General features: G+C 54.2%; 1 protein-coding gene across 1 annotated transcript; it reads left to right on the top strand.

Moving 5' to 3' along the window:
* The first annotated feature begins 11,680 nt into the window (after nt 1-11,680).
* Nucleotides 11,681-63,218, top strand: EPHA8 (EPH receptor A8). The gene is made up of 17 exons (XM_056333481.1): nt 11,681-11,847; nt 24,702-24,766; nt 33,352-34,015; nt 47,186-47,341; nt 48,189-48,524; nt 51,232-51,356; nt 51,535-51,697; nt 52,175-52,271; nt 52,917-52,984; nt 53,516-53,641; nt 54,489-54,674; nt 55,298-55,359; nt 55,744-55,953; nt 58,328-58,477; nt 59,704-59,894; nt 60,291-60,446; nt 61,832-63,218. The coding sequence occupies exons 1-17, from the start codon at nt 11,763-11,765 to the stop codon at nt 61,944-61,946; spliced, it is 2,955 nt and encodes a 984-aa protein (XP_056189456.1). The 5' UTR covers nt 11,681-11,762; the 3' UTR covers nt 61,947-63,218.
* Nucleotides 63,219-69,862: the final 6,644 nt, after the last annotated feature.

Here is a 69,862-nt window from a genome sequence, read left to right as displayed (position 1 = left end):
GGATCATATCGGGGTGGGGGGGGGGATGGGGATGCTGGCACCAGCTCTACTAGAGGGAAGCAGGTGTGATCAGTGGATCCATTAAGCCCATGCAGATCGTTCCTGGCCCAGTCCTTGACCTCAACCATTGATTCCTGAGCCTTTCCCTCGATGGTGGCTGTGCCTTATCCACATGCACTAAAGGATTTAGAGGAGAAATGTTCCTGCTTAGATTCAGGACCTACCTCCTCAAGTGCGGTCGTTCAGGAGGTTGTCCCCTGAGTGGGAGACCCTGGTGCAAGTCCCCCTGTGCCAGGCTGCAGCCCAGGCTTTAGGACATCTGCCACCTGTGGACACAGGTTGTCCTCAGCTCCTCATTTCTGCTGCGTGTAAAGTGCATGCAAAATCTTTGGGAGAGAGATTTTCGAACCCCGTGGGTCAGACCCCACCTGAAAGGTAGGACAAGGGCATTTCATTTAACGGGAATGTGGGACAATTTGAGAGATGGTGGCCCAGCCAGGACATCTGCTTGCCTGGCCTTTAAGGCAAGGTAAGATTTGGGGTAGAAACCTGCAAGCAAAGGAGAGAACAGGGAGCAGGTCTCCATCTGCTGTTCAAAGGCAGTCCTATCCTCTCTGTCCTGTTCCCTCCTCTTCGATGCACTTAGATCTTCAATCACTTTATTTAATAGCTTCTGAAGCAGCAGCATTTTCTTCTGGGTAGAGAAGAAAAATGGTCTGGAAATCCTCAGCCTTGGTCATGTTACAGATGCTCTGCTGTGAAAGACTGAGCTTCCCAAATAAGCAGGGAGATATAATTTTTTACTTGGCTGGTTAGAGCCTATTACAGTTCACTTCAAAGCACCTCAGCCATGTAGGCATCATCTTTAGTGGGATTTTGGCACAACAAAACCAGCCTGGCCTGGTTGGTACAATCCACCTTCCCAGTCCAAGATGCCTGAGATGATGCTGAGACAGACTGGAATCTTCTGGAGCTTGGGAAAGCTGAGAAGCCAAATGTTCCACTCCTCTCTAAGGCTGGGGTGCACCTCTCAGGTATGATCCCAACTCCAGAGCCATCTTCTGAGTCTGGTCTCTGTGCCTGAGCTCTCAGGGACCTCACCAGGATGAAATCTGTCTCTCCAAGCCCTGCAGAAGGCTGATCTGCTGCAAGAGGCTCTGTGTGCAGGGCCCACATCTATGCCTGCCAGCACTGACCGAGGGGTGCCCAGCTGTGCACCCTGGGAGAAACATCTCCTGCCAAAGGTTGGGGCACAATCTGGAGAGGCAAAAAGTGGGCTTTTAACCCCCTTGGGCAGAGGGAGGTGTGGTGCTTCTGTCCCATGCCACGGGTGAGTCTGCTGGTCGTTTGTGCTGCTGTAGAACAGGAGTGTTTCTCCTCTAGCCCTGCTCCTCCAGCTGCGTGGGTGCAGGCTGGTCCGTGGGAGGATGCTAGAGCTCCTCTGGAGCTGGCCGGCCCTGGCACGGTTAAGGAGCTTCAAGCAACTTTTCTTACAGCACTGTAAGCAATAGGTTGCAGTAAAAAGGAAGGTGTTAAGGCAGTAGCCTTATTTTTGACACCGGCTGGTTTTGAAGCATTTGATTTCTCTGGTAGCTTTCAGTTGACTGAGGCTAAGGAAGCTAATTATGGAAGTGCAGCATAGAAATCCGAGGCATGCGGGAACACCATGGAAAAAAAACGGAACATATAAAAGACATGGTTTAATCAGAGAGGACTGAAAGAAAGAGAAATCTCAGAAGAGGTAGTGACTGATCTGTGGCTGGAGAACAGGCAACTGAGAAAGGGACAGAGACCGTGAGAGAGGTCTGGTTGCAGAGCTAACTCCAGGCAGTGCAATTAGAATTTGCCAGGCAGCAAAAGTTACCCTGTCCAGAGTGACAACTTTGAAGGGTGAGTAGCGCGTAGCCTTCATAGACACGGTTGAAAACACTTGACACCACCCGAGTGACCCACGGCAGAGATGAGAGCAGATCTGAAAGCAGGAGTGAAGCCAGCACAGCACCTGGATGCTGCGTGTGCTGTGATAAGCGGCGAAAGCAAAGCGCCCTGCGTACGGGGGAGAGGCAGCAAACGCGAGAGTCTGCAAACCCCAGCAGATGCACGGGAAGGATAAAGAAGAAAGTGACCATGCTATTAGCTCAGAGGATTTCTTCAAAGGAGCGAAGGATGCTGCAGCAGAAGGCAAACGGACTCTAAATCTCCAGGTCCAGGCAACTTGCTTTACTTTGAATACGTATATTTGAGAGCAAGCCAGAAAGTACCTCTACAGAAGCAGCCGCCTCTAACAGTGGTGAAGAGACTTCTTCCTGCTACAGGTGGCCATCACCTGCATGTGCCACTGACCAGATTAGAACCGATTTCTGCTAACATCATCACCCAGTCAAGTGTCCCAAGACTGGAGTGCTATAACTGGAGGACCAAAGGAGTGGAAGATACTAGGGCATGTCCTCCTGTGGGGCTGGAGGAGAGGAACAAGGGGCACAGAGTCTCCCACAAAACTTTCAGTGGCTCGATTGGGATGAGAGACCCTCGGGGCATGGCATGGTCAGGATGAGTGCAACTGGAAGCAGAGCAGCCTTGCAAGGGAACCCATTGCCTAAATACTCCCTTAGGGCACCTCAGGACCCTGGGAACATTGATATGAAGGAGGCTGACTAGCTTGTTGAGCAGTATTTCTGAAGATAGCTTGGGAAGAAGATACAGTTCTAGGGGTGGTGCCTTGGTGGGCTGAAATGCCCAAGCAGGAGACAGTGTCTTGCCTTGCAAGCAGACCAAAGTTTTGGATGGTCTCTGCCTGGTGCCCCATGGGACCTCAGCCAACACAACTGGGCTTGTGCAGGGGCTGCTAGCAAGGGGTGAGGAGCTTTGCTGCAGTGTCCTCAGGATGGGGTGCTGGAGAGGAGAACAACCCATGAGGAAGCTGGAGTGATGAAATCAGCTCCGTTTGGGGCTCTTTTTACTTTGCCTTGTGGAGAGACTGCTTCCAAAGACAGAATAGGGAAGACTATGTGTATTTAAAAATTAGGCAGCTTGCTGTCTATCAGAACGAGAGGAAGATGACTGTGGAGTGTCCGTCCTGCCGGCTCCTGGGCACTCATCTCAGGCCCTGTAATAGCTGGGGTTTGATGAAGCTCCCTTCTGAAGCCGCTTGACTTCAATTTAACCCAAATTCCCCAAACCAGAGGACAAATAGACTTCAGATCTTCAGATGAGCTGGCAGCAGCGTTAACACGTTTTGGTCAAGCCCTTGAAGACTATCTAGGGGCAAAGCCGAGATCCAAACCCAGAGCTGTGAGATGACACAGCAGCATCGTGGCTGGTTTGGCTGTAAGGAGGCTGTGGGTTGGCAGCTGGAGCCGTCCGGCGATGCTGGATGCTGCCAGCCTTGGCTTCTCTAAAGCACAGCAACTGCCAGAGACAGCTCCTTGCTGCTCTGTCTTGCCTTCGCTGACCTTTGGGAGCAGCAAACAGCCTCCTGCTGACCCTGAGTAAGCAAGGCTCTGGAAGACAGATGTGGCTTCTCCTCTGCCTCTGGCCTCAGCATGGTCCTTCCTGCAGTGATGCCTCAGCTGCGCTTCATCTGCATCTGATTCCCACATCTGAGTCCTTCATGTGAAATACATAACATGTTCTCCCTGACCCTTCGCCACCTACCCTTGGAACACAGATATATTCTTGACAATTTCCAAGTGAATCTGTTAATTAGTTCCTGAGACAGTATTAATTAAGTACACGCTCTTTACAAAATTTCAATTTGTTTGTTCATCTTCTGCTGACCCTTGAACTAATGAAGAGCTTTTCACTGACCCCTCACACCCCACAGGGAATTAAATCTCAGCGAAATAAGGTAGAGAGGTGGGTGTTTGAAGAAATTAGGCTGCAATCCTACAAGGTTACCCAAGGTAACCAAGTTATTTATAACTTTGTACGATAGCCAGGGCTGGGTGGGTAGCTCCAGTTTTTCCTAAATAGTCGTGTATTCAGCATCCCCCATGAAGGACTGCGGCTCCTGGGCAGGAGGCAGACTCCAAACGGCGTACACAGAGACTTATGCTGGGTAATAAATAGTCCCAGCTGGTGGCATGGTCCCTGATACAGCTGGACTTCATCATCAGAAAGAGCAAATATTAAACCTGAAACGGCAGCTGGGTATCCTGGGACGTGCAACCGGAGCTGGAAGAGGAGATCTCGGCGTGGCGCTTGTCCTTTGCCATTTGCCAGCCTCACCTTTGCACACTTGGTGGCCTGTTCCCAAATTTCCTAAGGTGAGAAGTGACACAGGCAGAGCCCAGTTCTGTGCAAGCACAGCCCAGGGAAGCTGGACCTGGGTACACTTGTGCCTGACCGGTGTCCCTCTCCGCAAAGGGGACACCCTGGCTGAGCTCTGAAGTGGCTGCAGGTGTTCCCATTTTTTTCCCCTATTCTTTCCCCATCGCTCACCCCACTTTAAATGGAGCTTTGTTTGGTTATTTTTGCAGCGTCAAAATTAATTTTGGAAAGCATCTCATTATAAGCTTTCAAAAGGATTACGTCTGTGTCTGCACAGCTCTATAATTAAGTCTCTCTGAGATTTCCACTTCCAGCAGAAACAATGCGCTTGAAATAAAGCCGACAGTTTAGGCAGCTATCGGTGTGTCTTGTTAGTAGTGCAAAGGAGGGCTGAGATGGGGCTGGAGGTATTTTTTGCCCAATTTGTGCCTATGCCATTAGCACCAGTGGTTTGGGGCCAAGCAGTGATCTTTGCTTGGGATGGAAGGGGCTGGGGATGCCCGAGGGGGTTAACACGTGCTGTAATGTCCTTCCAAGGAAGGCTGCAGGGCTCTGGAGGTGGCTGAAGTGGATTATTCCACTTTACTTTCTATCTCACTGCCAGTGTCCAGAGGCAGGCTTCACGTCTGGTCCAGGAACCTCAAGCAGAAGCAACTATGGAAGTTCCCCCTTTGATCCTATGGAGGATTTGTATCCCATAGTCCAGCTAACGGGGTTTTTTGGTGCCTTGTACAGCACTTGGCTCATCACTGCTGGAGAGACCTGGTGGTACAGGCAGGGTAAAGATGAAGCTGGTATCAGGGAGCAAAGTGGTGACCGGCTGCGCAAACAGAGCAGGCGGTGGTGGGTGGCAGGGAAGGGGGACTGAGGTGCCACCGCCATCTGTCAGACATAAAGCAGTTCATCTGTCCACGTGGGATAAAGCCCCGGAGACGGGAGAGAACAAGCCATGCACAAGAAAGGAAAGAGCAAGGACAGAGGGGAGCGAAGAAAAGGGTGTGGAATAAATTGGGAGGAAAAAAGCACAAGCTGGGTTCAAGAAATGCAAGGGGAGCCCCAGCGCAGGATGGTGCTGGGGTCCCATGCGGTGGAGGGACAGTGAACTGGGCTGCAGGCTCAGCTGTCCTGCAGGGACCCTGTGTTTTCCCAAAGTCTAAGCGTTTCAAACCACCTGCTTAGCCCACAGAGCCATTCCCTCTGGCAGCAGCAGAGCTGCTGTGCTCCGGAGACGGGGGTTAAACACACACAGTGCTGCCTGGGCTGGTGGCAGCCCCTGTTTTATCAGCTCCAGCTGATTTCTGTTTGTTCATGCCAGCCTTTCCCGAGAGAGCATCGGGGCTGTCCCCGTGTCCCTTTCTCTTCCAAATGCATGTGCCCCATGCAACCCCAAAGTGGATGGGGGTTGACTCCTTCCTCCACAGTTGCTGACTCTCACAATACCATGGGCAGCCTTGCCTTATTTTTGGATGCTTTCAAGATCCTGGAGGCACATGGCTATAACAGCAAAGCTTTTGGCCTCTGTGACCGTGCAGAACGGAGGCACAAGCGTGCCAAGGGTAGGAACTGGAAGGCAGAGGAGAGATAGTAAGAGCAGCGAGGTCTATCTGTGGCTCTTGTGCCATTTCAATGCCTGGTTCATGGGGTTTGTTTCCTGGTGCGTCTTTGAAGTGCCTGGGCTCGGCTGCGTTACATCTCTGCTTCTTCAGCCAGCAAAGCATCGGTGCTGGGGCTGCCTGTGGAGAAACCCAGAGGCTGGCACAGCCTTGTCTGGGTGTCAGAGCTGTGAGTGTGGGCTGGAGCTCCTGCCAGTGTTCAGCTGGCCACACCAGCACTGCTGCCAGTCTCAAGACCCTCTGCAGAGCACCCCAAAGCCCCTGCCCTGGCCCTTGTGTGGCCCCAGCCCTGCTGTTGCTCATGCTGTGGCACGGTATGCTATGATGGCTTTCCTCCAATGCTCCCTATAGCAATGTCCCCATTCGGGAAGCCGAGGGGTAGTCTCTGGGGTCATTACAGCACTGGATGCAGATGGGGACAGAGATGTTCCCCAGAACTCCCTTCAGACAGGGCACAGAAGCATTTTTGTCCATGCCCGGAGATGCCTGGGGATCACCAGGACTTCCTACCATATGGAAGGGGCAGCCCATCCCTCACCATCCCTTGGGATAAGGGCTGCACTATTGCCAGGCCTGCAGGTGATGCTTCCAGCCTGGGCCTGGGGCTATTGAGGTGATTTCACTTGGGCCAAACTTCTTCTGACTGCTCATCCCTGCTTCTTCTCAGGACCAGACTGGCCTGTCAAGGCATGAGCTTATATCTCCTTTGGGGCAGCATGGATGTGGTGGGGCTTGGAGATGCTGGTACCAAAAAAATGGTCTCTGGGAGAATTTTGCTTTGCATTTCTATACAGCCCTGGTCCCTAACAGTTTCATAGCAACTCTGCGCCCACCTCGGGGACCAGAGACTTAGTTCCACTTCAGCAAGACAGAAAATAGGCAAGAAGGCAAGCACAACCCCGGCGCTCTTGGATAAAAGAACATTAATGCCCTTAATATCCAGCAATCAGAATTTCTTAGAGAGAACAGTGCTGCATCCCCTTCCCTCCTGCTCATCCCCTGCTTGTTTAATGAAAATCAGAGACAGCCATTAAAGAGCTGCTTAGCATTTCAATACATTTAATATCCTCACTGATAAGGGAACGATGGATATTACCAAAAGGCCTTTCTTAAACTCTCCCCTTCTGCAGCCGGTGCTCCTGGCTTGTGTTTGTCTCAATTCCTATTCCAAACCATCTCCTTAAATGAGGAAAAATTATGATAAGATTATTTTTTTTTAATATAAAGGATATTAATACACAGCATTACTGATAATGACAAGGAGGAAAGGCATGCCAGGCCTCCCCAGCCCCGACCTGAATTAATCGGGTGCTGATTGCTCAGCTGGCCAAGGGCCTCCCACAGTGGTACCTTGTCACGACTGATGCCAGGGGCTGACCCTCTCCACTGGCGTTAATGGGAGGAGCTGGGCACCTGCCTGTGCTGATGAGGAGGGAAGCAGCATCCTCCGTCTGGCCATGGTGAAAGGCTGGGCAAGACATTCAGCATCTTGTGGCATCTTGTGAAAGATGCTGGCTTGATGGCTGCTTTGCTGGGGAAGAGGGCAGGTGGTGATGGGGATACTGGTGACCCCTGGGGAGTGTTGGGGCAAGCAGGGAAGGCACCACTCCACCTGCTCCTCAGGCTGGGCACCTTGCCGAAAAAGGGAACTGACATTATGGAAAAGAAAAATCCCAGGGCGCTGGAGAGGGAAAAGAGCCCCGTGCAGCCTGCCCAGAAGGCAAGGAGAAGGTGAGATGCTGTCCCTGTGATGCTGAACCTTGCTGCTGAGTGATCTGTCCCAGCCCTGACACAGCTGAGGAATTACAGTGATCCTGATGTAGCACCCGCATTGCTTCAGATGAATTGTTATATCAATGTCGATAACTTGTCAGCGTGTTTATATATTAGATGCCAGTTTGAAGGACTGTCCACATGCGTTTACACTGAAGTTCACTGGGAATTGCTGCTAACAGCCCAGGCTGGGGCACTAAATGAAAGTTTTGCTGGTGGATGCCACAGCCACATGAAAATGCAGAGGGGAGATGTACTACTTGCGTGGGTCCAGCACCCCCATCCTATCTTGCTACCCCAGGGCTTTGCTGGGGGTAGGGGGCAGGACAGAGGGCTCAGGGCAGGAGGGGGAAGACTACAATAGCCTGATTTATTCAATTGCAGTTTTACAAGGTCCTTGGATTCAGGGCTGTTGCCTGTGCAAGAGACGGAGGGGGCATTGTGCATGGCTGTTTGTGTGGGGAAAGCCTCCCCAGGACTCTGTCCCCAGACCCACAGGGGAGCACTGCTTTGCCAGGAGGACCCTGGACCTCTGTGCGGTATCGCCTGTACTCAGGGACCCCCTCAGCTCATCCTCCTCCTCCTCCCACCAACACCTTGAGTGGGGCAGGGGTGCACGCTGGGCTTGGGAGAGGGCACCCAGGCTCCATCATCTCTCAGCACTCCTGGGAAAGGGATGTACAGCAGGGGACAGACAGGTGGACAGGCATGGAGGGGAGGGGGCACAGAGACCTGCAGCGCGGCTCTGCTACCTGCCCTGAGCATCCCTTTCTCTGCAGGGGTCGGAGGGGGTGGCCTGGGTCTGCTGGTGGCCCGACCTGGAGTTGCAAGGGTTCTGGAGATGCAGTCATTCCCTTAAAGACTGTCACCCATGCTGCCTACACCAACCCCGACCCTGAGGCACTTGGCTCTGCAAATGCTACCAGAGAGCAGAAGTGCCTGGTGCTTTCCTGACCGAGGAGGAGCAGGGACACGGGAGGCAGGCAGTGCTGCCCTCCCCGTCATCCCAGGCATGGATTCGCTCTGGCAGGGCTGTGATGGGCAATCCCTGGGTGCAAAGCCGGGTGAAAAAGGCAACAGCCGCTTAGGTGTGATGTGCTGAGTAAGCAAGGAGGCTGCAGTCTCCCTAGTAAATGCACAATGACCTGGGTCGTGCTAAAAGGGGGTATAGCCAGGCTTGGCTCCCCTCCTTCGCTGGTCCTCCCTGTCTGAGCTGTGCTTTCCTCTCTCCGCAGCATCTATAAATATCCTCCCCATCTCCGTGACAGCCAGGTGCGGGACCACGTCTGAGGGACGTGGCGACGGCGAGAGGCTCGCCGAGGAGCGGAGGCAGCAGCACGCAGTGAGGTGGGGGAGGCAGCTGGTGGGCGCGCGTTGTGCCCCATCCAGCTCAGGCCAGGGAGAGACGACTGGGAGCCTGGGGAGGCACACAGGCGGAGAGAAGGGCTGGGGATCCGGCTGTGATGCCCCCCATGTGTCTGCTTCCTTGGATGCCTTGAGGCTGTGCCCACAGCTTCACGTGGATCCTGGTATGGAAAGGGTCAGCATTTCCAGACAGGAGCATCCCAGGCTCTTTCTCAAGTGCTTGCATCCTATACCAGCTCCCACACTCCCACCAGTGCCCAGCATCCAGGCACATGCGCTAATTATGCACACGAGGCACATCCTGACTGCAAAACCAAGTGTCCAGTGAATCCAGGGTGCCTGCCCCTACCCCCACACCCCTTCGGAGCTCAGCATGCACGTGCTGTGTTATGTTACACAGTTTACACGGAGCCAGCACAGTGCTCCACCAAGGCTCAGCACCCTGCTGCATCCACCACTGCATGCAGGCACCCCAGCGCACGTCATCCTCTCTCCCCAAAGCTGACAGTGTATCCGAGGGGACTCCCATTCCCTGTGAGAGATTTGGGGCACGGTAGTCCGGAGTCACTGTGTCCTGGCTCCTGCAAAGCTGCTTTACACTCTGTAACAGAGCCCAACCACTGCAGCTTCTCTGGGATCCTGGGATATGGCAAAGCCAAAAGCTGTGGGGAGCGCAATATCTGGTAGTCCTGGGCACTTCTGCCGGACCTGGAGGACCCACATTTCTGTGACATGTGGGGCTGGGATGGGACCAGGGGACTGGAGAGCCCAGGTGGGTGACTGGGTTGTGTTGGAGTTCTGCAGGGTTAACCCACTGCGTTAGAGCATCACGATGGGAGCAGGCATCACTCAGTAGTGTGCGGCCAAAGCTGGCTTCTGCTCCTCAGAGGTTCATTTTCAGAGCCTGGAACTGAGATGGTGGCAGCGTGGATGGTGTCCCTCTGGCATGCCTGGCCCTGTTTGGGCACTGGGTGACAAAGAGTTGAGGGATCCAGCACTGAGCTGTTACAAGCCCTTTCAGCACAAGGAGATTGCTGGGATGGAGCAGTAATGTCATAGCTGGCAGAAAATCAGCTCTCCCACCAGCTGTGGGGGCTTCCTGGGGTTTGGTGCTATTTGGGAAACCATCAGCCCTGGCGCCTTTGCTCCAAAGTCCGCTGCAAAAACAACTGCTTAGCTGCAAGCCCGGCCTGACAGCACCTCTGCCAGCTGCCTTGGGAACTGCTGGAGTCCTCCCGAGCCACGGCTGAGCCTCTCGGCAGGCCCATCCCATGATACCACTGATGACAGGATCTCTCCAGTGCTGTCTCCAGATGGATTGCTTCCCAGGCAGGCAGAGCAAAAAACCTGGAGGGACCTGATGCCCTGGGCCGTTCCCAGGTCCTGGTGATGAGGGGTGCAGGCACATCCCTGCAGACACAATCCTCATCTGTTCTGAATGGGGAACCATTGCCACCACGTGCTGTGAGACGGGCAGGGAGCTCCTCTCCCCCCAGCATGCAGGACGCTGCTGGCGGTGCCGTGGGGTCCCCCAGCATGGGCTCCAGCATCTCCAAGGGTCACACTGGGATCCAGGGTGGGGTGGAGGGTGTGTGACACTCCCCACCCTGAGACCACTGAGCAAGTCTGGGGTGGCCCGACAGTCAACAGAAAGATTCCAGTCCTCCCTCAGATGCCTTTTCCTGGGGTGAGTTGCTGGGGGCAGCGATCACACATTGGTCCCCTGGTCACCAGCGCATGGAAGAGCGAATAACTCCACCGCACGTGACATAGGTGGGAGTCAGCACCTGTGGTTACCGTGGGCAGGTACAAACGATTGTTCAGCATTTAGATGGGGAAACAGTCGTGGCTGCTGTAGGGGGTCTGTTGACAGATGCCGAGTGTTTAATGCTGAGCAAGGTACTCAGCTGGCTTGGCAATTCTGGAAGCTCCAAGTAAGAGGGGTGCAAAGCCTTCCTCAGGAGGAGAGGATGCTCTGTGCTCCCAAGGCAGCTCAGACCCCTGTCGCACGGCACCCTTGCCCAGTGCCTGCCCTCGCCCACCCTGGGAACACTGCTGCGTCCTCCCAAACCCTGCTTTTGAAATGGCTGGTCCTCTCTCAGGTAGCCAACATGGCTATAAGCAGGCTGGGTGCTGCCAGCCCTGGCCGTGTTGCCCCCTGCTCCCGCTGTCCCAGCTCAAGGGCGAGCGGAGAGCTTCTATCCCAGACCGATGAAAAGCGTCGAGACGGGGGGAATTCTGCCCATCTTCCCTGGTCCCAGACACGCAAGGGAGCACGTCCAAGGGGTTTGCCCCTCTGTGCACACCGAGGCTGAAGGGCAACCCCTTCCCCTTCACGCCTGACCCCAGCTGCAAGTTTGGCTTGCGCAGCAGCCGGGCGAGAGCAGCGAAGAGGGATGGGGAACGCGAGGAGCAGCGGGGGCTGCTGGAGCATCACCAGGGAGGGGGGCTGGCTGGCAGCGGGGAGCAGGGGCCCGCCGTCCGGATGCTGGGGCTGGGTACAGCGTGGCGTGTGGTGCGGGAAGGGGGGCTCGCTGCAGAGCCCACCCAGCCCATTGGCTTGCGAGCGGTGACAGACAGGCTGCTCCCTCCCTGCCGAGCCGCTCGCCTGTGTGGATGCGAGCAATGTGCGCAAAGTGCCTTTGCATTAGCCGGCGTGTGCCATAGCTCCGGGCACTCGCTCGCAGAGGTGCTGGGACAACCGAGGTGGCCCTGTCCCGTGCCTGGTGGCCCTGCCGGACCATGGCATGGGCACAGGGGGACCTGACATCCTCACTCTCTATCGTCATCGCTTTGGCTGCCTGCCTCTCTGCCACCACCAGTGAAGGTAGGAACCGGGGTGGCCCTGGAGCGACAGGGCAGGACTGGGGGGGCCCGCAGGATCGCTGCGGCGGTTTGGATGTGTCTGCATGGGCTTGCTCACTCCGATGGGCTCAGCTTCTTCATGCTCCCAGGGGAGCACAGCTCCTGGTTCCTGCCTGCCTGAGTTTGCTTATCCTGGAGCTTTGCACCAGAGGCTAAACTTCGGAGCTGGGCAGGAGGACTTGATGTCTGCAGCAATGCCTGCCAGCTCTGCCTGGCCTCCCCTGCAAGGGCTCTGCTGCAGCGTGCAGGGGTGGCTGCAGAGGGGACAGGGACACGGGCACCAGCTCAGCCATGGCGATCACCGGAGCTGGCGGCAGCACGGGGCCGTGCTTGCTGGCCAGGTGGTGTGGGCTGCGGTGGAGCGAGTGGGTGGTCACGGGAAGGCGTGCAGAGGGTGTGAGGGGCTGGAAGGGCACTCAGGTGGGAAACTTGTCACCAGGGAAAGGGCTGGAAACTTCTGAAGTGAAAAGCAGGGATGCAGCCAGGGACTCTCTCCTGACATCTCGGTGTAAGCCAGGTCAGGCCTGCTCCCTCTGCCAGGCCACTCTGCCCTGCTGCTGGCTGCGCTCATCCCCGGCCCTTGCTGGCAGCACAGCCCCGCGCCGGCATCTCGGGCTCCCCTCGGGTTCAGCAGCGCTGCTCCCGCTGCCTGCCACCCACCCACTCGCCTGCCTTCCGCACTGGCAGCGGCGTCACGGCTGCTTCCCAGGTCTGCTGATCTTCATCACCCAGAGATCTGCCGTTCCCACTCCTGAGCGTGTCCTTGGCACTGGCAGCAGCATCCTTCCTCCCTTCTGCTATGCCTGGGAGCTGTGGCCAGCACGGAGCAGCCCTCTGCAGCGAGCCTCAGTGCTGGTGTCCCTATCCAGCAGCGGCAGTGGCATCCCTCCCTTCTCCTGCCCCTGCAAGCCTGCCATCCTTCTGGCATGCCGAGGCCCACGGGCTGGCACCACGATGCCTCATGCACTTTGCAGCACCCTGCTGGGCCAGGTCCTTGTGCCTGCTACCGTCTTCCGACACCCACCTGCACCTCCCCTCCCACCAGCCTGTCTTGCCTCACCTGTATTACCCAGTTCCAGCTGTCTGTGGGTCCTAACCCCGTTTTCTGCCAGCTGGATGCTTCCTAGCACTCCTCCTGCTCCTTTCCCCACTGGCTTTCCTGCCCTTGGGTTCTCACTGCTGGGGATGGGCTGTGTGGGTGCACAATGGGACCCCAAGCACTCCAATGCCCCCATCCCTTGCTTGCCCTCCGCACCACGGTGCGGCAGCTGCCCCATACCCCGTACCCTGGGCAGAGTGCAGTGCAGGATGCTGCCCGCGCTGCCCTGGGCTCTCAGGGCTGCAGCCCTACCTGAACTCAGCTAACGCTGCGCACGGACATGCAAGGCTGGAGCTTCTTTGCTTTCCGCTGTTCAGGAGACTGCTGGCTGCTGGGGTGGGTTTCATGGCATCTGTATGAACAGCCAGGCCCTGGGCTACTGTCTGTCTTCTGCTGGGAAAGACCTGGGTTTCCCACAAGACTTTCTGGGAAGGAAAGCTAGTCCCAGTAACAGCTGTGGTCAGGGGGATGTGTGGGGCTGAGGATGAGCCCGGCTCAGGGGAAGACCAAGCGTGTTGGATCTGGGTTAGACTGGGCAGAAAGTGCTGGGCGTCATGAGGACACAGTGTGGGACCCTGCAGAAAGCTGGTGGGGCTCCGTCCGCTGCCTGCAAGGATGCTCGTGCCTCCGTGGGTAGTGGGGCACTGCTCTGCAGTAGCACGGGGCAGCTCAGTGCCAGCCAGGCCCCGTGGTACGGGCAGTGGAGCTGGGGACGTGGCAGCAGGCTCCTGCCAACACCTGGCATCTCAGGGTGCTGGGACGAGCTGGAGCATCCATGCAGGGGTGGCTGCGGTGCTGGTCTGAGTGCCCTGGTATGGGGATGGGACTAGAAACACAGAGAGATGCTGCCAAGTGTAACATAGCCGTGGTGTCTCCCGCACTCCGCTCTTGCCGGCCTTTGCTACCCCGTTTCTACACCGCATGGCACACGCGGGCACGGTGCGAGGGTGTTGTCGTGGTGCACAAAGGTGCCTGGCTGCTGCTGACCGTGACCTCTGCTGGCTGCCACGGTCTACTCCGTGCCGTGCATCTCTGGCCATGCCACCCAGCAAACCCCACGCTTGTTGGAGAGATGCAGGGTAGAAGATTACAGCTGCAAAACAAATTTAAGGCGGGTGCGTTGCTGCACTCTGCATGTGCGTATGGGGAGGCAATCACTATATAAAGATGTGTATTAACCTGATGAAACGGCTTCACTCTGATTTTCTTCCCCTTCCAAGGGTTCCCAGTACCTTTCTCTTCCCTGCAAGATTTGTTCCAAGAAGTTTATTCTTTTCAGTCTTGCATGCAGTGGGTGCTCTGGAAATGGGAGGAAAAAGGAATCGCCGTTTCATGGGAAATCCCATTTCAGTGTGGCAGCCATTGCAAAACACATTGAAAGCCAAAGCTCAGATTTTTTCCTAAATGAGTAAAAATTTGCAGGATGTGGAAGATTTTTGTTTGGAGCACTGATGAAATTTTGTCTTAAATTGCTTTAGAGCAGGGAGGTAGGAAAGTTATTTTCAGTAACATAGATAGACTAAAATATTTACACTATTACACACTGAGTTGCATAGGCAAGAATTACATTAAAGCGGGTATCTTATGTGACGCCGTGGACTGAAGTTAAATAATAAAATATGAAATATCCTTGTTTGATTGAAAGCAAATCAGATGAGCAGAAATTACCGCATTTGGGGCTTGGGCAGGGGGTGACAAAAATGTATTTTCTGCCAGAAAATGACACTTCAAATGCTACTACTGGGATCTGCGCCCTCCCAGGTGATGCCTCTGGCTCAGCTCTGCCCTCCGTCTGTGAGGTGGAGGACCTTCCTCCCCATCACGGCACAGACCCATGAACTTGGGTGGTACCTTGGTGGGGAACATGGTGCCAGAGAGAACGGGGACCTGGAGATGTCTCCCCCAGCATTTCAGGGCACATAGGGACAGCTGAGGCAAACAGCAGGTGACAGGGATAGGGTGATGTAGAGGGACCGTACTGGGGAGGATGCAGAGCCGCTGACACAAGGACGCTCACCTTTTCCCCGTATCACAAGGTTGGTGATGGAGACATTTTTTTTTCCTCCCTGCGACAGGGCTGGGGTGCGGGAGAGCACCGGGGTCCTTGGGAAAACCCAGCAGCTTGCTGCGCTGCCAAAACGGGGCCAGGGAAGGGTCTGTGGCAATCTCCCCCACTAATCTCTTGATTGTAATCTCATTAATTGCCCTTCTGCTCAAACAGAAAAAGAGGTAAAAACTCATCCGCACATTTTTTTCAGTGCTACTTTTCTAGCCCTTCCGCAACAATGCCGAAGTCGGGGCTGTGGGAGAAGCAAAGCTCTGAAAGGGAGAGGAAACAGCTTTTTCAGTTGTAAAAAGGCTGTGAGGATGCCGTGGTCCTCTGTAAGAATAGGAAACAAGAGGGTTTAGGTACACAGACTTTTGGTTATGGGGGGATGGGGAAGCATTAGTTTAAAAGAGGGAGTGGATTTGGGCTATGTTTGAAAAAAAAAATTACAAGAAAATAATTTTGGGGGTGTGTAATTTTTTGATTGCTCCCAAAATGCTGATATAAAGCGAATCCTTGCATGATTTTAGATGGGCTCATGGGGTTATGTTTTCTGATCTCACCTTCATTTCTATCCTTCTTGTATTAATAGCTTATAAAACTTCTGGAAAATCAACCCCCTGAATTTGTAGAAAAATAATACAACAGTGCACAAAACCCACCAACTCTGCAAGATTTTTTTTCATTCTCCTTGAATTCTTGTTTCCTGAAATCACGAGGGGTTTATTTACAGTGGAAATAAATGGGCACCCATTTTGGTGACAGTGGAAATAGATCTGATGAGTCTAAATTTGAGTACAGCTGAAAACCCGATGAATAACTACAGGGATGAAGGAATTCCCTTTTTTGATTGTTGAGAAATGATCAGAAATATATTTTACCTAGAAGAAGAAAACAAACAAACAAACAAACAAAACCCAAAACAAACACCAAACGAAAAATAAATGAACTCCAGCTCCCAAAGATGCTCAGCCCAGGGAGGGACGGAGAGCGGCTCGTCCCACGCTTCCCGCTGGGGTGGGTGCACGTGGGTCCCGATGGGCAAGGCTCCGGGATGCGCCGGTTTCATCAAGCCATCCTGACACCTCCGCTCTTTGTTTCGGTCGGGTCCTGTGTTTTGTACGTCCCTGCTCGCCTCGCTGGCAGCCTTCAGTGCTGCCTTTATCTCCAGGGGCAAATCCATTCATATGATAACTCTATTCATACCCTGACAGTTTTTGATAGTTCATTCTCCTAACCCCAGCCGTGTTTGCATGACCAACACTCAAAATTATTCCTCTGTCACAGAGAAACAATTAACCCCTTCGGCCCTGGTAGTTGAAAAGTGAGCGGCGGGATCATGCAGTCGTTATTTCCTTCAAAAAGAAACAAAACAAAAAAACCCCAAACATGTCTCGCCCATGTAGATGTGTGCTACTTGGGGTCATAAATAACCACATAAAGGATGTAACTCCTTCATGGGTCAGGTCCAGCCACACCAATAAAGCTTAATGAGCTGAGTTTGGCCCAGGGATACCGTCCAGAAAGGTATTCAACATTTATCTAAAGACATTGGTGAAGGCAGATCCATCCCTGCCCTTAATAATTTTTTCCAATGCTCATCAGCCTCAGCCTTGAAAAATTGGACCCCTCTTTTTCCGTAATACAAATTTGCCTGGTTTCACCTTCCAGCCATTTGTTCTTGTTAGGCTTTTCTTGCTAGATTAAAGACACCATATTTTTCTGCCGTGAAAGTACGCTGAGTGCAACCGGGTGCCTCGCACCCCTCATGGGCACAAGCAGATTGGGCTCTGCAGGTTCCCCTCACTCATGGTTTTTTTTCTTCCATCCCTGGTATTATGGTGGTGCCTGCGGTATCTTCTGCTCTATCTCCGTTTTCTCGTATTTAAAATGCTTTTACCATGTAAGTGAGCGGCAGCAGCGCTGGCTGCAGCTGGAGAGACCAGCTCCATCCCAGTATCAAGGGCACACACCAGTCACTGCATCCTTCCTTTTGTGCTAGGTACCTCCCATCCAATTTTAAAGGACTCTTGCGATATTTCATTACTGGTGGCATGAGATATTCAGACTGTCCCCTCAAATGTTTTTAGTATTGGTATTTTTGTCTGGAAAGATGTTCTGTTTCAGAAAGCTATTTTTAAGAGGGCAAAGTAAGGCAAAAGCCTTTATAAGAAATTAACTTGCTTTAAAAATGTCACTGGGGTACAAACTGCTAAGCATGGTTTAGGGTGGCCAACTGGTGTGAGAGGAAAAGCCATCCTCGGAGAAATTAGGGAAAAGGCATCCAACAGCCTGAAAAACTGCATTCCAAAGCCCCTTCCGATAATCCAGATAAGCGAGCACATTTGCAAAGATCCACATTTCCCTAGTGAATCTTCCAGAGAGGATAAAGCTCAATTTTTTTGCCAGGACTACTGGGCTGCAGGGGTCAGTGGGAACGGCAGGGTGTCTTTTTTTGGGGCACTGCAGGGCTCGTCCGGCCGACGGACTCGCAGACTCTGCCACGGGCACAGCTCTCCAGCGCCAAACCCACCAGAGTTGCTGTGGGTAGCACGGGGACCGGCTGGGAGCGACAGCGGGGAGTCAGGAGTTTGGGTAGGAAATCTGCAAAAATCCCAAACTGGCAGGAGATAACCGAGCAGGCAGGTGGGTTTAGGTGGGAAGTTGCATGCTCTGGGATAAGGACCTGAGATGGAGTTAGGGACTTCCCTGGTGTAAGCTTTGACTCCCCAAAAATGCAGCAGAAGTCAGAAACCTGGGCAGCTAAAGCTGAAAAAGCATTTGTGTCTATTCACGTTGTGTCCACTTTTGCTATAACCCAACACCCGTGAGAAGAGGAGTCAGGACTGGTGTGAGGACCCCGGCACAAACCCCTCTGGCGAGGGCTCCCATTTCTCTGATCTGTGTTCCGCAGGTTTTTCTTATCACAAGCAGAAAAGGCGTGTTCCGTGTTAGCAAAATCTCCTCTATAATTTTTAAAGACTGTCATGGTCGTGTGTTACTGGTAGCATGAAATATTCAGCCTGTCCCTGAAGCTGGGACTGCAGCTTGGTGGAAAATGGGACGTGTAGGTCCGAGTGCAGGTCCGTTAGGTGTTCTTCAGGCTTCTGGGTTTGGGGACACCGGTCAGGGCTGCAAGAAGTTGTCCTTCGGTGACGTGTGGCCTGAACAGATTAGTTCTCGCAGGGCTTTAGCCAAATGAGATGCCGAGAGGTTGGTGTGTGAGGCACGGGCTCCTCTCTGCTGATGGATGGGTCCATGTCGCCTTCCCATCCCTTAGGCTGGGGACGTTGTGATGGAAAGGACTCGTGTGACCCCCAGATGGCCAGACCTGGGGCCACCAGGTCTGCAAAGCCTTTCTCCAGGGCTGCAGGGACCCTTCAGCTCCCCTCGGTGCGCCCTGGTGCCTGTCCCCTCCCCAGCCTCGCCGCGGTCCTGCTCCTTCTCCTGCTCACACCGGGTATTTCCATGGAATATCTCGCCTCCCTGACCTTTCTCATCCTCCCGTCCCCAGAGCCTTCCCACCTCCTCCTCTGGCTTCTGCCCTGAATTACAACAAGCCCAACCACCCCTCGGGGCCCAAAATAACTCTTTCCCCACTGGCACGAGCCCCTGGACGAGGGGCAGTGGAAATGTGCTCCCCCCTCAGGGCTGGACCCATACAACCTGTCCTCAAGCCCTGGGACATCCCGTGGATTTTTAACGTTTCCAGCCGGTTACTTATCTTCTTTTATTTATCGTTTTACTTATCGTTTGCACGGTGCAGGGATGCACCCCGGTACCAGAACACCCTGCCCGGGTGGGTACCGTGTGTGCTTTAATTTGGGTCACCTAAACCTGCAGATTCACTTTGCCCTGGCTGTCCCACCACACACGAGCATCAGGAGTCTCAAACCGAGCAGGAAGCACGAGCATTTTACATCTCTATTTTCTCACCTATATTTCCGAGAGAAAACACTTTTTTTTTGGTTGTTTGGCTCTTGATGTGTGGGTTTTTTGTTTTTGTTTGTTTTTTTTTTTCCTAGGAAAAAAAAATGCTGCCCTGTAATTTCAAGGGTTTTAGCCTTGGAAATACTTTATTCAGGGTGTTTTGTTTTGTTTTGTTTCATTTTTTACATTATTTCACGACACCTCGGTCTTACCACAGGTTATGCTCTTGCACTGCACATTATCTTACATGATATCATGCAGGGTCTGGAAGGATCAGGTTGATCATTTTATTTTTAAAACCTGAACTGCGGCTTTTTGTTAGCACTGATTGAACAAACAAGCTTTCTTCCTACATCAAAGTATCTTCTGCTCGTGGTACCCTGAAAAGGGGTGACCCTCTGGGCAGTCCTTATGGGCATTGCCGCTCCTGATGCATTACAAAACGATATAAAATTAAATACAGAAAGTTCACAGCGACAATCCAGAGGTCTGAGAAGAAATCCTGAAATGGGAATTAGGGCACATCCAAAAAGCAGCACTGCTTTTCATGGCAATTGTTTGAAAACGGTTCATTTTTTAAATTATTATTTTTTTTTCCCAGCCTGATTCTGGTATTTCCAGAACTGTGGAAATCCCACGTTCCTGCTGGATATGGTGCCATCTTTTACATCCTACCCCCAGTGCTTTCCTCAGTTTCCTCTCTGGGCAGCCGAGGCCAGCGGGTGCTGATGCGAGTGTCACCCCTGCTGTGCCCTTAGTCCCTGCAGCCCCGTGGACAAGCAGCTGCTCGACAAAGCCTGCACAGGTCCCGCTGCGGCTGCGGCAGAATGATGGTGTGCAGCACCCTGCCGTCCTGCCCACCCTGCTGCCACCATGCCCACCCTGCCACCCTGCCCACCCCGCTGCCACCGTGCCCACCCTGCCACCACCGTACCACCTGCCTGCCACCATGCCCACCCCATCACCACCATGCCCACCCTGCCACCACCGTACCACCTCCCTGCCACCACGCCCACCCCACCACCACCGTGCCCACCCCACTGCCACTGTGCCCACACCGCCACCACTGTGCCCACCTCCCTACCACCGTGCCCACCCCCCTGCCACCGTGCCCACCTCCCTACCACCATGCCCACCCTGCCACCGTGCCCACCCTGCCACCACCATGCCCACCTCCCTACCACCGTGCCCACCTCCTTGCCACTGTGCCCACCCTGCCACCACCGTGCCCACCCCACCACCACCATGCCCACCAGGCTCGGTGGGGCTCAGCCCCTGCGCACAGCTCCCCCGTGGGCAGAGCTGACCTACCCGCTGGACTTGCTGCTCTGACTGCGAAGCCCCAAGGGCTGGCCGCGTGTGTTGGTGACTACATGACTCTTTTCCTTTCTTTAAAGATAAATATTGTCCCAGGGAGGGGGAAGCTGGAAGTAAAGCATGCCGGCCTGTTCCCCTGCCATGCTCCGAGGCCGGTAAGACACAGCTTTGTTGGTCGGCTTTGCCTCCCGATTCGGAAAGGTCGCAGCTGGCTATTCAGCGTGCCCCTGGATTAAACGGTGGGACACAAATAGCTGACCCACCCTGGCCCCACCTGCCCCTTCAAAGTCCTGTCTGAGCTTATGGGAAATGAATGCTGCTGGCCCTTGTTCCCCTCCTCTCAGGGAGCCTTTCCCTGCCCCTTTCCCATACCCCGACTTTCTCTTCCCGCTGCAGAGAGCCCTCCCCGTGTAGTTCCCCCACCGAGTGGGGCTGGGGCTGTGGGGCCAGTGTGGGGTGTGCAGACCCGCGGGTGGCTGCGGGGGCTGAGCCTGCCAGTCTTTGGGTAGCGGGGAGCAGGAGCGCCTAACCGTGCTGATAAGAGTTTAATTATCGATGCAAAAGGCGTTGTTGCATGGGGGGGAGCCTTGCTGTGAATCTTGGGAGGCCTTTGAAGTTGTGATGGAGAGGAACTGAAGCCCAAGGGAACAGGGCTGCTCCCACTGACCCTTCCTCCCCATGCCTGCGCTACAAAGCCCCTGCCTGGGAGGGAGACGGCAGAGTAATTAGAGTGAGGACTGCAGTGGGTTAACAATTAGCGAGGGTGCTCAGGGCCCTCTTTGGTCCCCCACTGCTCTTCTAGAGGCTGGGGCTCAGTGCATCCCCCATTGTGTCACCCCCAGGCTTGTCCTGCTACCCCACCACGCACCCCTGGGTGGGCAGAGGGTCCCCAGGCTCCCCTGGGCTGGGCAGCTGTGGCTGCCGTGGGACCCTTCCTGAGCCCGGCATGCTTAGATGTGGGACCCCCCAGCGCCTGCGCCTGTTAGGGTTGTAATACAGCCCTGCGGGAGCCGCCGCCACACACGCAAGTGCTGGGAAAGGTTTCTGAGCACTTGCTCCCTATAGGTATAGGTATAAGGCAAGAGATATATGGACCCGGCAAAACACACAGCCTCTGGATGTGAGTCCCTGCCTCGGCTTCCTCACTCATCCCAAATGGCATTTAGAATTTGGTAGATCTGGGTACAGGTATGAGTATGGATAGGGCTACAGATACAGATGTGCATACAAAAATAAAGTGGCAGGTATAAATAAATTATACATCATATACATACATGTATACCTGGTCTTTGACTCCTGCGTAATTTGCACCTATGAGATTGCAATGTGCACTACTCGCGCGACGTTAGACGATGCAACTTTAGAAAGGAGCAAGTAGGTCTGCCTTGCATGAGACTCTGTCTCAAGACCCCGGTTGGTGCTGGGGAAGCGACCTGCTTGCTCCTAGGTGCTTCCATTTGAACGGGCAATCAGGCTTGACAGCTTTTCCACCAGTGCAAGAATTTCCCCTGACACCTCCTGGTGTTTTGGCTCAATACGCCGAGTCAAGGCCAAGGCACAGAATAGGGAAAATACAAAATGGTGCTCAGGAAAACAAAATGGAGCTCGCTGTTTGAGACTGATACGTGCAGACAGTCCATAACATCAAACAGAATTGCCCAGCTGTAGGAGAGAGGTCTCCCAAACCGGCACATTTTCTGAGAAACGTTTCAGCTGAAAGGGGTCCTTTGTGGCGGCCTCACTCACCCTCTGGCATCAAGGGCGGGCTGTTTCTGAGCATCGCCTCCAGAGATGCAGCTGGAAGATCACCTGCGAGGGGCTGGATGGGGCAGTTGTTGCATGCGATGCGGCGGGTTCCCTTTGGTGTTCATCTGTAGCCTCCCGCTGAAATGGACAGTTTGGGTTTTGGGAGAGCGTGGGTCTCCCCACATCCCAGCACAGCCTGTCATGGTGCTGCTGGGTGGATGCTCATAGCCACAGATGTGCGCTATACCATGAGTTAATGCAGGAGCTCTTGGACATGCAATGCCTCTGTGTTTGTGCAATGCCCGCTGCAGTGGGCTTAATGCATAGGACTCCAATGCACTTGGCTGAAACGCTTGTTAAGGAATCAAAGAAATAACTTAGCTCTTTTCCTTCAAAGAGGTTCAAGCGATCTGCTCCACGGGCGTGTTGCAGGGAATGCAAGCTTGTTTGTGCACCAAAGCACCCGCAAGGAGACGGCTCCATCATCTGTACCAGACTGGGTGACAACCATATGGTCCACGTGGTGGGATGGGGCGTCGCAAGCTGGCTCCAGATCCCACACGCCGCTGTGCAGAGAAGCCTGGGGCACGTCCCACCATGCCTGCTCCGATCTCAGCATCATTCCCCACGGCGTGATGCTGTGGCTGGACCCCAGTCTGTTGCAGGCTCCTCATGCTGCTTGGAGAGCAGCGAGAGGCAGCCACATCCATCGCTGAGCATCTCAGCGTGGGAAAGAGGGTGCACAGACCACGGCGGGGGGGACAGAGGGTCTGCGAAAGCGGTTCCCTCCCCGCAGCCTGCCTGCTGAGGGTCACTGCGACTGTGCTCCTGCACTGTGAGCAGGGAAACTCCCGAGCCCGGGTTCCTGCTGGGCGAATTACCCAGGGAAAATAGGCAGAAAATCTTCAGATTAAGAATAACAAATAAAAATGGATTTGAGATCTCCGAGGTAATTACTCCGTGCTGAGGGCAAGGGGCCTCTTTAGCAGTGGGAGCAGCGCCATGCGGGGAGTGGAGGGGCTCGGCCTGCTGTTGGGCCAATGGAGTCACACAAGAAACCCTGGAAATTCTTTCAAATTGTTCTGCTAACATTAATAAATGCCTCAAAAGCTCCTAATCTGCTCTGTCAGGAGCATGACGTCCGGGTGTTTCACAGCCAGCTCACGTCTCTGCTCTTCTCTCCCCCCCCTTCTCCTTCCCTGCTTGGTAATAGTAAATGAAAGTGGCACCCGTTCCCCCGGCTGCTGGGACCAGCGTCACACTGAGCCCAGCCTCTACCAGGGCTGGGGCTGCTGTCCCAACGTGCCCCATCCCCACCGCGACAAGCGGGTGCCTTGCACCGAGACCACCATCCCCCCAGAGCCCAGGGACCAGCCGTGACCTGGTGCTGCAGCAGGGATGCGGTGCCCAGTTGCCTCGAGGTCCAGTTTGATGCTGCTTGAGGGTGAGGATGGGCAGCCAGCACGGATGAGGCATCCGGAGCAGGATCAACCTTACTGGGTGGCTGCAGGGCAAAGAGCACTGGGCAAAGCTGGAGGCACTGGAGGTCCCTGAGGGAGCCTGGTGCTGATGAGGGGTGACGAGGCATGGGCACCCTGGTGTTGGTGGCACGACGAGGTGAGGGCACCCTGCCAGCACCCTCTCCCAGGCCTCCACCCCCCGGCTCTGTACCCTGGAGCTGGGGCTTGGGCTCCTTCCCCAGGTGCTGAGCAAGTCGGGGGGTTATAAGGGTGGTGGCAAGGCTCTCCTCTGCCTGGTGCTGCAGCGTCCAGCGTGGGGCTGACGGCAGTAGGTGACACCCAGGGGCAGATCACCCTTTGCACGCAGCAATGCTGTGGCATCCCGCTGCCCCCATTCCACTGCTGACACTGCACAGGTTTCTGTGGGAAGCTCCTGAGTACATTCAAAGGTGTCCTCATCTCTCCCCCCACGGAAGCTGCTCCCCTCTCCTCGCAGATTTGCCCGTGTCTCCTCGTTAAGCTGGGCTCCCAGTGGTGGCAGGGCTTCTGAAGGGCTGGCTTTGATGGGTCTCCCCACGCAGCTGGTCCCCTGTGGTCTGGCCTGTCCAGTGGGGTGTCAGCCAGGACCGTGGGGGGTCACTTTGTGCTGGAGCTGGGCACCATGGTGCATAATTACAGTGGCTGCTGGAGTGCGGACTTCAAACTGGTGGTGCTGGGAGGGAAATGAGCCTAAAGGGCTCTGCAAAGCCTCTGGAGCAGAAGTGTCCAGGCAAGAAATGATGCTCCCATTGCATTGGTGTGGGCACAGGGTGGGACTGCCAGACAACCTGATGTTTGGAGTTTGTTTCCCCAGCTCTCCCTTGCTTTGCATCCCTCTGACCTGCTCTGCATCCCCTCTGACCTGCTGTTGGCAGCCCCCTCTCCTCCAAGAGGATGCATTGCTCTAAGCCCTATGGCCAGAACTGATACAGCCCCACCCCAACTCTACCCCAAACCAACAGCTCGGGGGAGCATCATTTGTTGCCATCCCCTTGCTCCGTATCTGCCTCAGCTGCAGCCAGGCAGGTCCCTGGCAGTAGCCCTATGGATCGATGGGTGCATGGGACAATCAAGCGAGCAGGGTACAAGGAAGGGTCATTTGTGGGAGCTCAGTTCCTCACCCCTTGGGGATGGGGAGAAAGCTTTCTAATGCAGCATTTTGCTCCTGTGTTTTACAGTGAACTTGCTAGACACATCAACGATCCCTGGGGACTGGGGCTGGATGACGTATCCCTCACACGGGGTAAGTATGAAGTTGACACATCGGGGACCCCAGTGGGACGGGTCACCATGGATACCTGCAGGGAGGGTGGATGGACATCTCAGCCCCAGGCTGGTGCCTTGGTCAGTGCTGATGGGGCAAGAAGCCCACGTCTGTTGGGAAAATACTAATCTGAAAGGCTAGCAGTGGGAAAGTGGCATTTGGAAATGCCGTTTAACTCTCCATGTCCCCTGGGAGGGACCAAGTTGTCACCAGGTCCCGAGCTTTGAGGGAGCTCAGGAGCTGGGTGGCCCCCACGAGCACTCACAGAGAAGCATCTCATTCCTTGCTGCACCAGGGAAGCATCAGGAGGAACAGCTCAAAATAACGGGGAAGCTCTCAACCACCTGTAATCAGAGGAGCTGGCTGTGGGAACTGGGCAAGAGGGGCAGGGAAGTATCCCTTCTGGCTGGTTCCTTACGGGGAGTGGCGATGCAATGTGACCAGGAGGGGTGTAGGGGAGGTGACCCCCATGTGAGCCTGCCATCTCTACTGGCTACATCCTCCCTTCACTTGCATTTCCATGTCTAGGTTTTCCTACCACAGCAGCTTTCTGGAAATTGTGAGTTTCGGATGGCAGGGGGGACCTGGCTGGAAGGATTTTGCTCATTCCTTTAGTGAACAGAAACAATCCCATAAATACACACAGGGCCAACTGCAGGGCACAGTGGGGCTTGCTGCATGCACAGAACGTGCAAAACTGGGGTGCCTACCTGGCTTCTGCTGCTGGGTTGATTTTTCATGTCCACTCTTTTTCATCCCCTCTCGGAACTAAACAGTCCTAATCTTTTCAATTCTGCCTCCTACAGAAATCTTCCCAGGCCTCTAATCATTTTCATTGATCTGTTGCTTGAGACTTTCAGTCGCCGCGCTGTTTGAGCAGGCGTGATCAGAACCGTGAATTCCTAACAATAACAATGATCGGATTTATAGCAGGCATTATCATATATGTAAATATATTAGAACATTAATTCGGGTCTAATTTTAGCAGTTAACTGTTGCAATGATGACAACTGTGGAAATGTAATGGATTGAGAGGTACAAGGTTGGAGGGGACCACAGAACTGATGTGATGTGATCTGCAAAGATACGGGCCTTCAGACCTGTTAATTCACTCATCTCAGAAAAGCCCATCTTTTAGGGGAAAAAAATAAATTGACTACAAAATTGCCAGTGGTGGCAAACCCTCCAGATCCTGTAGCAACGTCATTAACAGGTCCTTGTTAAAAGCCCATCATTACATGGGTTTGCCCACACATATTAGTGATGTTTATTAAGAATAGTCAATGCTAGATGCCAAAAAAAGAAAAAACAAAGAGACTTGTATGACGCCTAACGCCAAAACCACCTCCTGGACATGCTGCTGTGTCCTACAAGACCTAAGTAAGTCAGGTCACCACTCCTCACTTACCCCGTGCTTTTGCTCTGCTCGTGGCCTTGTTACCCAGAGGATAATCACACAGCTGTGTGAAAACAGTCTTGAACACCTTCAAGGAGGGTGCCTGGGTTTTGATGCGACATTCTTGCACAAACAACTTTGCATATCTTTTTCCAGCTGGAGGTTTTAATGGCTCCTCTGAACACTTGTCTGGACTGTGGTTCTTCCTCCATGGGCCACTGCACCACATCATCCTGAAAGAGCATCTCATTCCTTTACCCTCATGCTGGTTCTGCAGCTCCAGGTGTTTTTGGAGTAGCAAATTTGCACTTGGATCCAGCTGCCAGCAGCAGAAAGGAGATGGGATACGGGGCTGTGGTGTCTCAGCGAAGCTGCTGTGCAGTACTCATTTGCAGCGCCAATGATTTGTAATGATTGCTGCAGCCCCTGCAGCAGGGGTCAGATCCAGGTGGGAGGCATGCTGGCTGCTCCACAGGCTTGGTAGCTGGGCTCCACGTGGCTCCCAGCCTGCTACGATCTCTGCTTTAGGAAAGGGACTGAGTTTGCTGGTCACCACCTCGGGAGTGCTGCTGGTGTTGCTGGAACTGTCCCAGCCCACCAGCATGCCGTGACTCTGACAGCCCTGGGATGGTGTAGGAAGGAGGTGGTGTACTGTGAAGCTAGATTTTATATGAGGTCCCTATTTTTGCTGCCATTTCCTTAATTCAGACACTCCTGCTGGAAAAAAAGGTGGCAGTGCCCCCCCTCCCTGTGCTATCCCCCGAGGCTGCCCTGCCTGAGCCATGGCTGGAGCGCGCACTGGGTGCTGGAGGGTGCAGGATTTCCCCACAGCATCTCTGTACTGTCCACAGACAGACTGATCCATTGCAGCATCCTCCTGCCAAGGGCCAGTGCTGCTGCCCCTAGCTCCCCAGCTGAAGAGATGTTTGGTTTTGCTTTACCTGCTTCTCCTGTGTGAGCCCAGGGCCACCGCATGGGTGACATCGGGGAGCGGGGTGGCTCTGGCTGTGTCTTTGCATGGCAACAAACACCACTGAGCCCCAGGCCCCAGCCCGAGGAGCTTAAGAAGGAGACTGGTGTCCTCTAGCTCGGTCCCTAGTGCCCTACAGCTTGCTTTTCCAGCACCTGCAGGTCCTGTCCCACCTCCCTGGGGCTCCTGGGAATGCCAGAGCTAGAAGCAGTGTCCTCTTCTGGACTGGGAGATCCCAGAGCTGCCCTCACAGTCAGGGCAATAATCCAAAGAATCAGCAGTGTAAAACTGGAAGGCTACCGCTTGCAAAGGCCTGATGTTTTCATCACACCTGTGGGCAAGGTGAACTTGCCTCACAGGACGGGTTTTTTCCTTCTCTGTGTTCGCTGTGGCCAGCAAGAGCAGGAGCAGGGAGCAATGGGCACAGCACCATCGCCCTGGGGAGTGTCAAGCCATCAGGGAGGCAAGCGTGGCCTGTTTTGACATTTCCTCTTGCTAGACAATTAACTGAGGGGTAATTGGCTGTAATTGCCGCTCAGGGGTTTAATTGCATCCCCCCCTCACCTCCACCCCGGAGACACGTGCAGGAAGCAAAGGGTCACTGGGAGCATTCCTGTCCCGCAGGCTGCGGCTCCTCTCAATTATAACTTCAAAGGGCTCCCAGGAGCTTTGCAGCTCACTGCAGCCCCCGAACAATTCCCTCTGCATTGAAAATTAAACTCTTATCAGTGCCGTCAGAGGCTGCCCCTTCCCCTTCTGTGCCTCTGGTTTCCCAGCTTTTCCCAGCAAAATGCCCCAGTGCCCCAGTGCCCTTCCCTCCCCTCTCCTCGCTTGGCAAGTCACCCTCTGGATCAGAGGGAGCCTGATCGGCCCCTTTGCAAATTGCTTTTCTACTGCCTAATTAAAACGCTGATGAGATAAGTCAACATATTATTAATAATTATTGTATCGTCTACTTTGATTTACAAAGTCAAACAGGAAATGATTTTGTTCAGACACAGGGTATCTAAGGAGCTTGAATGCTGCCTTGCAAAAGCTAATTATAAGGGGAGCACCTTGAGTGCTGGAGAAAGGCCCCCTGTGCTGCCCAGGACCACCCTGTCTGCTCCCCCACCAGCATCTCTGTGGTCTGGCCCCACAGCATCCCCCTTGCTGCCCAGGCTGGGGTCAGCCCAGGGGGCTGGTGGGCACCTACCACCCAGGCAGCTGTCCCAATGCCTGGCATGCTCCGTGTTGACTCTGCTGGTGGGAGCAGCAGGAAAGACCTTCCGAGGTGGTTTGCACCTCCCCATCCCTGCCCCTCCGCTCCTGGGAGAGGGACGGATCCTGAGGCCCCTGGGCACGATTAGCCAAGAGTTCTCTTCCCTCGTTCTGCAGCAGCTCAGAGGTAAAACTGGCAGAAAGACACCAGATTTGCTTGAACAACCAGCTGAGAGCACAGACAACACTTTTCTGCCTGTGGGATGGTCCCTCAGCAGTTTGTGCATCAGGGGTGGGGAGTTCATGCTGCTGTGAGGATGCTACAGTAAATGCCCCAGGACCGTACTGTGTGCAGAGCAAAGCTCACGCACTGGGGGACATTTTCTGCCTGGTCCTGCCACCGACAGTCAGTTCACGGCTTGGAGGAGCCCTGACTTACACGCCAGCCCTGTTACAAAGCAGGGTCTCCCTTTGCTCCAAGCCCACCCTGCAAAAACCCTGTCTCCAGTCTGGCTGCGCTGCTTACTTGCCATTTCAGCTCCCCTCAGGGTTGTGTCTTTCTCCTCAGACCACCAAAAGCTATTAGGGCTCTCCCACCTGCTCAGGCTATGTCTCCTGCCCTCCGTCACTTTGATGTCCTTTTGCGGTTTCTTGGGTTTCTTTTCCAATACGGAGCCTCTGCTTGGATCCAGGAATACCAGCAAGTTACAGGGCAAGCTGTGGTGAAATTCATTTTCTTTGGGAAAAAAAAAAAAAAAAAAAAAGAAAAAAAAAAGAAGATGAGTTGGAATAGAACATTGGAAAATAAAGATTTAGACTAGTAATTGAGATAAAAGCTCATCTCCCAGTGCTTGTTCAGTAAATGCTGGGTTATTGCTAATTCCCCAGACGCTGGTCACTACCAGGAGTTAATCACCTGCAGTGAAGCTCAGGGTAGTTAACTGCCTGACAAATCCCTCCTTAGCCACAGCAGCGACTGATTTCATGGGGATTATCTCCATTAACACCTCCCATCTAATGATTTATAGCTGCAATAAAGCCCTTCCCTTTTTTTTTTTCTGCCCCCCCCCCCCCCCCCCCCCCTCCCAGTGCCAGTGGTGTGAGGGGCCCAGAGGCTCCCAGGGAGGTGCCATAGCCTTGTGCTTGGGAGGGAGGGAGGAAGGAAAGTGCTGGATGTCTCGGCAGCAGGAAAAGCTTTGCCATGCCAGGCAGACCCGGCATCCCTCCTGGAAGCCATCCCAGGACTGGGGTAACCTGTCACTTGGCTCCCTCCATGGGTACCACAAGGGTGGTGGGAGGCTGAGCTTCTGTTCCAGAGGGTGGTCTCTCCTTTTGTGTGCATCCCCTCCACTCCTCCTCCTCCTCCTCCTCCTCCTCCTCCTTCTCCCCACTCTGCTGCACCACACAGGCCCTGGGAGACTTCTAAGACCTTGCTCAGCCGCCCAGATATCTGGTGTTTGCATCTTTCGCCTTTCATAATCTGGCATTATTTTTTTTTATAACTGGTGTTGACTTTAATTTAAACTCTTAGGCAAACCCCTGAATACAGATGCAATCATGTGTGCCCCCCCCCCCCCCCATCAATGCGTGCGCTCACCACATTAATTATGATGTCCTCATTTCTGTCTCGCTAGGGGATCTTATCACAATGATGGGGGCCGGGCTGAGCTTTGTTTAATGAAAGCCTCTTCAAACTGTTAGCCAAGAGCAGGGATGCCAGGGGGCTGGGTGCATGCACAGTGCCTGCGCTCTGGAACCGGTGGTACCCAGCGTCAGGGGTTCCTCTCCCTGGCCTTAAATGCCTGTAATGAAGAAAGACCCTTCCAATCATGGGGATTCCTGAAATGGGTTGCTCCAGCCCCGATGCCCAGGAGATCCTGGGACCTGGCAAAGCTTGTGGAAACCTGTGTTGCCTGGTGGGACTCTGGGAAGATGCACTTGTGGCATCTAAGCCACCACTTCAGTTGGCCTGCCTGCCCTCCATGCATTTCCATCCACGGAAGAGTGCTTGCCCCGTTAGGCCAGTGGAACACGTGGTGTTTTGGGCCAGTCTCAGACTGGGATCCCAAGGCACTGCATGCGACCTTGGGAAAGAGCTGGCAGTCCAGTTGCTGTGCAGAAAAGCAGCAAGTTTGAAAGAGTGATGATGCAAATGCAAACCCTCCGAGTCTTCCCCTGTGGTTGATGCTGACCACTGCTGGTGCTTGGAGATGGGTATTTAGCTCTGCTGTCTGCCAGCGGTGAGGATGCTGCCAGCTCTGGCAGCACCACAGTGGCAAGGGGACACTGCTGTTGAGAGCACAGTCACCTCTGCCAGATTTGGGAGAGAAGCGAAAGTCTGGAGGACACTAGCTAGAGGTCAAGGCATTTTGGTGCACACAATAACCTCGTATTTCCCTTGCTGGGCACTCCTAGAGAGCCAGGGATGTTGCAGAGGGGACCTGGCACTGCAGGGAGCATCCCCACTATGCATCCCGCAGCTCTGCCCTCACCTCGCATCTCCTCCCATGCACGGCTCTGCCTCACTTCCCCCCAGGGAACTCAGCAGGGAAAAAGACAGGAAACAGATGTTGTGTTAATTTGTGCTCGATTAATTTCTACAATGACTTCCACCCCCTCTGCAGCACGGGACAAGAGGCAGGAGTGTATCCTGTGTGTCAGCACTTTCTGTGGGCTCACCTCTGGTTGGGGAAACTGAGGCATGAGAGGAGTACCACCGCTTGGCCCTCCAGCAAAGCACACAGGTAGCCTGGCCCCTTCCCACGTTGACCACCTGAGTGCTGGGGAGAAGAGCAGGTCTTCAGTGATCCTAGGACAGACATGGACATTTCTAGCATTCAGAAGAACCAGAATTATTTTTCTCTCCTGGCAGTGGCTTGACTTTCACACCCTTCACCAGCGTATTCCCCTCTGAGCTTTCACTGACGTTTGCACCTGGACCTGCTGCCTTTTCCAGGTCGCTTTAAGGTCTTTAGGAGTGAGAAGGAGAGTTTTCTCCTAAGCAGGATTCTGGGGGAGTTTTGAAGATGTATGGCACTGAAATGACTTCTAGCACTAGAAGTACAGCAGCACCTCCTCCGCAGGGCTGCAGGTCGGGGAGGTTAAATGAGGAAGAACTTTCCCATCTGAGAGGGGAGAAGGGAGCGGGCTGTCTTACAGGTATCACTGATAACCTCTTGCCAATATCTCCCTTGTTATCCACTGATAACCCAGAACTTGCCAATGTTCTGGAGGTGTGATGCCCTCCCTTAGCTGTGTCCTGCCCTTGCAGTGCTGGCAGCCCTATAGCAAGGCTGTGGGGTGCCTGTCCCAGGAGATCTGTATCCTCGCCAGCTCCCACAGTCACTGGGGTGAAGTCCTCAGGCTCACCCCCTCCGAGATGAGTATCAGGCTCCTCTCTGGGATGATGTTGGTTTTGTGTCCGTAATGGAACACAGGTCACCACTCGCACAAGAAAACACCATTTTTGTCCTGTCAGAGCAAGCCCAGAGGTTTATTTTAATGCACTTGCAATGCTGCTTAAAAGATTTGTTTTCCTGCTCTGTGCACTGCTGCTGGAGCTTTTCTTGGCTCCCCCAGCCCCCCCAGACAGCACACAGACTGGCAGGGCACATGGGGTGCCATGGTGGGGGGTGCTCCCTGTCAGCTGCCTTTGGGGGTGCGCTGAGGCTGTGTGGGGTGATGGTTTGGTAGGCAGAGCAACAAGTGCCGCAGGGGTGCCAGTACCTTCCCAGCTTCTGCAGGGTTGTGTCTGTAGACTGGGGCATGATGGTGGTGGGACTCAAGCATCTTCAAAGCCTGTTGCTACATCCAGGGAGAAGTCAGAAGATTTGAAGTCCTCTGCATCTCTTCCTCCTCCTCCTTCTCCCATAAGAATAATTCAGGGGTCCCAACCCGTCCATGGGAGATGTGATTGGGGTGCCTGGTTTGGACAGGAATGTGAGCTGAAGAGGTGGTGGGAAGCCTCCAGAGAAGAGAAGGTCTGTGGGTCCTGGTGAGGGGTTGGTGAGGGTGGAGAGGGAGCCATGTGAAGCAAAGGAGAGCCCGCAGAAGTGTCCTGTAGCCCTCAACAGCTCTGCTCAACCTGTCCCTCAGCTATGGAGCTCATTTGTACGCAGAATCTCACTACTCCTCACTTCTCAGCAGTTACACCCGCTAAGCACCCCTCTCCTAGATGACACAAGTGTCCCTGCCCCTCTAAACTCACTCAGACCCCTCCACTGCAATCGTGCTTGCTGCAACCTGCTTTTGTGCAGCATCTGCTCCCCAAGCTCACCCTGCTGCCACTGCTACACTGAATTTTAACCCCAGAGTTGCCAAGCTTTAAGCCCCTGGGGTCCTAGAGCCACCCCCCTCCCCCACTCCAGCCTCTCAGCTCACACTGAGGGCTCACACTGAGGAATCACACTGACACCACCTTGCCTGGGAAGAAGGGGGCTCTGAGCCCCTGTGGATCCCCGTTTCTTGCTGGAAGTCCCGTGTTCACTGCATGCTTCCCCTTCACCCCGCGGCAGGCACCCTGAAACTCCTTCTCCAGCTGGGAAGTGGCCTGTGGAGATGGAATGAGCCAGAAGAGATGTGGGGGAGCAGCAGGCAGGTGCCTTCCTGCTGCTGCTGTGAATGGTGGGTTGAGCACCAAGAGAAGGGATGTGCACGTGTGGTCTGGAGGGTTTGGAGCCTTCCCAAACACCCACTGCCCCCAGCTTCTGCCATCAGATCAGAGTTGTGCAAGCAATCCCATCCACAGACAGGGGTGGGCTTCACCCAGCTCTGCATCAGGGTGGGCTGTGAGAATTACTGCCCAAATTAGTGCTGGGTAAAGTCTATTCATCCTCATTTTGCTTTGGCCAGTAGCAGCAGCAATCTCTCATCCAGATGCAGCTGCTGGAGCAGAGGGAGTTGATCACGGGGTGGGTGATAGCCCAGACTCCTGCATGTCTTGCCCTTGCCAGGCTTTCGGGGACATCTGGAATGACCTGTTCTCTCTCTGTCCCGCAGTGGGATTCAATCAATGAAATGGATGAGTTTTTCAGCCCCATCCACACCTACCAGGTCTGTAATGTCATGACCCCCAACCAGAACAACTGGCTACGGACCAACTGGGTTCAACGGGATGGCGCGCGGCGGGTCTATGCAGAGATTAAATTCACACTGCGGGACTGTAACAGCATGCCGGGTGTGCTGGGCACCTGCAAGGAGACTTTCAACCTCTACTACCTGGAGTCCGACCGGGACCTGGGCACCAGCACCCGGGAGAGCCAGTTTATGAAGATCGACACCATCGCAGCTGATGAGAGCTTCACCAACGTGGACCTGGGGGTGAGGCGCCTGAAGCTGAACACGGAGGTGCGGGGCGTGGGACCACTGAGCAAGAGGGGTTTCTACTTGGCCTTCCAGGACATAGGCGCTTGCATCGCCATTGTTTCCGTGCGGGTCTACTACAAGAAGTGCCCGGCGATGGTGAGGAATTTAGCATCCTTCTCCGAGGCTGTGACTGGGGCAGACTCATCCTCCTTGGTGGAAGTGCGGGGAGAGTGCGTGGGCCATTCGGAGGAGAGGGACACCCCCAAAATGTACTGCAGTGCCGAGGGAGAATGGCTGGTGCCCATTGGGAAGTGCGTGTGCAGTGCTGGCTATGAAGAGCAGCGGGATTCCTGCATGGGTGAGTCCCTGCTTCTTACTGGCGGTGCCTGCAAGGGGCTCTCGCCTCTTTGGGGAAGGGCTGAGGACAGAAACCTGCTCACAAGACAGAAGCCTGGCCTCTGTGGAGGCCAAGGGCTGCCCAAACCTTTGCTGGATGGCTTCATGCTTCCAAAATGTGCCACTGGTACCACCAGCAAGCCCTTTGGGCACTCCTGTGAGCATGGTTGTGACAGGTCTTGGTGCACAGGGCATGGCTTTGTGATGGGGGCTGGCACGGGGACAAGGACTGCCCTGGCTCCATCTTCCCCTACCGTGGAGTGCGTGGCCCAGAGGTCCCAGACCAGTGCCCCCAGCAGCTCTGGCTCGTGCTGAGTCCCAAACCAGTGCCCCCAGCAGCTCTGGCTGGTGCTGAGATCCCTGCTGGTGCACTCCAGCAAAGCACAGCTCAGCCTCTCCAACATGCCCCGCCGCTCGCTTCCCTTTGGCAGTGGATTTTGAAAGCCAGGAAAGCAAAAAGAAAAAACACCGAGCTTTTACAAAACAAGGTTATTGTGTCCATCCATCACCCCTCCCTGGGGCTGCTGCAGAGCACTGTCATCTGGGGGTCCAGAGAGCCTTCCTGGGGGTCCTCTGTGCCACTGGGCAGGCTTCAAGCTGCTGACTGTACAAACTGTGATAAGGAAGCAGGGTGACCAGCAGCAGCCACGCACCAGGTACAGGGATGTGTGTGTACAGAGCACAGCGCTCGGGGCTCCCCGTGAGAGCCCTCCAGGCAGATTTGTTTGCTCTTGGTTTCTTTATGGGACGTGTTTAGGGGAGCAGCACAAATAAGAGTGCGGGGCCTTTGTTTGAGTTTGTCTCTCTCAAGTGGAGCATTTGTCTTAGGGAGACTTAACGCAAGGTTAGGACGTCCAACGCCAGACTGGAACGGATCCAGGTGCTGCTGGGACCAGCACCGGCCCCAGCGGGTCCCCAGCTACACAGAGTGGGAAGGACGGGCAGAATAAATGCTTCTATCCGCAACTCCTTCTGTCTGTGCCCATTGATTTGAAAGTCAACCTGGGATGGATCTGATAATTTAGAAAGGGTTGTCTTCTCCCACGCTAAAGAGTGGCTGCAAAGCGTGCATGGGGCCAGCCATGTGCTGCCGTGGGAGGGGGCACTAGTATGGGTCCCAGCCCCATGACTGCAGGGAGGTTTGGTTCAAAAGGGCCAAACACCCCCTCCCCATATTCCCCTCCTGCAGTCCCATGCAGCAGACTCTGCCCCAGGGCATCACCACCCTAAAGCTTGAAGGCTGAGGGAAGCCCTGGCATCGGCGTTGTGCTCAGCCTGCCTCATTTTCCTGTGCTCCCTTGGACGTGTGTCTCTCTCCTGGGAACAAAGCTGTGGAAAAGCTCCTTCTCTGCCCTCCTGCCCTTTCCTGGTGGGATTTCCCCTGTCCATAGGCCGGGCATAGGAGGAAGCACGGTCCAGCCTGCCTCCCCAGCTGGGGGACACACAGGCAGAAGCTGGACCTTCTGCATGCAGCTGCACTCAGGTCCACGCTGCTCAACCAGCGATGCTCCTGGTGAAGCTCTCCGGGGCTTGTGTCATCACAGGACAGAAATGTCACCGGCCTTTCATGGACCTCAGAGTCATCTTGCCCTCCTGCCTCCCCCATCCCATTTCTCCAGCTCCTAGCACAGGGAGTTCGATAGCCCCACGTCAAGTGAGCAGGGGCATCACCTCCTGCCTCCTGTCTCCTTTGGCAGGTGGGTGTGGAGCAGGAGTACATATATTTACAGACGAAAGCAAACAGATGCAAATCTCTGATCTAAGCTTCTTGTGCCTGATTGGGGCAGAGTTCATTTTTCACAGTGAAAAGTGCCTTTCCAGAATGATTTATAACCCCAGTGGATCTGTCGGAGTTGGAAATTAGCTGTTTTAATTGTCAGGTGGACAAAAGCAGGATTCCAGTGGCTGTTGCCCCAGCAATTTTTCATTCTCCTTCACAGGGATGAGATGATATAAATCACTCCTTGTGGCCCTAATAATCTTTCTATAAATATCAGGGAAATTCATTTTTTGCTTGGGGGAAAAAATTAGAGAAAAGATACTTTGCTTCTATGGCAGTGTTTAAAATGTGATTCCAAATTAATTTCCTTCTGCCTTTCACAGCCAGACGCCTTATTTGTCAAAGCTAAAGATGTTTGAACAGTGGAGGTTTCTCCCCCTCCTCTTTAATGTTCATTTTTCTAAGGACCTGCCAGAGTGATGGAAGACAGTTCAGGAAACCAGATCATGGCCAGAGCTGTTCCCAGCTCTTCAGAGGAGAAGTAAGGTTGTGCCACAGAGCTGGGAAGGACAGGGTGAGGTGGGACATGGTGGAGGATGCGTAGAAACGTGGGGAACTTCTCTGCCTTTTGTCCCCTTGACTTTCAGCCACCAGCTTGGATGCCCCTTTTTTTTGGGGGGGTGGGGTGGGGGGGTGGCTGGGATCGCTGACTCCTTGCACTTGCCCCAGTGGGATCCACATGTTTCATCTTGTTGTGGTGTCCTGGTGTTTGCCATAAAGATGTGAGGGGCAGTTCTCATGGGATCAGGGGACCAGATCGAGGCACTAAGGTCAGGACCATGCTAAGGATGCCAGCTAGCCTGGCATCAGCTGTGTCACAGCCCCGCACTGCCCAAGACATTTGTCCCCCGTATCTGTGCCTCAGGCATCTGCCTGATCTTCAGAGACACAGGACCCCCTTTTCCAGCTGTGGCTGGGCACAGGTGCTGCAGTGCCTTCCTGGGCAGAACCTGGGTTTGAGCATGAATTGCCACAGCTGCTGATGGGGTCCTGGGGTCTTCCAGCTCCTAAAATTCCCAGCTTCTAGTCCCACGGCATCTTCTGCCACAACCACCCCAAGGATGAAACCCCGGGGGGGGGATGTCTCTTCCAGGGCAGCACAGCCCTGCTGCCCCACTTGCTTTTCCCCTCCGTTTTCAAGGCTCTGAAGGACTTTGCTTCTCTCACCCCCATCATCCACAGCCAGCCTTGGATGCGCTGCTCTTTCCTCCTTGAAATGCATCAGTCCGCAGCAAGACACGTTAGTATCTCTTACACACAGCAAATAGCAACTGCTCTGCCTAAATAGCAGAATAAGCAATAGCATAAGTGAAAAGGAACTGTCCCAGCAATTTATCAGATAAGAAAACAATCAGCATAATTCACCTTATTTATATGCAGCTGCTGCACAGGACAAATAGAGACCCATTTCAATAAGGTCAGTGCAATTAGAGAAATGAGAAAGGGGAGCACTTTAACCCTGGCTCTGCTTCTGTGGGAAGGGAAGAAACCCATAAGCCGCCTCCTCAAACAGCCAAGAGGCTGAGAGCTGGGACACGCGGATGGATGGGGAGGTGGACAGGGTGGCTCACGCAGGTGAGGACAGTGGCTTTCCACCCCCCCACCTCCTACCAGCCCCAGCCAGACCCTCTTTGGGGTGGGCTGCCCGGCTCCTGAGCCACCAAGGTTTTGAGCCCATGGTCCTTGCACCAGGGTCAGCCTTTTGGGCTGGATCTGGATTAGTCCTTGGGCTGCATCTGTCACCAGCTATCAGTGAGCAAAACTGGAAAGCTGGGCTAAAATCTGTTTAGCTGATGATGAGTTTTGCGTGCACAGAGCTGGTTTGGAGTATCAGCAGCACTGCTATGGCTATGGATCATGGTGCTGCTCTCTGGGAGCTGACACAAACCCACCCACCCACCCAGCCACCAGTCACAGAGACCTCCAGGAGTGCAGAATCTCCCAGGAAGGATGTTTTCTTTAACATACAAATGAAAAAGGGTCAAACAGAAGGAACAGGCCCACTTCCCTGTTGTCAGAGCAGGTGGATGAGCCTTCAGCAGAAATGCCATTAAAAAGAGTGCCTTTGAGGTATATCCATGGGTTTCTGGAGCAGTTCAGAATTTTTCTCTAAAGTTTGGGACTGGGCATCTTAGCCTCAAGATTGCTCTGGGTGCTTTCCTTCTGCTGTGCTCGGTGGCTTCAGCTTGGCTCTTGCCTTTGCCTGGAAAACAGTGATGAGGGAGCAACAATTAAGCAATTGCTGCTCTATCAGCCTGTTTGCACAGGAGGATGGGTGTTTGTAGCCTGCCAGGGCTGAGCCAGAACAGCTACCAAACAAGGGTCTGATGTGTGCGGCTGAATGAGGATCTGACCCTGGGGTAGACTTTATCCAGCTGTGCTTAAGCCAAAAAAAAAAAAATAATGGCCTGTGTCCTCTGGACAAGGAGAAGAGAGGGAGGCTGTCACTGCCTAGACCCTTTCCTCTCCATCTCCCAAACTGGAGGAGAGATGGGAATAGGAGAAGGGCTGCTGGCCCCTGATGGACAGACCCCTCTGCTGCTGGGCTGTCCCACCCCTCCTGTGTGTGGCACATGGCTGGTGGAAATAGATCTGGAGAGTCTGGTTAGCAATCTGGAAGCTGGTTAATTTTTTCCAGTTGGTGGGATTCACGCTGATGAACCAATCAGCACATTTAATGTACCTTAAACCTTCCTCGTGGGCAACTTTAATCGAGCAATTAAAGCGCTACAGCATTGCTAATTAAGAGGAGAAAATACCCGGCTTGGTAATTACGTGCCTGTGAATACAGTTTTGCATCCACGGACCTTTATGAAGCAAGTCAGTGGGGACTGACTTTCCAGCTGGTGGGGCAAGGGGGGAGCAGTGCTATAGGGCACGAGAGGAGGGGAACCCCTATTCCAGCTGCACCCCATCACACATGTACCCTGCTGGTGGGCACAACCCTGGCCACCCAGGAGGAGGGTAAGCCCTCCAAATGCCAGGGAACACAATGGCACGGGTGAAGCCGTTGGCAGGGGAAGCCAGGTCAGAGATGTGGGCTCCAGCTGTGCTCTGCTGGGCAATGACCTGTGGCCACAGCAGCAAACCTTTGCAGCTGTGTGAACAGATGTGGTCCAGCTGCTGATGCTGAAAGGGGAGGAAAGGTGGAGGCATGCGACCTGCCCTCTTTGAGATTGGGTGCAAGGGGACAGACCCCTCTGCCCAGTGCACTGCACATGGGGATGCTGCTTGCCCCTGGGTACTAACCCAGGGAGACCACGGCCCGTGCTCCTTTCTTTCAGTGCAGCAGGGGTGGAGAAGCACACAGAGAGGAGGAAAGAGATGCTAGTGAGTTAAGGGAGCCCACCAGATCCCTGCTCCATTCCCTACTCTTCCCAAACTCCTTCTCCCTTCCTAAGTCAGAGATGGTCTGAGAAGCCCTGGGCTTCTCTCGCTCCCATTTTTCTGGCAACAGTGATTTTTTCTCCTACCTGTGTACAAACATCGCAGGGCAACCATGAGCTCCTTGTGTTGTGTCTTCACGTGGAACAGCCGATAGAGGCTGGTCAGTTGGCAATGGGACACTGCTCTTGCTGGGCTGACTCCAAGCAAAACCCCTTTTTCCTGGTTCTGGGCTACACAGGGGCCCCCAAAATGCACCTGGGGGTCACACATGCCTCTCGGTCAGCAAACCTGGGATTTCAGCTTCCAGGCTGCGCTCCACCTCCCTTAGGTCCTGCCTATGCATATATACCATGTGTCAAGGGGACAGATAAATGTATGTCAAAATACCCTGTCACTGCAGCTCTGGACAAACACGCTGGAATATGTTTCACATTTCTTTGCAAATTGGTGCGGATTTCAAGGAGATTTTCAATGCAAGTCCCAGCGCACACGTGCCAGCTCCGAACCGCAGGCTTGGTGCCTGTGTTGCACTCAGTGATGCCTGCTCAGAGCCTCCGGTGCCTGCTGGCAGGGTACCAGGTGGTCATACCCAGAGTTAGACTGCACCAGTGCCCTGGGTGCCCACCACGTAGGGTTTCTGCCATGACTGTACCAAAATAAACCTTTCAAGGGCAGGAGCAGTGATAGTTTCAAAGACGCGCTAGGGGAGTTATGCAAACGGCCTTTCCGTGACGCCAGGCAAGAAAATCAAAGGAACTTAGTGGCTCACAAGATTTTCATTATTGGTTTGCAAGCCAGTCAGCTGCTTTGTAAAATGCAGGCAATACTGGATGTTAAGATTATATCACCTTCTGCTTATCCCATGCAAAGCCCTGTATCCTATAAAAAAAAAAAAAAGAAAATAATTTGTTTTCCAAATCATATAATCTCGGACTATTCAGGACCCAGGTATCAGACTTCAGATGGGAGCAGACTGCAAAGACAATGTCTCAGGGACACAACCCGCTTGCCAGGTTCGGGATGGACGTTAGGAAAAACTTCTTCCCCTGGAGGATTATCCAGCCTTGGGATGGGATCCTTGGACTCACACTTGATTTGTACCAGGACTTCCAGGTTATAGTTCCAGATCTGGCTGCTAATCAGCCTGTATGGATCCCAGATCTTCTGGGCTGCCCATGCATGGCTAATTCAGCTCAACAAGCACGCTGGAGAAGGCAGGGCACAGGGTGAGGTGATCTCAGCATGTCCAGCATCTTCATCCCTTCCTCTAACACTCCAGCAAGTGGCCAATTGCATTTTCTAGGAAAACAAAAAAAAGCAGCCCCCCCCCCCACACACACACCTAAAACGATATTTTTTTTCTGGTTAGGAACAGAGAAAAAGGGCAGAGATGACTGCAGAGCTGCCTTTCCCCCACCAACAGAACAGTGTTTTGTGTCCCTGGCTGAATATTTTATTGTTTGTCACTTTTCCTCTGAGTTTGGTGTGTTTAGCCGCTGACGTGGATGAAGGGTGAGAATGATGCTAGACTGGAGTTCAGGGTATTGATGGGGATGAAACAAATTTCATTTGTGCTTGGTAGGTCTCTGTAGTCCCTGTAAGAAGTGCTGAAGAGCAGCGGGACTGTGATGGATGGATCTGGCAACTCTCAAAGACCTTTACCAGCTTTGGAATGTGGGGTTTTTTTGGTTTGCAATCTTTTTCTCCACAGAATTTGCCCAGGTGCAGGTCGTGGGCACAGGTTGTTGCTCTGGATGTGAGGTACCACTGTTCAGGTGCCTGGGAAGCTGTTGTTGGGGAATTTAGAAATAGGCAGCTTGTGGGAAAACCCCGGCATTTTGTACCAGCACTGACACTGGGGATGGTGTAACGCAATGGGAGGCTGGGGAGCCTAAATTCGCTACTGGCATATTTGGAGGTTGGGTGTGATTGCCTTGCGTGGGGAAGATGCTTTTCATCCCACGGAGCAGTAGGACTGTGCCAAAAATTTGTTCTGTACTCGACATGAGATCCAGATCCCACTCGTGTCACCACTTCTTGTGTGACAACTTCTTCCCCTTCCTGAAAACAAGATGCTGCCTCTGACACTTCCCCATGAAGGAGAAAGGGATCCAGAAGCTGGTGGTGCTCAGCTGTGCGGGGGTGAGGGCTGTGCTGTTCCCTGTGATGCTCTTCATTCTGCTTCTGCTGGAGTGCTGGGCACCCTTGATTTTAAAGCTCAGCCCCTGTATGCATCCATAGCCGTCTGCATGTGTGCATCCCCTCCAAAGCTGCATACCAGTTCCTGCAGGGGTTGGGATTAAATCCTTGGTATTTTGCATGTCCTTTCCTCATTTAAGGATATTTGCTCCCTGAAGCCTTGCAGCAGGGATGCAGGGTTGCCTCCAGCACTGCCATCTGCACCAGTGGCTCCCATTTGGCCCCGCTCCCTCCTGAACGCCGCGTTTTCTGGGTTTGTTTTTCATCCGGTGAAAACTGTGGGGTTTTTTTTTCAGAAGCCTTGGATAGTTCTGTCTAAAATTCCACTACAAAACTGAGTTTTGGAAACAGCTTTTTTCTAATTCTAGCATTAAGCCACCTGTTTCCATCCAACTCCTGCAAGCTGTAGCGTTTCTCCAGATAAGTTTTATATAAAAGCCTTCACTCTGAGAGCGTGCCAGGCTGCCTCACCTACGTCAGTCTGCACAGCACCACCCCGGCTCCGCTCCCACAGAAGGGTTCAGATGTTTCCTGTTTTGTTGGGTTTTGCTTGTTTTTTTCTAAAAGATGTAGGGAAGAAGAGCAGGAGTGCTTTCCAAAGTACTGTATTCCAAGCAAGAGGCAAGACCTGCTGATCTTTCTGTGGCAGCACCATGCAGATACCCAGTTTGGGATGCAGCCAGTCTGGAACACCATGGTTCCAGTTTACCCAGCACTACAAGTGGAATTACTCTAGTTGGAAGAGCAGGGTCCTTCTTACACAACATGTCCTGGTGGCTGTGAAATCTGGGTGTTGGGCAAGAAGCTGTGCAGGATGCCCTTTGCTGCATGTGCCGTTTGCTTGCAGCCTGATATGGAGGGTTTTGCCAGCTTTGCAAAATCTTCATGGGTGAAAACTCCCCTCTGTCCCCCTCTCTGCAACATGCCGGGTGCAAAGGAGTGCTGGATGTGTTGAATGATGGGGGAAGGACCAAGGAGTGGGGAGGTGATGTGAGGTGGAGTCTGGGGTGATATGAGGCAAATTCAGGTTTGTATAGTGGTGTGATGAGTTGTAAGGTAATATTGGGGGTGGAAAGCGTTGTGAGCTGTGCAAAGGAGCTGCAGGGTGGGAACTGGGCTGTTCCCACTCAGGGGCTAGGGGTAAGGCAGTGGTCTGGGGTGTGAGAGAGTGCAGGGGCAAGCAGCACACAAAGGGTGCACTGAGCATCAGGAGGGCTGCAGAGCAATGTGTGATCTACAGACCAAGAATTTACCTGAGGAAAAAAAAAAAAAAGCCACCCCAGCCAGCCCCCCAGACCCCCTCCAGACTACTGACCAACCTGGGGACGCAGCCTGGGATTGCAGGGAAAGGGGACACAGCCTTGCAAAACCACAAGGTCTGGGGCAAGGAGGTGGATGCCTCCTTTTAAGACATGACTGTGAGTAACATGCTTCTGTTTCAGTGTCTGTGTCATGTAGGAGCTGAGGTTGGAGGCATCATGCCTAAACTGGATTGAAAGGAGCTGGGATTTTCTGTGCCAGCTTCTCCCGCAGCCTGGAGGGCTCTGGGACCAGTGCCTGTCTCTGGCTGTCACAGTGGCTCTGACACCCTCATTTCCATCTCTTATCTCCTCCCAGCACTGCCAAAGGGAGAAACGCTGCTGCTCTTCTGCTGCTTGTTGATGCTCAGCTTTGTTGCAGGGTCGGGGAGGTGGGCAATCGGTGGCACCAGTGCTGCTAAGCTGCCCCATGGCACCCTCTCAGCCATGCCCTCACCCTGGCCAAACCTCCTGGGCTGAATATGGAGCCGAGAGGGAGCGACACGGGGTTGATGCTCGCATTTGCAGCAGCACTGAAGTCACCCTTAGTGGTCCCACCAGGGCCACCTGCAGAGCGCTAGTCCCAGATGGCAACTTCAGCCTGAGAAGAGTGGCTCATTCTCAGCTAGCATCTCCCCGACAGGTTCATCTATCATCTCCTGAGCTCTGCCAGCTTATTAGCAGATGTTGTCCTGTCCCCAGAGGATGGAGAGGGAGGGAAACAAATGGACCGAACTACAGATGGCTGGCAGAGCCCTACCCATGCTCACTGTTTCTGAGACAAACCTGCTGCTCTGGGGCCCCTTGGGCAAGCGATGTGTGAGAGAGTGGGGCTGATGGGCTGGGAAAAAACAGGCACGATGTGCTGTGCAGGGTGGGGGGCTCAGTGGATGCCCCGTGGTATTGACCCCAAACAGGTTGGGATGGCAGTTGGGGACCCACCTAGGTGACAGAGGGCTGGGGATGCACTGTGCCAAGCACAGGTTTAGTGTTGGTTTCTGTAGGCTCTGCTTGTGACACTGGCCCAGCCAAGTGTCTGGGCTGTAAGCACAGTGTAGATGTGCAAGTCTTGAGCTGGGCTGCAGGTGAAGGTCTGCTGCTGTCCCACGTGCACTGTGAAACCACCCTGTGAGATGAAACTGCAAGGACAGTCAGCCTTGGCTGGGTTTTACAGGAGGAATGGCACTGGGGCCAGAAGGACACCGATAGCAGGACTTCTGGTGGTCCACAGAGGGGACCAGAGATCCTCAGACACAGAGGAAGGTTATCAGTTGCATGCAATAATTTAAAATACAAACATCCCTATCTTCTGCAGGGCTCCTGGGGGGGCACTTGTGGCAGACAGCAGTAGCTGGTTGCTGTGAAGACAGCAGGACAACCATTCTGCACCTCCCTGGTGGGCAGCTTCAGATTTTGGTGGCTTCAGTGTGTGCTTACAGCCATGGCTCTGGAGCCCTGTAAATTTTAGACCTGGTGCATTTCACTGAATTTTTCTTGCTGGCCACTTCTCTTCTGCTTTGCTTTTACCACAGCTAACCCAGGAGGTCCTGGTCTTCCACGTGTCACTGGCCTGGCACGAGAGAGCTCAATCCAGAGCAGGACATGCCTGTCATTCTCTACTGCAGGGATTTCATCTCTTGTGCAGGTTCCAGGCTGGTGCCCTCTCCCATGCCTGCTTTGCACGTGTGTCCTTCTTCCATCCAAAGCAAGCACTGAGACACACAGAGGTGTCTGACCCCATCCAGAGCGGTGCCTGCCCCAGCCCCAGTTGCTCTCCCACCTCCTCACATGCTCAGCTGTCCAGGTGCCAGGAGGTAGTTCCCAACAGCTCTGACCTGGTGCACATATTCACCTATAGCTTGTCATTTAGGATGATTTTCCCCCTGAATGCATCTAAAATAATTGTGAATCATTGCTACAGGTAATTAATGATGTTTGGGGTTTTTTTACAGCATTAAATGCTAAGTGATAACAGTTGCTGGGTGCAAATCTGCTGCGCTTCGTGTTCTCATCCTTCCTGCTGGCCTGTCTCTTCATACCTGATGTAGCACTGATTTCTCTGCCCTTGATTAAATATTAGGAGAGGGGGGGGAACCACTCCAGGTGTCTTTTGAATCAGGAGTCCCTGGTTGCCGCAGGGATAGAGATGATGGGGGTTTGCAGGTCCGAGGGGCATTGGCAGAGGTTGAAGGCAGCAGATCCTGACATGCACGCTGCCCAGCACGGACCGTGGGGCTGTCTCATTGCTTGCTTCCCATCTGGTAGACTGTGCTCATGCTGCATTTTCATCCTTTTCCACAGGGAAAAGCTGGGAACTTTTCTTTCTTAAAGATTTGCTGGTTCCGCCCACCCCCCCCCCCCCCCCAGCTAGCTACCTCCCAGATTTGTCCCCACCTGAGAACAGGGTGTGCCAGCACTCATCTCAGCCTTACACCCCAAACCAAGGGGTGGAACACTGGAGGGTGTTGCAGTGTTAGGCAGAGGGCACCTGGTAACGGCAGAGCATCCCTGCTTCTCTTGACGTGTGGCATCATGAGGACCAGTCAGCACCAGGGTTTAGCAAATGTCCCAGGCTGTCCTTGGTGCAGCTGGCTGGGGACAGCGCACCCCCTCTCCCAGCTCTGTCTTTCCTCTGTTCTTTCCTCTTCTGCTGCCTCTGAGGAGGTGAAAGGAGTCGAGAGAGCTGGGGAGCAAAGCCAGCCCCAGGCCGCTGCAATTTCCTTGTGAGTCCCATCTGCCTTCCCTCGCATCCCCATGTCTGGGCATTTCTGCTCCTTGCTCTGATGCCCTTTGGGAAGTGGAGAAGCAGGAATTTAGGAACAAACTCTGGAACTTCTGGAGGAACAAACTCTGGAACTGCTGGCCTTTGCTTTTTCCAGCCTGCTGTACCAAAATGTGAGACCAGTCCACGATACCAGCATCTCTGGCACATGCAGCACGCGTACATCCCTCTGCTGGTATTGCTTCCCTGACTTTAAAGTAGCCTTTGGTGCAAAACTGCCCCAGAAACTGGTGACAGGGTCTGAAGAGGGACTAGCAAGCCATCAGGGATGTGTGTGGCTGGAGCACTGCCTTCAGCTGCCATTGCTGGTCAGCAGCTTAGTTATAAAGAGGCTGTTGTATCACTGTGTACGTTGGTAGCAGTCAGTCTGGGGAGATCAGTGGCAAGGAAAGGGAGTGTTATTAATAAGAAAACAAATCAGCACCTAGAAGCAGAACAGACAGCACAGAGGGACCCAGACCACCAGGGATACTGGATCACAAACAAAACCCTTCTACATGTTTGGAAGAAAAATTGAGGCTGTATGTAGAGCTGGCCACTGGGGGTAAAGACAGGAAAATGAAGGTATTACTACCTCAGCAGGGAAAAACAGAAATGAGTCAGAGCCAGAAATAATGCTTGAATCACTGGAACTGGTCCTAGAAGTAGTTGATGAATACGGGGACCCAGACAGAGCCTGTTTTTCCTTACTTGGAATCAAAATCTGCAAAAGAGGACAGATCCTTCCACCCCCAGACAGATACCTGACATGCCACATGTCACTCTTGAGCTAATCGATTTGCCTAACGCGAGATGAGTTGTTTGTGTGACAAATGAATCACCCGCGGGGCTGCTGGGAGAAGTGGGGGTAGGATGGAGCAGACTGATGCAAGCCCTGGCGTGGGATGAGCGGCTGCTCCTGCCACACAGCCCCCAGCACCAGGAGGAGGGGAAGAAACTGAAGGCGGGTTGTGTTGGTTGTGTTGGTTGTGTTGCTGGAAAAAAAACTCAGGCTGGCTGGTTTGGTCTTGCTGTCCCTCCACCGAGAGCAAACAGCACGCATTTTCCTTTGGTTTGTGCAAGGAAATGTGTTGCTTTGTGCAGCAGCAGCACACCGAGGGGGGTTGCAGGGGGACCTGCACCATGTCCCAAGTGTTTTAATTCTTCAAGTTGCCCATGTGGGTGCCCTTGGGTGTCTGGGCGCACCCAGCATGTGTAGCATGGTGACCACTGTGAGGTGAGGACTGTGCTGTAAATTTGCCCAGTAAATGATGGTTCTTAGAAGAGTTTACAAGGTGATTTCCAGTGCTGCCTGGTTTGAGCTTCCAAGCGTTCTCTGCCCTGGGCCAGAGGGGTGGCTGCAGGAGGGAGAGCTCTGGGCACCGATCAAGGAAAGCACCTCAAGCTTTGCAGCCAGCTCACAAAAAGCAGAAACAACCAAGTCTGCTTGTGAAACAGTGGAGAACAGGTACCAGCATGGCAAGAAGTACAGCCTGGGGGAGAGACAAAAGCAGTTTTCACAGAGCCCGGTTTCCAGCTGGACAGCTGGAGGGGGGCTCACCCAGCACTGGGGGGAGGGCTGGCTCCCATGCTCTGGGATGGGGGTGAGAGCGGGGTGCAGCTTTGTGCTGGCGGGGTCTGCCAGGCCATGGCATGCACCTCATCCAGGTGCATCCCTCTGACCTCTGCCGCTTCCCTCCTCTGCAGCCTGCCAGCTGGGATTCTACAAGTCAGCCCCTGGGGACCAGCTCTGTGCAAAGTGCCCCTTGCACAGCCACTCGGAGAGCCGGGCAGCCCGCGTGTGCCGCTGCGACAGCAGCTTCTACAGGGCGGTGCAGGACCCCCCCTCGGCCGCCTGCACGCGTGAGTACCCCCGCTGCCCAGGTCTGTGCTGTGGTGGGGCAGGCATCATGTTCTGACCCAGCAGATGCTCCCTGGCAGAGAGCAGCATGCACCATTGCCTCTGTGCACACTGCCCCGTGCACTGCAGCAGCCTTTCAACCCCAGGACACCCTTTGGCACATGGGATGGGACCCTCTTAGCTGCACTCCCCCACTGCCCTCTGTCTCATCCTCAGGTGTTGCTGTGCTCTCTGTTGCTGTGGGGGAACAGTGGCACCAGGGTTTGTCATACGGGTTCTGCTCAGCCCTCTGCAATATGCTGCTCTGAGGGGCATCCCCAGAGGAGTCCTCTCTGTACTGGGTCCAGCAGGGCAGAAAGGTGTGGGGCTGCTAGCTGAAACCAGGGTGAAAGACAGGTCAGCAACATCTGACTTGTGTTTCCCTAGGGGATATCCACCCCGGATTGCTAATCTCCCCAGGAGATGCGGGTTTACCCTTCCCTTCAGATGAGCAGGTCCTGTCCTCCACTGTCCAGCCCATCATACACCTTGGCTCTTCCTCCAAAATCTTCATGCATCGCCATCGCTTCCTGCTTCCCCCAGACAAACACCAGCTCTTGCCTGCCTGGCATTTGGCATCCTGATCCAGAGCATCTTACCTCCATGACATTTCACCCTGAGACCCGTCTGTGTCTTTGCTGTCTTCTCTTTGGAGCATTTTCCCCTCTGGGCAGCCCTGTGCTCCCTGTAGCATCGTACATACGCGCAGGTACATGCTGCCCAAGATGCATCTCCCCATGGGTCCTCACCCTACCAGTCCTGATACCTTCAGCAGCCCCCGCTCTGCCTGACCCTCTGCTTCTTTTCCAGGCCCCCCCTCTGCTCCCGTCAACCTGATCTCCAGTGTAAACGGCACCTCGGTGACACTGGAGTGGGGCCCACCCCTGGACAAGGGGGGACGCGCTGATATCGTGTACAACGTGGTCTGCAGGCGCTGTGCGGGGGACGCTGGCCAGTGCGAGGCGTGTGGCAGTGGGATCCGCTTTTTGCCCCAGCAGATGAGCCTGGTGCAGGGAGCACTGACGGTCACCAACCTCCTGGCCCACACCAACTACTCCTTTTGGGTGGAGGCTGTCAACGGTGTCTCTGACCTCAGCCTGGAGTCCCGGAGAGCTGCAGTTGCCAACATCACGACAAACCAGGCAGGTAGGAGGAGCAGACACCCCCCCTCAGGCTTTGCCTGCACGGGTGTTGCTGATGTAGCTCCAACATTGCCCCAGCCAGTATCTGCAGGAGCCACAACCTGCCCTAGCAGCCAAGGGCTGGTTTGGTGATGGGCATGAGACACCCACGAGGGCTGACCCCTGTCCTCTCTGCTGATGAAGGTAGGTTCAGGGAGCTGGGTTGGGTTGGAGACAAGCTACTGCCCAAGGCAACCCTTACCCTTCTCTGGTTCACCGTTGCTCGTCATCCTTTTCTTCCACTTCAGCCTGTAACTGCTGGCGGAGGCTCCTTTTCTGTAGGAGACGGGGGACACAGAGAACACTTGTTTATTGACAGGAACACTAAACAGAACACGAATCTTTCAGGCTCTTCCTTCAGCCTTCTGTCCCTTTCCAAGGGGCCAAGCCATAGTTCATCCTCTGCTCTTAACTTGTAGAGGAATTATAGGGGAATGAAGGCAGGTTAATTAACATTGATAATATACAGCTGTGGGCTGGCTTCAGGGGCGGTGGGTTGGCTGACGTGGATAAGGTGCTGCTGTGGCTGGTTCCTGCTAAGTAGTTAAATAGCTCTGAAGGGCATGGAGGAGGACCTCTGGATGGAGAGAGGCCTGGAGGAAGCAGCGGGAGGAGAGTGAGAGCCAGCCCTGGGTGGAGGAGAGACAAGGAGAAGGATGCAGCAGAGGCAAGAAGCAGGGTGGACTGGCCTGAAGAGGATGAAGAAACAGCACGAGCAGTAGATGACCTTGTGAAACCTTGTGGGGCATTGGTGGCTGTGCTAGGGCAAGGTGTGCTAACTAGTTATTGAAGTTAACCTGGGATGTGATGGTAAAAGCCTTGTTGCAGCCTACTAGTTTGCTAGTGCTGCGACATTAACTCACCCTGATGCCAGGCCCTGGCAAGTGACAGCAATTTTTGCTGGGAAAAGTCTCTCCTGTGCACATCTCATCTTTGCAAATCCCTTGCTGTGAAATGCTCTCTCCTAGGAGGTACCTCTGAGCAATGCTCTAGCCCAGCTGGGCTAGGACCTCGCTCCAGGGTCATCTGGGCATCTCCCCATTGCAGAGCCCAGCCAAGCCCCTTTCCATGGAGCGTGCTGCGTGGGCAGAGGGGACAGGGCAGGGCCTGACCCTCCTTGTTAATCCTCCCCATTGGAAATGAGCCCACAGGAGCCCCTTGTGATGCTGAGCCCCTTCTGCTCTCATAGCAGTGGTGCCAGCAGGAGAAACCTGGGAGCCTCGCTGGGTTAGCTCATGGCTGGCAGGAGAACAAGGCCCTTTTGTTCCTAGTGCCTGCCCATAGTGCTCCTTCAGCCCTCTCCAAACAGCTCAGTCCCACTGGCTTCCCTCCTGCATGAGTCCTCCTAGCGCTGACAAGCAGCATCAGCCTGGTGCCTTGAAGGGGGATGCTCTCGGGAAGGGCTGAATATTCTCATTTCAACCTCTCTGGTGGAAAGTGGATGCTGGGCAGTGAAACCAGCGGGGCTGGGAAGTTAGTAGTGACTGAAGTTCAGATGCTGTGCCTGCATGGTGCTCCAGCTGCTGCCCACCACAGAGCATCGCTGCCCACCAGAAGGGGCTGAGGGAGACCAACAGTACTGCACAGGGTGGCTTGCCCATGCTGGGTGCTGGTTGCTATTGTGTGTCCCCCCCAGCCCCAGGTGGCTGAGCGGGGCAGGAGTGGCCGAAGCAGAGATGCCCTGGGGCTGTTTGGAGAGGTGGGGTTGCATGTGCCCATGGGGTTTTGCTGATTCCCACCATCCCACCCTGACCCAGCTCTCTGACGTCCTGTGTCCCAACAGTGATTTCTGCTTCTCAGAGGAGCCAGCCCAAAGATGAACAGAGCTGAAAGTGCTACCTTTCAGTCCTGGGTGCCCTGCTGCTGCTGCAGCCTCTGTGCTACTCCGATGACACCCCTGAGCTGCAGCCACGGCAGATGGCAGCTCCGTCTTCCCCAAAGCTGCCACATACCCTTTTTCACCCAGCAGTTAGGGTCACAGGTGGTGCCTGAACCCTCTCCATGAGTTCATGGTTATGGAGATGGGTCTCCATGAGGACCCAGTGGCTGTGCCTGGCCATTGCAGCATCCACCACACATCCTAGGGTCCTTCCAGGAGGGATTTTTCCAGCAGGAAAAAAGGCCATTGAGCTGGCTCCCCCAGCTGCAACAGCTCCAGTTCAGGAATGGCAGGTAAAGACTGATTCACAGGCTCCCAACTCAGGCCCAGGTAGATGACAAGTATCTCAGGGCAGGAGACCACCCCCAGGGCACCTTTAGACTGATGCTCAGTCCCTGATCACCCCTCTGGGCAATTACCCTCTCTCCCCCTTACCCAGGTGGTGCAGGGGGGTCAGGGTCTTTCTGGGGTCTCTACAGCCTCCTTTCTGGCTCTGGATCAAAGCCTGTCCCCTCCTGCCTATGCTGGGACAGTGCCCTCCTCTTTAATCTCCTCAGTGCCTGCTCGCTCCATGGGAAAGAGATTGAGGCAACTGAAGCGAATAAAATCTGTTTGCAAGCCCCTTTACAGCACTCATCTCCACATGGCTTTAATTAAAACAGAAACATGGTCTAAACCAGGGGTCCTGCCTGGGGCTCCAGCTCCTCCCTTCCCTGCTGCTGTGTCCTGCTGCTCCCACCCATGCAGGACCCCCGCCAGCAGGCACCTAACACTCTGCTGTCTGCATCCCCAGCCCCGTCCCAGGTGGTGGTGGTCCACCAGGAGAGCACGGGCCAGAACAGCGTCACCTTGCTGTGGCAAGAGCCAGACCAGCCCAATGGCATCATCCTGGAGTATGAGATCAAGTACTATGAGAAGGTAACGCTGAGCTGAGTGCCGCAGAGCGGTCCCAGCGTGGCAGATTTAGATGGGGGCATGATGGTTTAAATCCTGCTGGTACAATTGCTGCTATCAGCCAGCACAAAGGACCATTTTGGAAGACTGTGGTTGCTGTGCTGATGCAGCAAGGTTTTTTTGGTGGTGTTTTTTTCCTCAGGACAAGGAAATGCAGAGCTATTCGACACTGAAATCCAAGGGCACCACTGCCACCATCTCTGGGCTCAAGCCTGCAACCCGCTACATTTTCCAGGTTCGGGCTCGCACTTCTGCTGGCTGCGGGAGGTTCAGTCAGACTGTGGAGGTGGAAACGGGGAAGCCAGGTGAGTGTGTGCAGCTGTGGGATGTGGGAAGTGTGGGGTAGGGAGCATGGGGGTGGTGATGCCCTTCTCCCTGGCCGTTGTTCTTCTGCCACACAGGGAGTGAGGCTGGAGGCATGTCTCCTGCAGTTTCAGCCTGCAGGGCTTGCTTGGCCTTGCCCTCCTGAGATGTGCTAATACATTAGAAAGAAGAGGGAGGAAGGACATAGCAGTTAGGGCAGAAAAGACTGAAGAAGAGGTCCTGAGGCTCCAGGCTCCTCTGTGCACTGGTTTGCTGTATCACCATGGCTTTCCCAGATCTGTGCTTGGTTTCCCTGTGTGTAAACGGTCCCTGTACACTAGGAGAGCCCAAAAGCTAGGCTGGATGGGGGATGGCACTTTATCTTTGAAGACCATGACCCCACCAGGGTAGGGAAGTTCCTGAGCTCAGCAAAGTGCTCCCTACTCCAGCTCTCCTCGTTCCTATCCTGCTTCTTCCAGTCTCTCTCCGGTACGACACAATGACAATCGTCTGGATCTGCCTGACACTCATCACTGGCCTTGTTGCGTTGTTGGTGGTCCTGATCTGCAAGAAGAGGTAAGTGTTTTCTGGAGGTCAGGGCAGCTTGTCACCAAGTGGGGCAGGAGGGATGGGAGAGCTTGGGTGCAACTTTTCTCCTCTCAGTTTGCCCAGAGTATCCGTAGGTCAGGGGTTAAGAAGCAACCAAGAGACTTTGTTTAGGGGTCACCCTGCCTTCACTTTCCCTGAGGCAAAGCCAATCTCCAGACCTTCCCTTAATGCCACCAGGCTGAATAGCAGTAGTGACACCAACAGTGATAGCCATAGCAATACCAGTACCAGCACAAGGGCTGACTGGATGGGCTAGGGGGAGTGGAGACAGCTCTTCTCCATCAAAAAGAGCCAAGAGGGACTGTGTGTGCTACATCTCAGCATGGCTGAGCCAGGCATGTGGAGCACACATGCCATTGCCCAGAGCAGACCGAAGGGCTGCAGCTTTTAGAGCTGTCAAGCCTTGGAGAGCACCTGGAAAGTATCTTGCTCCAGGCCAAAGTGTCTGTCCAGCAAGATGCGGGGATGCAGCTGGTGGAGGACCAGGTGTTAGCTCCAGCTCCTCCTGGGCTGCCTACAGCCCTGCATGCACCGCCTTCCACCCTGCTTTTGGGTTGCTTGTGAGAGTGAGGGATGGGCACACCTCTTCTGACCCTTGTGTCCCCATGGCAGGCACTGTGGGTACAGCAAAGCTTTCCAGGACTCCGATGAGGAGAAGATGCATTATCAGAATGGGCAAGGTAGGAACCCCCCTGCTGCTGCTCCTGGGGTGTGAGGGATCTCAGCCCTGTGGATGGACAGGGACCTCCTGGCACTGCTGTGGTTTCCAGGGGTGAGGGGCTTGACCACTGCCTGCTTCTGGGGATGCGTCTAGGAGAGCTGAGCAGGAGCTCTGATCCCAGGGGCAGCCTGGTAATGGGGTTGAAGGGTTGTACAGCGTGAGATAAGACTGTGGCAGGTTCCTCCCAGACACCAGCAGGCCTGAAGAGTAGAAAATTCATCACAGGTGAGGGGTGGGAGCAGGGGGGTGATGCTGAGGGACAATCACATGGAGGAGACCTGGGTAGCCATGTCCTGGCCTGCTCTGAGGACACTACTATGCCAAAGAGCACCTTAGATTTCCTTGGAGCTGCAGCCTCTGTGGCTCCTCAGCATGTCAACCCAAGAAGTCCTGCCCCTGCCCATCCTCTGCCCAGCTGCTGGGTGCCCCTACTTGTCAGCAAGGCTGCTTGAAAGAGCTTACCTCCTCTCTCCCTTTTGAAACCCGGCAGTGAAATTCCCCGAGTCCAAGTTCTATGTGGATCCCCACACATACGAGGACCCCTGCCAAGCCGTGCATGAGTTCACCCGTGAAATCGAGGCCTCCCGGATCAAGATTGAGAAGGTCATTGGGTCTGGTGAGTCCCTGGGCCAGGCTGCCTCTTTGCATCTGCTCAGGGCAATTCATGGCCCGAGGTTGTGCCGTCCTCGTGGCTCACTGGGACCGTAGCAGGCTGTGCAGCACTGGCACAGCGTTCCACCAGGGCTTCAGCTGCTCCTTATCCTTCTGAGGTCAAACTCATGGAGACACTGGGATTTTTTTAGGTTTTTGGATTGGGTTTTTTTTTGGTGCATGAAATAAACTCTTTGGAGGCAGCCTGGTGCAGAGGGTTGCTGTCAGCCAGCGTGGCACTGACAGCTCAGGCTGACACAGCAGATGGCTCAGCCTGTCCTGCATGGGTGCTCCAACGTGGCCACCCTGCTTGGAAAGCTCAGAGCAAGTGGCTGGGGTGACAAGATGCAAATGGAATTCTAAGGAAAAATGGTAAATTTTCAGAACAAAAGGGATTTTTGCATAGGAGCAGGGACTTGCAGGGAAGCACAGGGCAGAGACAGAGCAGGAACTTCACCAGCAGCACCCCAAGGGCTTACCCCTGAGCAGCATTAGGAAGCGTGGCTGAGAGACATCCCTGCTGCTTTAAGAGACTCCCAAATTTGTTCATTAAAAGTGGTAAAGCGAGGGCCACTGTAATCACCACTCTAGGCCCACCGCCTTCAGTAAAAGGCAGCAGAGAACTGGTTTCTGCTATTTCTGCCCAGTTCCCAGACGTGGCACGAGTACTTTCTGTACTCGGAGAGCCCAGGAATCCTGAGGGGCTGGAGCATGCTGTGAGCATCCCAGCAGACTGGGTGATCCCTGGTGCTGGTGAGTCAGCGCAAGAAGCTGAGGAGCTCCCCATGCCCTCATCTTCCCTTGCCTTGCAGGGGAGTCGGGAGAGGTGTGCTACGGCCGCCTGAAGCTGCCGGGGAAGAGGGAGATTCCCGTAGCCATCAAGGCACTGAAAGCAGGCTACACGGAGAAGCAGAGACGGGACTTCCTGAGCGAAGCCAGCATCATGGCACAGTTCGACCATCCCAACGTCATCCACCTGGAGGGGGTGGTGACCAGGAGTATGTGGCTGGCAGGGATGGGATGCTACGGTGGGGCAGAACTGGGCAGCATCTCCCTGTGGGCACCCTGGGAGACGGGGGTCAGGGCTCACTTTGGGTGCGCTCCATCCTTCAGCTGCCCTGGTTGCTGGGTCATCAGATGTCCATTTAGCCAGGGTCACCTCCATCCCACCCCCTCGCCTTCTCTTACAGGACAAACTTTCCACGTGGCAGTTCCCCACCTTGCTCCGCATTGTGCCCCAGGTCAGGTTCATCAGTTTAGGAGATGTCCTACCCATTAGCATTTATTTTAAAGGCTGTCTGTATTAAATCATTACTTGAAGTCTTCCTCCAAAAAGGCACATTCTGATGCAAAGCGGTATGCTAATGGCATGCAGATTTCAGCAGGATAATGAAGCTGACCTAGCCACATCAATAGCACTTGGAGGGAGGGGTAAGCTTCAGGTTTATTGCCACATCCCCACTGTTGTCCCTGTCCTGCGTGGTGCAGGGGTGAGACGGCTCTGCAGGGCTGCGGGAGATCCACAGGCCTGGATTCATGTCTCTCCAAGCAAAAGCCTGGCACTGGGCTTCCCGGAGGAAGGTGACTTCTCTGCTAACTTGACCTCCCTTGTCTTCTGCAGGCAAATTGGTAATGATTGTTACTGAATACATGGAGAACGGCTCGCTAGACACCTTCCTCAGGGTAAGGAGCTCTTTTGTGTTTTTATTCATTGCACATCCCCCTGGGCTATGTGGCTGGAGGAGAGGCTGGTTCCTGCTTCTCAGCCTCACGGCCACTGCAACCCCTGTACCGGAGTGTGTGCTCAGGGCTGTCACCTCTCCAGCATCCAGGGCATCTCAGCCAGCTCCCCAGCGTGGCACTGCAAAGGCAGGGACACCTGCCTGAGTGACATGTCCGAGGCACTGGGAGGGCTGGAAGGGGGCTGGGGAGGCAGAAGAGTGGGGCTGTGGTTAGAGGAGGTACTAAGCCAAAGACGAGAGGTACCAGGGCGTTAGTTTAACAAAGGCAGCATTTCTAGGATGCTGGTGGAAACCACAAATGAACTCTGGGTTATTTTCTTTCTAGAAACGTGATGGGCAGTTTACCATCATCCAGCTGGTGGGCATGTTGCGTGGCATCGGAGCGGGTATGAGGTACCTGTCTGACCTGGGCTATGTGCACCGGGACCTGGCTGCCCGCAACATCCTGGTGAACAGCAACCTGGTCTGCAAAGTGTCTGATTTTGGCCTCTCACGCATCCTGGAGGATGACCCCGATGCCGCGTACACCACCACGGTGCGTGGCTCCTAGCATTGCAGTCTTGGTGACCCTTACTGATAGTGACTGTGGTGGGAGAGTCGGACACTGTCAAGCTAGGCAGGGCAGGAATGGAGCTAGTCACCTTGCTGTTGATACCTGAACCAAGAGCATGAACACAAAGAGCTTCTGAGCCTTCATGCATTGTCCTTCATGCAAGGACATCCCAACGCTGAAGTGTGAAGTAAAAATAAGAGAAGCAGGGCGGGAGAGCAGGGAGCTCATCAAACCTCCCCAGCCAACAGCTCCCGTGGGCACGCATGGCCCACTGCACAGGGATGCTCCCACGTCCCCGTTGGAGCCCTTCCCTAGACTGTGTAGCTCCATCCATGTCTTCAGTTGTCCTAGGGCCGTTGGGCAGTAGGTGGGTGTTACAATACGCTCCCCAGTGGTGTGGCCACACACTAGTTTTTCCATATGACTTTTCCTCATTCAGAGGTGTGGAAAGGGCAGCAATTGGCTTTGCAACGTAAGCAATTTTGGTTTAATGTAGAATACTTTCATCTGTGAAGCCATTTTAAGATTTTTCTGGATAACCTGGCAGCCTTAGAGCTTGGTGTGCTCATCCACTGGAGGTCCTCAGAGGCAAAATGAGGGAATGTTCTCTTTTTGCTCCTCTCTGGCCATGAAAGGCATTAGTGTGCTCCACAGGCACACCTCTGGCTGGGAAAATGTGGTGGATAGATGATTCCTGATGCAGGCCAGTTTGAAGCTGCAGCTGAGGAGTCTGAGCATCATTTTTCAGAAGGACCGAGGCTAGAGAAGCAGAAAGAGCTTCAGGTTGCTTTGCAGTAGCTGATGGCAATGCAGAGCATGGCCCAAAGTGGTTGCAGCTCTGAGGGATGAGTGCACAGTGGCCCATCCTGAAGAACATGGCCTTCAGCTCTTGGCTTGACTTCAGCAAAGTGGAAAGTGAGCCAAAAAGAGTCCTGTGTGTCTTTGCATTCAGCTGCTCCCTTTGGTATCTCAAGAAATCACTTGATATTCCAGATCCTTTAATTTTGGGGAAGGTTCCTGCTGCTTGGTTCAAGTACAGCATCTTCCACATCTTGGCTTTGGGACTCCCAGAGGAATGGTAAGAAGGGGCCCAAGGTCAGCTAGGGCTTGCTGATGTCGAAGCAGCCCATCTCCCTGTCTGTGGCCTACAGACACACACATAGTCTGCCCTTCGTCCCACCGAGCCAGCCTCTGAGCTTTCCCTAATCTGAGTTTTTTCCCACTCTTTGTGCACAAGTTTCCAGGGACAGTATGTCGGTGGCCACACTGGGTCAGGAAGGTGACCTGAGTGACCAGAGCTCATGTATTAACCTACCTGCTGACCCTTTTCAATCCTGCCCAGTTTCCAGGGATGCTGTCTCATGTCCCCCCTATGAGGGCAAGCAGGAAGGTCACTAGAGGATGGAGCAGCCACCAGGAATGTCACAAACAGAGTCTTTGAGACATCTTGGCACAGTGAAACCCACCAGAGCTGGTTGCTTGGAGGAAGACTAGGTGCAGTGTGGACAGAGCTGAAGCTCAAGGGTGCAGCGACAGGATCAAGAGCATGAGATCTCTGGTGAGGTCTCAGGGTATCCTGAAAATGAGGGTACTTTCTTGTTCAGAAACTTGTGATAAGATGGTATCCTGTGTTCCACCTCTGCTGTCCTCGACCTGCTCAGGGTATTACTTCCCCACAGGACACATCATTCATCTTCAGTCCCCATCAAGGAGTGTGCCAGAGCAGGCAGGACTCGGGGGGAGGCAACTTTCCCTAGACAGGAATACCTGAAAGCTCTTCCCAGGCACATCGTGCTTACCCTAGCTGGTCTGGGAAACACACCCTACACCACAACTTCCCTCTTCAGAGGGCTGGCAACTACATTTCCAGCTTAAACGTATCCATAGCCTATATATTTCTGGTTTTTGTCAGCATGGTCCTTTAATTCAACAAGTCCTCCTGTTCAGTGCTTGCCTGCCAGAGTGGTAATGGACAGGGAGCACATGCCATCACTCTCCTTGTCTGCTCAAGTCAGGCTCTCTGCTTGTGCTCTGTGCTGTTGCACTCTAGTAGCCCTCGGTCCCACTTCATCACTTTGAATTCCTCTCTCTTCGACACCGAGGGCCAGAGGCGTGCATGAAGATGACCTTGCAAAACAGCACAGCTTTCTCCTTGCTTTACTGGAATCACCTTGAAGTCATCCTTCAGGTACACCTCTAGGCATATCTTGTGCAAACTGCCTCCTCAGTCCTTTCCAGAAGATGCCATCCCAGTGTATCACTTGTCCAACATGCTGTCCCAGCTGCAGAGAGGTAGGGGTGCCCGAGCCCTGCATGCTCTGAGCCTCCACTGTCGCTCACTTTTTTTTTTTTTTAGGGGGGGAAGATCCCCATTCGTTGGACGGCTCCGGAGGCCATCGCGTACCGCAAGTTCTCCTCGGCCAGTGATGTGTGGAGCTACGGCATCGTCATGTGGGAGGTGCTGGCTTACGGCGAGCGCCCATACTGGAACATGACCAACCGCGACGTGAGTGGATGAGGGGCAGCATGGTGGCAAGCCTGCCTCTCCTCCTGCCCTCCCCCAGGCCAGCCTAGCGGGGGGGTGGGTGGGAAAAAGGGACCCCGAGAGCAGCCCTTGCCTCTCCTCACATCCCCGCAGCGCTGTGCACGGTGTGCTTGTCCCCTCCGTGGGGACATCAGTGCCCATCACCTCGCTGCGCAGCCTTTCCCCTTGCAGCGCTGCGGCTCCTCCTGGCTGTAGGCACTGTGGATCTCCCCATCCCTGCCTGCTGCTCGGTACAAGCCTTTCTGCTGGCTGGAGAGCTTCAGCACTTGGTGTGTCACCTTTCTCCTTCCCTGGAAGGGGTCAGGGCTGCCCTGGGATCACGGCAGGCTGGCTGCATTAGCCTGCCAGTCCCTTCTGCACCCAGTGCTGCCGGTCCATCCCTCCCACTGCCCAGGGGAGGCTGCTGAGACCTCCAGGCTTCACCACCCAGCAGCAGGCTTTGGGCTTGTCAGAGTTATGTGGAGTCACTCTTACCTCAAGAGTAGCATAAAAGCTGTAGGAAAATGTAGGTTATATTCCTGGCTACAAGTGGGAGCAAAATTTCCAAAAGGAGGCAATAAAATTAGTATTTTGACTCTGCAGAACCACAGGGCTCCCTCTTTTTTTTTTTTTTTTTTTCTTTTTTTTTCTCTTTTTTTTTTTTCCTGCCTACAGGGACTATAAGTCTGTCTGCCTTCTCCCTGCTCTGGGAGTCCAGAGAGTCCCTTCTCTCCCTAGTGTTTTTATGATTTTAGAAAGTGGCTTTTGTGACAGCAGGGCAGGGACGCAGTGGCTTACACCTCCTCCTCTGCATGGTCCCTTCGAGCAGGGCTCCCTCCAGCCTTGCTGGTGACAAGCCCTGGCTGTAGAACAACCGAAGGCGAGTGCAGCTCTCGTGGCTTGTCTGTTGGAGGAAAGCTCAGTATTTTAGACCTGTTGGACCACTCACTAATAAATCTGCTGCCATAGCAGTGATTTCTTGTATGTGCGTGGTATCCAGTCTGCTTCTGGCTCTGCACAGAGACTGCTCAAAGCTCGCTGGCAGTTCACATGTCATTTAGCATGAATCTTGTGTACGACCCCCCGTGCTTCCCCATCTGATGGCCCCAGCAGCTCATGCACCAGGAATCTGCCCTGTGTGCCACCGTCTGGGGTGCTGGGAGCCGGGTGAGGGTGCAGCTCCACTTCGGTGTGTGGCTTCCTTCCAGGTCATTAATTCGGTGGAGGAAGGCTACCGCCTGCCTGCCCCCATGGGCTGCCCCACGACACTGCACCAGCTCATGCTGGATTGCTGGCAGAAGGACCGCAGTGAGAGGCCACGCTTCTCCCAGATTGTCGGCATCCTGGACAAGCTGATCCGCAACCCAGACAACTTGAAGTGCACAGCCACTGTGAACCGGTAAGGGCTGCCTGAGCTGCCACAATGAGCAGGGGTTGACAGCTGGTGCTGGGCACAGCGCGTGGGCTGCAGCAAACGTGGATATTCTTATCCAGCTCTAGCAGCAGTGGCTTCCCCTGCGACCATGGACATGCGTAGGGCCCATGGGTGCAGGTCATCGGGGGCATTGGGACTCATTCTGCACTTTCCTGCCTTGCTCCCACTGTGGCATCCCCACGCCAGGGTCTGGTCAATACGTGCAGCAGTGCCCATGCAGTGATGTGCCTGCCTTCACCAGCCTGCCAGGGCTCTGTCCTGCCCTCAGCTGCAGGCCCACAGGCTCTTGGAGGTGGGCTTCCCAACCTGGCCACCTAGGACTGATACCTCCTGGTCTAACCCCTTCTGTCCTGCTCCCAGGTTTACCCAAACACGCCTTGAGAGGGGTCTCCTTGACCTGGCCAGCTGTCTGACGGTGGAGGACTGGCTGGACTCCATCCGGCTGGGGCACTACCGGGAAAACTTTGCCATGGCAGGGTACTCCTCCCTGGGCATGGTGATGCGCATGGACATCGAGTGAGTACCAGAGAACACACAGCATCGGTTGGGTTGCCCTGCACCGCCCCACTAGCCCCAAAGAGTGACCGTCCTGCCTTGGCTTGCTCGATCTAGTTGGTCCCTGAAGCCAGAGACACAGCCCTTAACAAATGATGTTGAGACCTGGGATGATGTCCAAGGCTGTGCTGACCTCTGGGAGAAAGTGGAGTTGTACTGAGAGGGTGTGAGTACCAAGTCACCTTTGGTGCTCTGTGGTGGCTCTCCAATGTCATCATAGGTTCCTAGGTAATTCAGGTTGCAAGATGCTTCAGGAGGCTGTGTAATCCAACCTCCAGATCAAAGCAAGGTCAGATATGAGGTTGCCATCTCCTTGCACTTCTCACCTTTGTGTCCCCTGAAAAAGGCATGCCTGGACCAGAGCGTGGCTGCGCCATACGGGGCAGCTTCTCTGGGATCACTGGGAAACTACCAGAGCTGGGGGCACCTCAGAGTTTCTTCAAACCCAGTGTGCTGGACTGGCTCCCTGCTCAGTGCAGCTGGGCAGGGAGGCTCCGTCCAGGGCTGTGGTGTGAGTAGAAGGTCACAGCCAAGTGACTAAGGCTGGGTTAAGTAAGGAGAGCTGGGGAAGACATGTCCCATGACCCCTCCTGCTCTGCCACCTGTCTAGGGCATCACCAAAGTGGCTGATGCTTCAAGTGGTACCAGAAAAGATGGCAACTGTACCTGCTCTTACTCTGGGCTTACATTCCCCATCCCTTGGTGTTAGCATCAGTGCCAGGGCTGGCACCAACCTTTTCTACCTATGAGGAGACTTGTTCCCTGTGAAAAGGCATGGAGCTGCCGGACAGTTCCAGTGACGGTGTGTGCCTTGGCTGAGGTGCAGCAGGTAGAGAAGGAGCCTGTGAAAGAGAAGATGGAGAGATGTAGGCTGTCATGTGCATTGATCGGGTGCTGTACTTGGGGCCGTTGCTGTGGGATTGAGCTGATCTTGATCCTTGTTTCTCATGCACATCAGGGAAGCTTTTGAGTGGGGAAGGCTCATCATCCATCCGTCTTTCTGACTGGGTTATCTGAGGACATCTCGCTAAAACTGAATCCAATTTCAGAGAATCGATCTTGTCACCTACTAGCCTGTCAGTGATCCTCCCCCTGCTCCCCCCAGGGCTATCACAGCAGCTGTGTCAGGAGGATGTGCCCAAGGGAATGGCAGCCTCTCTGTCCCTGGCAGGATGCTCCTGGACCTCAGCAGCAGCAGCCTTGTGCTGATGGGCAAGCGGAGAGGAGCCAGGCATGAGGTCCTGGGCTGGTCCATGGGGTGCGCACACACCGGGAGCAGCAGTGTCCCTCCGGGACCCGGCACAGGTACGGTCTGTGGGGTGTCTGACAGTGTCTTTGTTCTCCAGGGACGTTCGGAGTCTGGGCATCACTATGATGGGCCACCAGAAGAAGATCTTGAGCAGCATCCAGGCCATGAGATCTCAGCTGCTGAACACAAATGGCCCCAGGAGGCATCTCTGATCATCAGCTTCGAGGACCCGCATCGGGCATTCCTTAACACTTACCCTGGCAAAGGGGCAGCAGGGTGGTGAGCAGGAAAAGGGGCACCAGACCAGGACCTGGAGCCCTGCCAGCATCTCTTTGATTTCAGTAACAGTGGAAACACAGCTTTCGAGATACCTCGATGGTCCTGCTGCCTCCTTCCCCCATCTGAAGGGGGGAGCAGCTTTCCAAGTGGTCTAGGGACAGGTCATGCCTCTCTCCATCCTCTACCATGTCCCTGTGGGACTGGGGGTCCCCACACAACTATGCAGGACAGGTGGTAACCCCTTCAGCCAGCAGGATGGCCCCAGCTGCACCTGCAGCTGGAGGGGTATCAGATGCAACAGCAATACCAGGAGCAGTGGGAGTGGGTTTGCCATGGCACACAGCTCCTTTGGATCTGACAGCTGGGCAGTTTGTTGGATCTCTGAACTGAGGAGGGCTCCACAGGCTGCCACACAGCAGAGACAGCCCTGCTCCCAGTGCCTCCCAGTTCCAGTGTACTCCAGCCTGGACCTCCTGAACTGCACCAGCCTGCAAGTGACTTCATGGTCCACCTCTACCAAGCCCAGGAAGGCAGGGGACAGAGTACAAGGTGGCAGTGCCAGGAACAGCTGGCTCTGCATGCAGAGGAGACTTCCCCAGCATGGAGGAGAGTTGGCCAGTGTCTGCTATCTGGAGCCTCCAGAAGCCCCAGGGTGCTGCAGGAGGCTATCCACCTCCTGAAGCCACCAGCACCGCTCCTCTTGGATCCACCACCGCATCCCAGGGCAGCTCAGGCATGGCCACAAGCTCGGGTTTCTCCCCCAGCAGAGCAACCATCCTGGCATCTCCCAAAGCTGTACCAGAGCAGAGGGGAGTGGGAGAGTCTGCTTCCATCTCACGTGATGGAGGGACAGAGAGACTTCTGCCCAACTCTGTGTTCTTATATTGCCCTAGAGAAACCCAAGAGCTGTCCCATTACCACGCTATCTGCCTATGCCCAGGGCTGCCATGTCATCTGTAGAGGGGTCCTGAGCAGCATTTCCAGCTGCAGTCACACAGCTCTATGTCTGGGGACGGGGGCTCTAGGTAAAGAGGATCTTCAGCACTACCCAGCTGGTGAGCCTCGTGACTGGGAGGTTGGCCTTTCCTCCAAAGCTCTCCTCTCCTCCATAGGAGCATCTTTTTTTGGTAGCCTGGTGCAGAGCAGTGGCCTCCAAAGCCTTGTGGAGCTGGTCTGAGAGGCTGAGCTGGCTGCAGAGATGCAGATGTGCCGGGAGGGGGGGGGGGGGGGGGGGGCAGGCTGTGGGCTGGGAAGGTTTCTTTTGGGTGTAAATACAGTTTTCTATGGGTTTGGGAACTGTTTGACTGAAATATGATATTAAGTACACAAAAAAGGTCTCAAAGCACAGAAGCCTCAGCTGTGGGGCTGAACTCACTGCAAAAAAAAAAAATCTGCTGGGAGCGTGGCTGAGGGGGGACGCTGCTGGAGAAGAAGTGCCGGAGGTGAGCCACGCTGACTGCCAGGGACCAGCCTGGCCCACAGCATCCTGTACTTAGCACTGGCACAGTAAATCCAGCATCACTCAAATGCAGGTACTGGTAGGATCTGGCCTGAGGTCTGTTCCTCCCAGTGTTGTTTGGGCACGAGGGGTGGGGTGGGGGGAGGGTTAAAGCCATTTCTCAGCTGCAATAATCCAGGCTAAACTGGCCTTTCCGGGGCTGGCTTAGCTTTCCTTTCAGGGTGCTTATGTCCTGATGGATTCTTTGACTGTGGCGGGCACTTTACTTCTTCCTATGGAAGCTTTTTGTAACGGGGGACAGATGCAATGTGTTGTTTAATTTGTATTGCACCCTGCGTCCTGCACACAGACCCGTTACACCCCCCCTGCAGCCAGCATCGTGATGGAGCTCAGCCCAAGCCCTTCAGCACAGGATGGTGGGTGCTGGCCATGGCCTCTCTTCCAGCATTTGGGACTCTCCGGAGGGTGAGTCCATCATGGACGTGGGGAGAGCAGAGGTCAGGCTAGTGTCCACAAAGTCCTTGGGGTTTGCTGGGCAACCCTGGTAACACAGGCTGCAGGGTCCGTGGTCGGGAGCTGCCCGATGGCCACTTGCCACGTGGTTCATGAGTCAGATCCTGCAGCTGGGGGGTCCTTGGGCTGCTCTCAGCTGCAGGGATGGTGGGGCAGAGTTTGCCTTTTATGTTCAGAGTGTGCACCTCCTCCTGGACAATAAAACTCCTTCTTCCCATGGGCCATCTCCTTGCCTGTTACTGTCGCTGTGCTGCGCAGAGCTGCTTTGCCACATGCAGAGGGCATGGGGGCCTCCACGGCTGCTTCAGAGGCACAGGGGGGCTAGCAGTGGGGTGCCCAGCTAGCCACCACTTTCCTCCACTCCAGAAAGCCTCCCACATGTGAAGGATGATCCACATGGGGAGCAGGAGTGTGTGCGATGGGTCCACAGGTGCAGGGAAGGGCTTGCAGGGTCCCTGGGAGGGGGAGGTTGCTGTGCTGCAGGCTGGGAGAAGCCTCTCCAAAACCACCAAGTCATGGCTGTGTAGGAGCACCTCAAGCAGGAGATCATGCAAGCACAAGGTATTTTGCTTGCAGAGGCTCCTCTGAACCTTGGGGGTCTCCTGCAGGTTTTCCCAGACCCAATCTTACCCTCTCCTGGAAACTCAGGAATCTTTTTTTAAAAAAGAAAAATACCCAAGTGAAACCTCAGTCCTCATGCCCTGAAGTCTGAGCTGAAGTATCTTGTAGGTGAGTTTGCAAAACCCTTCTTGTGGGCATTGAGCTGTGGCTCCAGCTGCCTTCCAGTGAAGGAATAACCAGCCTCTGAATCGCAGGGACAAAGACAACACTAGCACTTGCAGGGAAGAAGCGTATTTTTCTTGCCATAGGAAACTAAAAGGGCATCACAGCACAGGGTGGGGTTGGCTCTATCCGTCTCACTGCCTCCTCACCTGTCCCCAGCCTTTGCAGCGGCATCAGGGATGGAGGTGGCCGTCCCCAGGCAATGCAGCCACACTCCACGTCCCCGCTGTGGAGAAAGGCCAGCCTGGCCCATCCAGGGTGCTGTGCAGCCCTGTGCTCCCAGTCCCCCCAGTCCTCCTTGTGCCAGCTGCCTACGTGCTATCCAGTTATCCTGCCAGAGCATCCTTCCTCCCAGTCCCCCCTTTTGCCGTTCTCCCCAGTGACCCATTGCCCACAGCACAGGCCCCCAGACTGGGCAAGCTGCTGCTGGGCAGTCTCCCCAGCACTGAGGACTGAGCTCACAAGCCTTGATCTCCACATTCCCCCTTACATTTCCTAGCCTGGTATTTACCTTTCCTGTCACTGCCACCAGTACCATGGCCGCAGGATGCCTGTGGCTTCTCCTGTTGCTCCTGAGGTGTCCTGTCATAGACCCTTCTCCTTTGCCCATCACCCACCCAAACACATCCTTAGGATCGTGGTCCAGCTTTCTAGTTTGCTGGAGCCTTTATCTGCCAGAGATTTCACAAAATATGGTTGGAAGGGACCTCTAAAGGTCACCTCACTCCGCTCCGTTGCGTGCACGTCCAGTGCACGCAGGTTCTGCTCAGACGCTTGCCTCTCAGGTGGACAGGGACAGCAACCATGTCACATCTCGGTCACAGTCCGTTGCTGGCACCAGGCATAGTGGGACAGCCTGGGAATGCTGGGATGTGTCAGTGTTCACCGAGAACTCACATTTTGTTAATTTATTTCAGTTATGAATAAAGCCGGCATCCGCACTGTGCAAAATGTACAAAGTTTTCTTACATGCCTCAGTCCCAAAGCGAACACTCGATCTATGGAAGGGTGGATGCTGCTGGTGCCTGGCTCCTTCCCCAGGTATGGCCAGGGACAGATGCTGTCAGCTAGGCTGGTGTGCATTGCTCCGTGTGGGCGAGGACCCGTGTTCCACCGCTACTACAGCATCACTTTGTGAAAGACTGTGAAGCTTCAGCCCAGGGTATCACCCCGCTCTCACAACCCCCAGCAAGACAAGGCATGGTCGTGTCATTTTTAACACATCATTTCTTCCCCCTCTGGAAAAGATGAATGACCATGAAACGGCAGCCCTGGCAAAGGCCAGTCGTTGCGGGTTCCTCTCCAGGACAAAGAGCCATGTCTCCAGACCTTGTGCGCTGCTCCGAGTTCCCAACACTGAACTCCACCGCAGGCGGTAGGTGTCTGGTCCGGCCCTGGGGACAGGGCTGACACCTGGGGATCCTGATGGCTCAGAGAGGAACTGGCTCGGCAGCAAATCCCTTGTGGAGAAGACTTAGGGAACTTGTCCGGGGGAAGGAGCTGGTCAAGAGGCAAAGTCCTCCATCCAAGGAGAGGTGATGGAATCTCTGGCTTACGTATGACAGCAAGTAACCCCCTTCCATCTATCAAAATAGCCCTCGGGCTTTTCACACTTCCTTAAATGTCCCCCAAGAGACTTTAATTCCAGCTTACATGGTTGCAAGCTGGTCTTTCCCTAGTAGAACAGCTTTTCTTTTCTAGTCACACCCAATATTACCCCAAGCTACAAATAAGTCATCTCCGAAGCATTTCATTTACAGCTGTCTAGGCCAAATTCGGCTGTGTCATTAGCAAAAGAGGCTCTGCAAGCTTTGTGTGCCTGGAGGTGGCAGTCTGGACTTGCAGAGCACCTGCAGAGCCCTGCATGGAGCCACCCGCCTCAGCTCCGCACCCACACTCAGTTTGTGCCAACTTTAGGCAGGTTTGCAGGGGTCAGATGCGCTCCGTGGATGGTGTTAACAGATGGTGAACTCTGCTTCGTATTTACTGATATGATTCCTGTCTGATCACATACCAGCTTAGTCTGCCAAGGCAGGCTGTATTCCCAAACCACCTTCTCTCTCTGCTTTTAGCACAGTCATTTAGCATCATGTCCAAGCAAATTACTCAGGATAATCTGATGTAAGATAGAAGTATCACCCACAGCTGCTGTTTTAACCCTTGGAAGGGTTACGGGTTAGGTTCTGCAAGGGTTTTGAAGTCTTCAATAGGTCACGCCTTGGAAAGCACCGTCAAGGAGTGAGATAGCAGCAGGGTTTATCCCAGGATGAAGGGAGGCTGACAGAGCGCCTGCTGTGCCATCAGGCCAGGGTCTCCCCAGCTGGAGTGAGCTGGGCTCTGGCGGGGATGAGTCAGGACCACTCATCCACAGTTTCTGATAAAGCAGAAGTGAGCCTGGCTTCTGCTGCAGGGGCTGGAAGCATGGGATGGGCTTCGGAGAAGAAGCGCAGGTCTCAGATTAGGAGGTCTCCCTCTGAGCAGTCACCTGCTGTGCTGAGTGGGAAAACGAGGAAAGGAATGGCCCTTCATTACTCGCCTTGTGAAAGCGCCTTCCTCTCTCAATCGGGTGTAAAAGGGAACCTGGACTGATCAGCCTGATTAACCTCCAGTGACATGACGTGTATCCCACCCCTGTGCCCAGGGGAGTCCCACCAGCCCATGGAATGCAACCTAAAGCATCTCACCCAGAGGGGAGTGCCAGGGGATCCCCAGACACACACAGCCCAGGCCCTCAGAGATCTGTGACCCACCCCACCACCCCCCACGTAGTTGGGGGGGGGGGGGGGGGGGTAGCGGTTTTGCTGTGCAGCACGTGAGCAGGTTGCTTAGATTCTGTACTTTCAGCAGTTTATGGGTCCTTCATCCAGCAACCGAGGCACAATTACATCTGCTCTTCTGAGCAGGCTGTCAGATACCCACAATATCCAGAAAAACAACAGAGCCTTTTCTGGATGAAAACTCCTGGCAGCTGTGCCTTGGGAAATCCCAGCGCACAGTTGCTGCATCTCCTGCTTATGCTGGTCCTTCTGGAAGGGAATTGCAGACCACCTGCAAGTGCCAGAAAGATTTCTGCATGCAAAGCTGGCGACACTTCCCCTACACACCATGCTGCTTATTCTTGGAAGTGAAAAAAAGCAAGATTCTTCTTATTGAGTTAAAAAAGGCTAAGGCATTGCACACCACACAGGAAACTTGTGAAACGGGTGAAGACGTTGAAACCTGTTGATCTACACTCAGCCCCAGCACATTAGAGATTTTCATTTTGCTGATGGTGAAAGAAGGTGAAATTGTTCCCAGGCACTCAGTGATGTCTTCCTGACCTCAGAGTCTTTAACTCATATAGATTTCTTCTTACTCATCCTATGTCTCATTTCCTCCCCGCAGCCTATGTCTCATTTCCTCCCCGCCTTCCCATCTTCCCCTGATAAAGCTGTCCTGAAGAGTGGCCCTTGTAGGGAGCGGGCAGTGGGATGGAGAGCGTGGGAGAAGTGGCATTTGGTGGATAATGTGTCCTTCCCAAACACAGAGCGGGGTGCGAACTGACGGACTGTATCGAGGAGGAGAGGCGAGGGTGTGCAGTGCAGAGGTGCTGAGTGGTGGGTGGTCTTTGTGCCTGGACAGGAGCTGAGGGAGTGTGGAGCAACAAAGGCAGTTTGGACGGACCTGCATTGGTGCACTGATAGGGCATGAGCTTGGGAACCAATGTGTGCTGCAACACGGGCAGGGCATGCTCCAGGCACCGGGAGAGCTGCCATCCCAGTGCGGAGGAGATGGAGACACGGGAAGCCCCGGAGAGGCAGGAGCAGCAGGCTTACACCCCCCGACCCCATCCCACATGGATACGCAGCAGGGAGGGGTGAAACCCCATCTCATGCTAGGCTCCTCTAAACCTGTTATCAAAAGATGAGGTTCCTTATTACAATTTCTTTATTTCTCTCACATTCAGAGCTGCCAGTGAAGGGTCAGCAGCACTTACGAAATTTTCAATTCTCGCAGGTTTTGAATTTACATGTTTTTTTCTGTGTCTGAGCTGGAAGAAGATTATGAATAAAAGATTAAAATTGGAGGTCTCCAATCATTTAAGAGCAATGCAATGAGCATTTATTCCAGGGACGAGTGTGAGCCAAACACTGCTGCATGCATACCAAAAATTAGCAGCAAACTTCAAACAGGGCCCAAACAAAAGGCTGTGCTCTTTGATGTGACTCTCTGCTGGGGTGCAGCAAGGAGTGAACTTGGGGAGCTGAAAACCTCTGGGCTCTGCAGGGTCTCGGGAGCAGAGCAGCAGCCTCCTTGACTCCAGATGCTCCAGAGGACAGATGAATCCCACTGGCTCCATCAACGCTTCCCCATCACTGAGCCCTGCTGAGAGGCGATAGCATCATACAGGAGCATCTTGTGCGAGTGATGGGGCTTTTTAAGACAGAATGGAGGGGTGGGTGGTGGGAAAGGGAGGGGGGTAGAACAGATTTGAGTGAACTAGTATGTGGCTGAGAGACTTGGGAAGAGCTGTGGCAGGAGGAGGAACTGGGATGAGCTGAGGAGCACAGGGAAGCTAAGGTGGGTCTGAGTGGGATGGGAGCTAAAATAAGAGGCCAGTGCAAGCCATGCCTGCTGGGGAAAAGGGCTCTTCATAACCAGAGGCCATGGCTTACTGACTATAAGCTTTGCAAAGGCAATAAAATAAGCTCTAGCAAAATCTTTGGCTTCTGTGCTCAGAGAGATGCAAACAGGATGGCACTTGCTTGTCTATAGCCCCTTCTCTGGCCATGGACACATTTCTATTCTCACCATGCAAAAATCACCCATCCCTTGCTCCTACCAATACCTGACCTTCCTCCCTGCACCCTCACTTTTCCAGACACTTGAATTTCAGTTCATTTCTTTATCAACACTTTGATACTTAAGGGATTAGGCACAGACATGACTTGTGGCTCCCAGTGCAGCCTCTCTCAGGCTTTGCTGGGATAAAAGTCCCCCAGCCTGAAATGGAGTGTTAGTCTCCTCGGTGCTGTTCCCTGCCTCAGTTTCCCTTGTCCTTTCAGAGTCCTACTCCCGTGCCCGAAGCTCAGATCTCCCCCCTCCAACCTGGGG

Source organism: Falco biarmicus, chromosome 3 (genome assembly GCF_023638135.1).
Source record: "Falco biarmicus isolate bFalBia1 chromosome 3, bFalBia1.pri, whole genome shotgun sequence".
Taxonomy (NCBI): domain Eukaryota; kingdom Metazoa; phylum Chordata; class Aves; order Falconiformes; family Falconidae; genus Falco; species Falco biarmicus.
The sequence above is the reverse complement of the archived record's forward strand: the minus strand, read 5'-3'. Positions and strand labels throughout refer to the sequence as shown.

Coding starts and splice junctions, on each gene's coding strand:
- EPHA8 (XM_056333481.1), top strand. CDS start 11,763: ATGGCATGGGCACAGGGGGACCTGACATCCTCACTCTCTATCGTCATC. Junction 34,016..47,185: donor GCAGCGGGATTCCTGCATGG/GTGAGTCCCTGC, acceptor CCTCCTCTGCAG/CCTGCCAGCTGGGATTCTAC. Junction 59,895..60,290: donor TGCACAGCCACTGTGAACCG/GTAAGGGCTGCC, acceptor TCCTGCTCCCAG/GTTTACCCAAACACGCCTTG.